The sequence below is a fragment of the Chrysochloris asiatica genome, unplaced genomic scaffold, assembly GCF_000296735.1.
Source record: "Chrysochloris asiatica unplaced genomic scaffold, ChrAsi1.0 scaffold00009, whole genome shotgun sequence".
In the NCBI taxonomy this organism is placed as follows: Eukaryota; Metazoa; Chordata; class Mammalia; order Afrosoricida; family Chrysochloridae; genus Chrysochloris; species Chrysochloris asiatica.
Genome location: NW_006408527.1, coordinates 20,041,805 through 20,105,184, shown reverse-complemented (window position 1 = coordinate 20,105,184; position 63,380 = coordinate 20,041,805). Strand labels below are relative to the sequence as shown.

The window sequence follows — 63,380 nt, the reverse complement described above, 5'->3', positions numbered from 1 at the left end:
GGAACAGCTGGTAGTTTCGAACTGCTGACCTTGAGGTTAGCAGCCCGATTCGTAACCACTGCACTACCAGAGCTCTAGCCGTGGATTAATGTGCTGGACTGCAGGGTCCGTTGGAGTCGCAAGATCAGCAGTTCAAGCTTACCAGTTGCTTCTTGGAAACCCTATACAGGGTCACTATGGGTCGGAACCAACTCAATGGCACTTAACAACAAGATCCAATGGCAACAAGAAGTTTTAGGGGGAATCCTGGTATGGTGATATAGGATATGCACTGGACTGCAAGGTTGGCTTGAACCTCAAGGTCAGCAGTTCAAACTCACCAATTGTTCTTTGGAAACCCTATGTAGACAGGGCTGGTACAAGTTGGGACCGACTCAATGGTACTTAGTAACAACAACACAAGTTTTAGGGGATCCTGTTGTGGTCCTGTAGGATAAAACACTGGGCTACAACATCAGCTTGAACTGCAAGGTCAACAGTTCAAACCCACCAATTACTCCTTGGAAACCCTATACAGGGCCACTATGAGTCAGAACCAACTCAACAGCACTTAACAAGTTTTAGGCACTATGACATCATCATTCCAAGAACAATCCTATGTGATAGATACCATTGTAATTCCCACTTTGCAGAGAAGGAAACAGGCACATCGAATATGGGATAACTTATTCAAACTAAGATGTGAATCCCAATATTAGGTAACTTGCTCAAATAAGATATGAATTCTACACAACAGCTAGAACCGCTGACAACCTATTACACAATTCTGCCTCTAATTAATGGCCACTGTGGGGAACTTTCTGGGTGAGAAAAAACTATTGTTACAAGGGGCAGACCCGGGGAAACGCCCCTGTAACTTTGGAAAAAAAGACTCAAAAAAACCTTCTCTCCAACCCAGTTCTGAGTCTGCTTGATAAGCCAGGAAAAAAGCTATCAGGTGTCTTCAGATGTGCATGTTCCCGGGACAGCAGGACGTTTGTTTCGCCAGAGCTTCCTAACTCAAACGCTCAGCCGCAGCAACCACTGGGCCGCCCACTTCCAGACCGGAAGCTACTGGGGGTGTCCGTTCTCTGCCACGCCCCTAAAAGGCGAGCCTGAGGCTGGGCGGGACTACTTGCTGGCTTCAGAGAGCTGAGAGCTCTGCACATTTATGCTTGTGCTCACTGTTTCCTAGTCTGCCTTTCCTTCTACTCCGGGTTCCTCCCTGCAGGCTACTTGCCTTTCAGTGTTCAGGCCTAGATCCCGGTGAATCCACAATTTGGGCTGCTTTTAAAGGCCTGTAGGAAAATCACTGAACCACAAGGTCAGTTTGAACCGCAAAACTCGCTTCTCAGAAATCCTTTTATTGTTGTTAAGTGCTGTAGAGTCAGTTCAGACTCCTGGCTACCCTTTCCAGGGTTTCCAAAGAATGAATTTGAATCACCTACCTTGTGACTCGATGGCACATAACAACAACAACAAACCTTGTGGTGCTAGGAGCTCTGGTAGCGTAGTGGTTACAAATCGGGCTGCGAACCTCAAGGTCAGCAGTTCGAAACTACCAGCTGTTCCATGAGAGAACGATTAGGCTTTCTGCTCCTGTAAAGATTTACAGCCTCATTAGTCGGAACCGACTCCACGGCACACAACAACAACAACAACCTTGTAGTGCTGGTGTGGCGCTGTGGGTTAATGCGCTAGACTGTAAAGTCAGTTTGAACTGCAAGGTTGGTGGTTCAAGCTCTCACCAGTTGCTCAAACCTCGGAACCGACTCGACAGCATTTAACAACAATACCTTGTGGTTAGTGAGGACTTAGTTGCTATGAGGTGGGACAGGCTCAAGGGCACTTAGCAACAACAACAACGAGTCCTGGTGTGGCGCTGTAGGTTAATGAACTGGACCAAAAGGTGGATTTGAACCAAAAGGTCGGCAATTCAAACCCACCAGCCACCACTCCTCAGAAACCCTGGTGGTGGCTGTGTGACGTGGAGTCGGTTCCGACTCATAGTGACCCAAATATTTATGGAAGCAGAACGCTTCATCTTTCTCCCACGGAGCCGCTGGTAGTTTCGAACTGCTGACCTTGAGGTTTGCAGCCCGATTCGTAACCACTACGCTACCAGAGTTCCTTTGGAAACCCTATACAGCGTCTTATGTGTCGGAACTGACTCTACAGCACTTAACAACAACAACAAAGAAGGAACCCTGGCAGCCTAGTGGATTAGGAGTTGGGGTGCTAATAGCAAGGTTTGTAGTTTGAAGTCGCTCCACGGGAGAAAGATGAGGCTTTCTGCTCCGGTAAAGAGCTACAGCCTCGGAAACCTTCGCAGGGTCGCCATGAGTTGGCATTGACTCATGGCACTTAACAGTGAGTCAGATTCTGCTCAATGACCGTGGGTTTAATTTTGGGGGTTTGGGAATCCAAAATTAACTTTTATTAACAACAGGGAAAAACCAGGACTTCTTCTCCGGTTCAGTCTGGTTGGACCCCCTGCTGAGAATTCGCTTTTCCATTCCAGATATACTGAATCAGAATCTATACTTTTAACTAGATCGTCAGGTAGTTTTGTGTGTATAACAATTACCTGGGGATCTATATGTTTGAAACCTGAAACCAAAACCAAACCCACTGCCATGAAGTCAGTTCTGACTCATCTTGACCCTGTGTAGGACTTTTGAGGCTGTAAATCTTATGAAAGCAGAAAACCTCTTCTTCCGAGGATCAGCTGATGAATTCGAATTGCCGACCTTGTGGTTAGCAGCCCAAAGGATATCCTATCTACTCCATCAGGGCTTCTTATAAGTTTGAAAGCCTGGGGAAAATATAAAACCCCTCTATAGTCAGGGAGCAATTTGTCTATGAAACCCTATGTGGTAGAAATAGTAAGGTTTTGCTCCAAGGAGCAATCTATTAGTATGCCTTCTCCCAAATACACAAATTGGTGATTCCGTATACTTACCAAAATCCTGTGCTATGAAGGAACTGAAAAGTACCAGCTGTGGATCAATCCTGAAGGAATACACTTCCTCCCACAATGCTAGGTGAGGGGCAGTAGCAGATAAATAATGGGGCAAACGTGAGGATGTTTTTCAAGCCCCCCATCCCCCCGTCCCCCAAGTAACAGACGTATTTCTCTGTGGTGCAATTTGAGGCAGTCAGCTCTGAGGAGACAGGATGGAAGGGAGGGACTTGGCTACTTGAAGGAGAATTATTTGGGTTTGAGATGGCAACAGGTAGTGAACTGGGATACGAGTGGGTGGTAGGCAGAAATAACTGCCTGTGTGTACATGGTGACACGTTTATAGTATGCTCTCACAGCCTCATCTCATTTTACTCACAAGGCCGCTGTGTAAACAGGCTTTACCACCTAACTTTTCCAGACAACAAAACAGGCTTGTAGCCTTCAACTCAGAGCTTCTGACTCATGTTCTTTTCCTTATGCTGCAATTTTTGAAAGATCTCTGAGAGGCAGGCCAACTCCTACAGGGCTTGAAACCTTGACTTTACACAGAGGCAGTTTCCACCCAGTCTTGTGTAAGACACCCACCCACTCCAGACACTAAGTTATGTTGGTAAGAAGTGGGAGTGGAAGAGTCCACACTGATGAGGCCTAGGTGCTGACTGGCAGCCTGGACAGCAGTGGGGCTTCATGGACAGCAGCAGGGGTTGAGTTAAGACCAAGTCACCCCACCAAAGACACGTATGGCTCAGTGGCCTACAAGGGACCCCCATGGCAGGAGGCACATGCCTGAGGGCTACCAAGGGGGCTGCTGAGTGAAGTCTCACTGTGCCAAGGTCTTTGGTCACCTCATGATAAAGCCAGAGTCTATTTTTAAACCAGTAGATGAACCAGTAGCTGTTCTTCGTTTCCACAGAGCAGCAGAAGAGGAAATGGGTTGCCTGTGTGGTGGGCTGAGGAGGGAAAGACCGTAGTGATTTAGGTGTACTTCAGTTGTGAGGAAGTGTAACTTGTTATCAAAGGATTTCTTCGGCAGTCAGAACTTTCTTCCTGGGAAAAATGGCGTGACTTTCCCCTGAGGCAGGGATGAACTTTCAAAGTATACAATCAGTGTCATAATGTTGACCTACAGAGATGGGGATTTTTCTGGGGCTTTGTGTGGCAGTATAGCAGGAACTTGTGAGTCTGACCAATGTCAGAACAGATCTCCTGTCTTCCTCCTCACTGCTTTCCATCCTTCCCTGTTCCCCAAACCCTCCCTCCCAGAGGATAGAAGCCTGCTTTCTCAAATATACCTCCTCTGGTCTTCATCACCAGGATACACTGGTAGACAAAAGGGAACTGGCTTGTATTGAGCTCCTACTGTGAGCTTAGCCCAGAACTTGGACTTGGGGCCACAGAGATTATTAAGACCTATTTCCTGCCCTAAGGAGGGAGCTCTAGTGGTATAGTGGGTTGGTTATGTGATGGGCTGCTAACCCCAAGGTCAGCAATTCTAATCCACCTGCTCCACAGGAGAAAGAGAAAGCTTTCTGCTCCCGTAAAAATGTACAGCCTCAGAAACCCTATACAGAATCATCAAAAGGTGGGATCCATTCCATGGCTCACAACCAACCAAACCTGCCCTAAGGAGTTTTTCATTGGGAAAGTCAGACTCAAACTAGAATTGCATGGAAAAGATAAAGGCTTTAACAAAACTGTGAACAAAATGCTGAGAGAACCCAAAGGAACAGACTTCCCTGTGCACAGAGAAAAATTTGGGGTGGAGTGTATAGGAGCTGGGTGCTAAGGAGGAGAATGGAGAATTGGTAGATGGAGGTAGCTTCCAAAGTACTTTCAGAAACGAAAACTTCTTGACTCTCACAGTAAGGGAAGCCAGCCAGAAAGAATTCTCTCCATGTTGTTAAGTGCCATTGAGACAGTTCTGACTCATAGTGACCCTGTATAGGGTTTCTGAGGAGTGGCTGGTAGATTTGAACGCTGAGCTTGCAGTTTGCAGTCCACTGCTTATTTTATAGTGCCACACCAAGGCTCCAGGCTCAGAGGGTTAAATGGCACAGGTTAAGGGCAGAGCCAGGATGCAAATGCCTATTTTGTGCTTTCATGGTTACTGGTCTTTCGTCAAGGCCAGGCTGGGATCAGGATGAAGGGGGAACTGGCTGAAGTACCAGATGGAGAAGAAAGCTGAGAGTAGGGAGTCCACTCCTCCCCCCCAGCAAGACTGTGAGTCAGAAAACAATAGCACTTAACAACAGGGCAGAGTAGAGCTGCTCTCTAGGGTTTCCGAGGCTGTCAATCTTTATGGGAGTAGACTGTGGAGTGGCTGGTGGATTCTAATATGTACTTTTATTTCTATTTTTCAGACAGGAACTTGAAGTTCAGAGAGGTTAGGAACTTGCCCAAGACCTCACAGCAAGTGACAAAACTTAAGTTACACTCATAATCAATGTGCTGTCTGGATGGGGCCACCGGACACTACACCATTGTGTTGATACTTGAACACCTTTGGCATCACTCAGATCTAGGTAGGACTCTGCCTCAGGATGCTGACTCCTGAGGAGGGAAGGTCTCTTAAATTTCCAGGCTTAAACTCATTTCCACTCACCGTCCTGAGATTCATGTGTCCATAGCCAAAGCAAACTTGCCACATCCTTGCACATCCCCTGCCAAGGATGGCCTATCTCTTTCCACATCCCCACACCCACTCTATCAAGGAGCCCAGAGAGCTTAAGTGTGGAGTGAGGCTTCTACCCAGACAATTCTCTACGGAGACAGAAGCTGCTCTAGGGGAAGTAGACAGAGGAAGTAGGTCTTAGAGGAGGGAGAGTGGGTGGGTGAACACTGTGGGTGTGAAGGGATGGTTTGGGAGGCCCTAGGGACTTTCCCCCAAGCCTGAGCTCCTCGGTTCCCCACCCCAGTTCAGCCAAGTTCCCAATTTATCAGAGCCAGGGTTCTGACTCTTCACATCCAGGTCATATTCCTCTCACCACCCTCTGTGAAGCCACCTCAACCAGTGCAATTACTCATGGTGTCAGCATCCCCTCCATGGGCCTCTTCCCATCCCAGACCACATCGAATCTTTGTTGCTGTTATGTGCCATTGAATCTGACTCATAGCGACCATGTATAGGGTTTCTGAGGAGCAGCTGGTGGGTTTGAACTGTCGATCATGTGGTTTGCAGTTCAGTGCTGATCCTACAGCGCCACACCAGGAGTTCTTGTTATTATTGTTGTTGTTAAATGCCGTTGAGTCAGTTCTGATTTATAGCAACCCTGCATAGGGTTTTCAAGGAGTGGTTGGTGAGTTTGAACTGCCGACCTTGTGATTCAAACTGACTTTGTGGTCCAGTGTTTTAACTTCAAATCAGTTCTGACTCATAGTAAGCCTATATAGGGTTTCTAAGGAGTGACAGGTGGATTTGAACTGCCAACCTTGTGATTTACAGTCCAGTGCTTATCCTATAGTGCCACACAGACTCCTTAGTAATGTTTATTATCAATTTTAATCACAGGTGTTGTCAGGTGCCATCAGGTAGGTACTGACTCATAGTGACCCTATGTACAACAGAACAAAGTACTGCCTAGTCCTGCGCCAACCATACAATCATTGCTACATTTGAGCCCATTGCTACTACCACTGTGCCAATTCATCTTGTTGGGGATCTTCCTCTTTTTCTCCAACCCTCCACTTTACCAAGCATTATGCCCTTCTGCAGGGACTGGTCCCTCCTGACAATATGTACAAAGTATGGGAGACGAAGTCTGGCCATCCAGGCTTCCAGGGAGCATTCTGACTATACTTCTTCCAACACAGATTTGTTTGTTCTTTTGGCAGTTCTTTTAATATTCTCCTCCAACACCATAACTCAAATGCATCAATTCTTCTATGGTCTTCCTTTTTGACTGTTCAACTTTCCCTTGCATATGAGGTCACTGAAAATACTATGGCTTGGATAAGGTGCACCTTAGTCCTCAAATTGACGTCTTTGCTCTTGAACATTTTAAAGAGGTCATGTACAGTAGATTCGCCCAATGCAATATGTCCTTTGATTTCTTGACTGCTGCTTCCAGAAAAATGAAGTATTTGACAACTTTAATCTTTTCTCCCTTTATATGGATGTTGTTTATTGGTCGACTAGTGAGGATTTTTGTTTTCTTTACAGTGAGATGCAACCCATAGGGAAGGCTGTGGTCTTTGATCTTCATCAGTAAGTATTTTAAGTCCCCTTTGCTTTCAGCAAGCAAGGTTATATCATCTGGATATCACAGGTTGTTAATGAGTCTTCCTTCAATCTTGATGCATTTTTCTTAATATAATCTAGCTTCTTGAATTACTTGTTTAGCATACAGGTTGAATAAGTATGGTGAAAGACTACAACCATGGCACACATCTTTCCTAATTTTGAACTGTTCGGTGTGCCCTTGTTCTGTTCTAACAATTGCCTCTTGGTCTATGTACAGGTTCCTCATGCGCACAATAAGTGTTTTGGAATACTTATTCTTCTTAATGTTGTCCATAGCTTGTCATGATCCACACAATTGAAAGTCTTTACATAGTCAATAAAGCACAGGTAAACATCTTTCTGGTATTCTCTGCTTTTAGCCAAGATCCATCTGACATCAGCAATGATATCCCTCATTTCAATGTCCTCTTCTGAATCCAGTTTGAACCTCTGGAAGTTCTCTGTCAATGTACAGTTGTAGCCATTTTTGTATTATCTTCAGCAAGATTTCACAGATAATATTTAATAAATATAGCTGTAAATTCCTTAAATTTAGAATTTCTTAGATTATATCAATACTAACAAAATTGTTTCATGAAATTTTTCTACATTGAATTGCGTTATTGTTGAGTGCCGTCGAGTCAGTTCGACCCCATATAGGGTTTCAGAGGAGTGACTGGTGAGCTTGAACCGCCGATCTTGTGGTTCAAACTGACCTTGCAGTCCGATGTATTAATCCGTAGCATCACACCAGGACTCCACAATGTTATTAGTTACAACGTTGTTAGTTTTTAATTAAAAAACAATTTTTTTTCTTTCATTACTTCCTATTCTCAAAAAGTTACTGATATAGTTTCACAAATACAAATTATCACAGTAGGGGTGTTAAACACAAGAAAACTTGACAAAATCAGAGACTATAAAAATACCATCAGTAAGGAAAACAGAAGCAAGTGCCTGTAGATCATGCAGATAAAACCATGTGATTCAATCAAAGCATCACTGTTAATTGTGTAACAGTGACAGCTCTGATGGGAACACATTGGTGGTTGTGTGCCACTGAGGGGATTGAACACATAAAGGCTGTACATTTTTTCAGGAGCAGGAAGCCTCATCTTTATCCCATGGAATGGCTGGATTTGAACTACTGACCTGGTGATGAGCAGCCCAGTTCTTAATCCATTATGTTTCCAGGGCTGAAAGGAGCTCTGGTTGTGTAGTGGTTACAAATTGGGCTGCTAACCTCAGGATCAACGGTTTGAAACTACCAGCTGTTCCCTGGGAGAAAGATGAGGCTTTTTGCTCCCGTAAAGATTTACAGCCTCGGAACCCCTGTACCACGGCACATAATCACCACACCACCACCACCAGGGCTGAGCAAATTGTTGTTGTGCACACACAGTTCCAGGTGAGACTGAGGCAGCCATCAAATCAGCACCCCAACCAGCTTCACCTGAGCACAACTAGACTCAGAAACCAAATCGGAGCACCACCCTTCCCCACACCACGCACCCCTCCTTTGAAGACTCCTAGAAGAAACACGGTTGAAATGTGAGCTCTGAGCTGCTCTCCTGTCTCATATGGTTTCTCTTCCTTTTCTTGTTTCCTGCCCTCTGCCTCACACGAGGCCTCCTGAAAACCCCCTTTTTCGGCTTTTCTTCTCTCAACCCCTGGGCCAACTCCCCTCCTTTTTTTTTTTTTTTTTTTATTTGACTGGGCTGTCCTTGGATCAGAACTTTGATAAATCAGATGTCAGTCCCCTGCAGCAGTGCCTCAATAAAGACTTTGGCGGAGGGTCTCCGGAGGCACAAATGATATTGATCTTTCTTTTTCTAAACAAGGAAAGAGATTGCATTTCTATAGGAGAACTGATTATCTTTCAAAACCCCTGGCAAAATTCCTAGGCAAGAGGAAAAACACAGAGCAGGGGGTGGAATGCATAACCATGACACCTTGAGACACAACACAAAGACCTGGAGACACAGTTTGCAGCTGAAGGCCAAGACACCCAAGAACACAAATACTTGTGTCCGTACAGGGATAGGAAGTGCACACGCAAGGGCTTACGCATGAGGACACACACACACCACGTTTTGCTCCCTCATTTAAACACAGATACAAAGACCAGCACAAGACGTAGGCCGAGTAAACCCAGAGAGCAGGAGGGCGGGCTGGCGCACCCACTTTCTCCCGCCCTCCCGCTATCCCGCCGGCTCTCCCGACGTTCCCCCCCCACCCCCCGTGCCGCGTCACTTGTTTTCCAGCCCCGGGCCCCGCTCCTCCCGCCGACGGCTGACGTGACCGCGGCGTCAGAATCCCCGGCGGACAGGAAGCGCTTCCCTTATATGGGCGCGGGTTTCGTGGCGGGGGCGGGAGTGGAGGGCTCGGGCTGCCGGCGCCCTGTAGCCAGGTTCTCACCCTCCCAGCAATTCCCAAGGGTGAGTGCCCAGGTGGGCAGCCTTCCCAAAGCAAACTTTTGTGGGTTTCTCCCGAACAGTTCAGAGCTCGATTGAAATGCAGATGAGGAACCGGTCTGAACGGATTCGCACAGATAGCCCCTTAAGGCACAGTGTCTCTGAAGTCCAAGATCAGACTTCCCTAGAAGGCCAGCCTTTTACCTCCACTGTGTAACCTGAAGTCTCACTCAGTTTCCTTACTCATATAATATAGAGGATATGTGCTTTACGAGTTGGTTGTGAATATCAGATGAGAGTTATACGTGTTAGCATAAAACAGCTTGGCAAACTGACGTGCTGTACAGAATTACAGGTGGCCACATATGAGTTGAGGAACCTGTTCAGGGCTGATTTTGAGGGAGGGAGCAACTGAGGGCCAGATGCTGACAAGGCTTCCAAAACCTGCATTTCTACCGGGACCACACCCACCTGCTTTGGAAATGCCCTTTGACCCTATTGAAAAGCTTAAGCTTTATCAACAAAGTAGTCTGACAGTTGCTGCTGGAGATCCACCAGATGCCCAATATCTCAAAGCTGTGGATGGCTCTTTGTTTTGGGTTTCCATTAGCAAGTGGTGGGCATGCTCAAGATTATCCTTCCAGTTAAACCAGAAAGGGATACCTGAAGAATCGGCAACGCCATGGGGGCAGCAGGCATTGTGTGAAGGTTTTGTACGGCACTGGACACTGTATAAGGCTTGTCTTCTGGCCTTCGTAATAAGACTTCCATCTTTCTCCTTCTGGACACCAGCTGACTGCTGGCACCTTCATTGACTGGGAACTGTTTGTCTTGTGCTTATCTGCCCACATTTCTGTCTCCTGGCTGCTTCATACCTGTGTCCTCTGTGTGGATCCTTTTCCTTTCCTAGGAACTTGGAGTTTCCTGGGGGCAGGAGCCATCTTCCCACCAGATTTAAGAATCCCAATATCCACTCCTGAGAATGATGCCAGCTTACCTCCTTCTTTTGATCACTCTCTGGGACAAAGAAGACAAAAGGTGTTCAGATCATGGGATCAAGTGATTGATTCATGAGCCATATAAATGTGGTGAGTCATAGGGAGAGCAGATAGGGCAGATCTCTACAGGTCTCTTTCTCCCATTCTCCCTTGACCACCTCCTTGCAGTGACTCCCATGAACCCCCCTGCCTGGGAGGGCCTGCTGAGCTGTTAGAGTGCACAGCACAGTGGGCAGACTGATGTCCTCCCACTGCAAGTGATTTTTTGTTGCTGAAGGTACGGCACCTGAGGATGCCACCTAATTCCATGTTGGTGTGGCGCTGTGGGTTAATGTGCCAGACTGTAAATCTGCTTGAACTGCAAGGTCGGTGGTTCAAGTTCACTAGCTGCTCCTTGGAAACCCTATACAGGATTGCTATGGGTTGTAACCCTATACAGGGTTGCTATGGGTTGTAACAGCACGTCTCAGCAGCAGCAGCAGTGGTAAACTGTATGTCAGCGGAAGTCAACTCTTCCTTAAGTGCTGCATGAGATTGGTTCAAAGCTTCCTTCTAAGATTTATGGGAGATCCAGTGCTCTTCCTCAAACCATTCCAAATACTACTGTGAGTGGAGGGTGAAGGGTGAGGAAGATGTACATTCTCCACCCAAGATTGCTCTGTCTTTGAACTCCTATTCTTCTCAAGTCTCTTCAGTTTAGGAATTGTCTTACTAACTCATGAAAGTTCTTCCAGCTGTGAACTCCTTTCCTTGCTTTTCCAAATACGCTCCTCATAAGACCTTTACATGTGCCATGGATTTTATGAAGGTTTAGAGATGTGGAGGGGGTGTTGTTCTTGTTAAGTGCCAGTGAGTCACTTCCAACTCATAGCAACCCTATATAGAATTTCCAAGGAGTGCCTGGTAGGTTTGAACCACTGACCTTGAGGTTAGCAGTCCACTGCTTATCCTACAGCACCACACCAGGATGGGGGTGCACAGCAAAAATGCAAACAACTCAAAAATTGTATGTTGTACATTTTTGTTATTAAAAATCCCCTCAACCTTTTAACACTGACCCCGGCTCCCCAGCCGCAAACACTTTAATGTTACTTAGACTCTTAGTTCTCTTTTCTGCCACTTCCCTTCTTTTTATTACTCCTCCTTCTCCAGAGCGAAAGAATAGATTCCTCTTATTTTCTTCTGCAGAGTAATTCGGCTCTTATTAACCCTTACTGGCAGGTCCCAGCCTCTCTAAGAATTCAGGTGGCAGTGGTGATGGTTATGTGATGTGAAGTCGATTCTGACTCATAGGGTTCTCGAGGCTGTAAATCTTTAGGGGAACAGAATGCCTCCTCTTTCTCTCGTTGAGCATCTGGTAGATTCCACCAGCTGACCTTGAGGTTAGCAGCCTAACATGTAACCCACAAGGCTGATAAGGTTCCTTAAGAACTTACGTTGTTGTTGTTATGTGCCACAGACATAACGACCCTGTACAGGGTTTCCGAAGCTGTAAATCTTTACAGGAGCAGAAAGCCTCATCTTTCTCCCATGAAACAGCTGGTAGTTTCAAACTGCTGACCCTGAGGTTCGCAGCCCGATTCGTAACCACAATGCTACCAGACGTCCTTAAGAATTCAGGTAGATGGGTCTAAAAAGCTTCTTCCTGTTTCCATTCTTAGGCCATGAGCACCTCCTTGTAAGTCTTGGCATGCTGGGCTGGAGGGTGATGGTGGTGGTGATATTTCTAGACCTATAGAAACTTCTTTATATAAAGAACTATATACTTACAACAGATTCCTCTTTAAATTCAGAACTTGAGAAGTAAAATTTCTGTATCTTTATAGAAGTTGACACATTCCCACTAAGACCATCGCTCTGCTCTGCTCCACATCTGGAGACTCAGTCTCATAACATTCTCCTCTCCACTAGCCTCATGAGTGTTTGCCATGGGACACGTATTACTTCCACACAACTCTAACTCTGGGAGGGAACTGAGAACACCTGGGGCCACATGACTAGGTGTCTGACACAGAAGGATCAGCCATTGACCTCCGGGGAGTTCCTGAGCCATGAGGGAGGGAAGAGAGCCCTGAGCTGAGGATAGAAGGAAACCTGATGGAATGGTGTTGATTGTTATTATTCCAACCATTATCCTGACCTTGATTACTCCCATTGTCATTATGTGCTGTCATTAAAAGCAAGCCAATTGAGGGTGACACTAAACACCAGTTGAGAATTACTTAAAATTCCTTGGCTCCAATATTCCTACAAAGGGTTCACACCATAAGTTTCTCTTGGAGTTCAGTGTATGTCCATAGGATCCTTAAGAGATGGAATCAACTTGATGGCTGTGGGTATGTGTGTGTGTGTGTGGAGGGGGAGTATTTTTCTGGGCTGATTTGAATTATTTTTTAGAGTTTATAAGAACTAAGGAATGCATGCATTTCCCTTTTTACTTTGGCTCCTTGGACTCAATGTCAAATTTAGGAGTCAGTGAAGTAACTATTTCAAACCAATTAGTAAATACTATCTCTCTTTCTCTTTCCCTGCTCCTACTAATTGTTTTCTGATCTTTAATATAGTATAAATTCACATATATACAATTATGCTCTTTAATATGTGGTTTAGTATTTTGGTCGATATTCTTCAATGTACAGGTATGTATTACTTACCATCTGTTTGGACAATGTCCGACCACATATATGTATGTGGACTGGAGCACCCAGGTGTCTAAGTGCCAGGATGCTAGACCCTCGTTTGTGATTGGAGCTCCACTTCTGCTGTGAGTAGCCCAGAAGTTACCTGGTCTATCGCAATGGAGGCTCAGGCCCAAACTCCTAACCTAGTCCCCCTCAGCTTTCATGACTCATGGGTCTAGTCTCTGTGTTTTGCCTGGTGTTGGGCATTGGTGGAAGGCTATGCACGCTGTGTACCCCAGCCCTGGCTTGGGTATCCTGGGCTCCATTGGTCCACACCATCCGATCCCAGCAGGTCCTCCCAGGTGAATCAGCCTTCCCTGCAGTTGGCTGAGTAGAGAGAGCAGGGACAGCAGGCAATATCTGGCTAAGAACTCACCTGAAGGGTCTGAGGCAGGAACTGCCTGAACTGTGTGGTACATAGCATCCTCTCGTGAGCCCAGGGGCCCCACACCCTGCAGACACAGGTGCTTGTACAGTATCCAAATCATGTCACATCCTATTTCACAGAACATATGGGTGACACATACCTGTGTTAAAAAAACAAACAAAATTCTGCTGCCATTAAGTCAATTCCAATTCATGGTGACCCCATGTGTTTATGTAGTTCAAATTCTTAGAAGTAAGCAAAGCATAAATTATAAGTAATAATAGTTAATGTGTATTATCCACCATTTTGTGTTAGGCACTATTCTAAGTACTGTAAACTCATTTAATCTTCCCAATAACTCTTTGAGGTAAGTACTGTTATTAACCTAATTTTATAGATAAGAAACTAAGGCACAGAGAGGTTGAACAATTTGCTTAAAGTGGCACAGTTAATAAGAGGTGAAGCTGGGATTTGAACCTGGGCTGAATGACTCCAAATCATGTGTTCTAATAATCACACTGGTGTAAGTAAATGACAAGTTAATTCAAAGGCTTAATTATGAGCTGTTCGGACCAGCCACCATCTTAGCTATATTTGTACAAAGGCTGATACAATAAACAGCAAAGAAGACCTATTTTAATCTAAATAATGACTCCTCCCCCACAAACTTACTGTTAATGGTGGGAGTGGAGGGAGAGGGATTACAAATCTTTTCCCACTCTCCCCACCCCTCTTCACCTACCACCTCAATCCCTTCTGTCTTTCCTGACATGTCCATCATCAAACCTATGCTTTTTCTTCCAGTAAATTTAGAAGAATGCTCTTTATTTCTGTATTCATTGCATGGAGATAATTTACTAAACCAAATTCAATAAAGGTCCACTGTCATAGGTTGACTTGTGCTCTGCCGCCCCCTCCCACCATGATTCTTAGTGGTTTGGCAGTTATGCAACAATGCAATTTGGCAGTTACAGGAATATGATGTAATCATCCCCATCATGTGATCTGATGTAGCCAGCTGATTAGTTGTAAGGGGATTAGGGTGGGATGTAACACCCTTACTCAGGTTACAGCCCTGAGCTGATGTAAGAGGAGTTTCTTTGGGGTGTGGCCTGCACCACCTTTGATCTTAGAAAAGATATAGGAAGAGAGAAGCAAGCAGAAGGAAGGATCTCATACTGTCTATGGAGAAATAAGAGCCAGTAGTGGAAGCATGCCCTTTGGAACCCAGTTCCTTTCCTTAAGAACCTCCTAGGTCCAGGGAAGATTGATACCAAGACGTATGAAGATCTCCAGGAAACGCTGGGCCACAGATGCTGAAAGGAGACAAGGGCCTTTCCCCAGAGCTGACAGAGAAAGGCTTCTCCTAGAGTCGGTACTCTGAATTCATCCCTCTAGTCTCCTAAACTGTGAGAGAATAAATTTCTGTTTGTTAAAGCAGCACTGGACATCCACTGAGGACCTATTTGTTGTGTGCTGAGGACCAAGGTATATACTAGGCACTGAAGTACAAAGGGATAGCCCAGTCTCTGTCTTCGGGGAATCACAATCTCCCAGGTCTTCACACTAAATTCTAACACTGAGGCATGAATTTATAGTATTGTAAAAAAAGGTCTCTGAGAGCACAGGAGGGAAGGGGTGGTTCAGTGGTGGAGCTCTTGCTGTCCATGTGGAAACTTGGGTTTGATTCCCAGTCAATGCACCGTCTGTCTGTCATTGGAAGGCTTGCATGTTGCTATGATGTGGAACAAGTCTCAGGGGAGTTTCCAAACTAATACCAACTAGGAGGAAAGGCCTGGTGATCTACTTCTGAAAAATCAGCCAGTGAAAACCCCAGGGTCACATTGGCCTGAGCATGAACTGGAGACAGAGCACAGAAGAGGAAGTGGTGAACTCCAATGGGAAGCTGAGGGTAGTGGGGACTCCAGGAAGGCTTCCCAGATGGTGACATAGAACCCAGGTCTTGAAGGATGAGTAGGCTTTTTGATGAGAAGAGAGGTGGGCAAAGAGAAAGTTAGGCAGAACAAATAATATGAGAAAAAGCACAACAAAATCAAAGTGCAGTATGTTTGTGAAATGCGGAGGATGGTGTTAATTAACTGTGCTTAGAGGTTGAACAAGGTTGGAAAGGCTTTGAAGGCCTAACTAAGAATTTGAACTTCCTCCTGTAGGTAATAGGGAGCCCTCTACAGTTTTTAAAAAGGAGCCCTTGTAACCCTCTAGGATAAGCTCTGGACTGCTAAGCTTAAGGCTGGCAGTTCAAGCCCACCAGCTGCTCCTTGTCTCTTAGTAAGACAGATGAGGCTTTCTGCTCCAGTAAAGATTTACAGTCTTGGAAACCCTGTACAGGGTGGCTATGAGTTGGCATCAGCTTGATGGCAGTAGCTAAAAGTTTTTAAGCAGGAAGGAGAAAAGATACATCTGTATGGAGAAGCAGCTCTGATTGCAGAGGATGGACTGAGGAGAGGGTGTGCACCGGAGTATTTCAGGCTGAGACAATTTCGCAGACTGTTACAAGAAAGATCTAATGGCAGTAGCTTTAGTGATACTAAGCAAAAGATATTTCAAAAGGATGATTGACAGAACTTGGCTCCTGGATTGGATATAGGGTATCATCTCAAGAAGTAGACCTCTTGGATATCTGTCACTGAATCAAAAGACCTCTTTCTCCATGGCTGGCGATTACATGTTCTACTGGTACCCAAGGAGTCATCAGGATAGACCAGAGATCACAGATTAAGGAAGAGATGGGATGGCTCTCCTGGCCCAACACTCTCTGGTTACAGGTAAGCTACAGGTTGAGGCTTAGGGAGGTGACTCCCAGTCTGGTCATCTCTCCCTAATGCCAGGCTCCTTCCTCTGAACCACATGGATCAAATGCTTGGCCTCCCATGGAACTGAGCCCACTGTGGGCCCAGTACCAGGAGGTCAGAAGTCATACAGTCCCTCTTCTTTGACTGTTCCTTGTGTCTGCCTGTCTCTGAGTCTGTCTTTCTCCACAACTTCAGTCCTCACCCCCCAGGAGGTGTCAGCTGTCACACCTGAGATGCCAGCTTCCTGCCTGCCCCCAGACGCTCAGCCCCAGAAGGCCCACCCCATTATGGCTCTGCCAAAACAACATCTGAGGGAACTCCAACAGTCTCAGGGCCTCGCCTCTTGTTTTCTGTCTGGAGATGAAGGGGGTTTATCCTGCGCCTCCAGGAGGGAGGATGAGGAGGCTTTACAGCATGTCTGTCCTCTAAGTTTGGGAACGAGGCCATAAATTCAGCTTTAGATCTGCTGCTGTCCCCAAGTCCATGTGTTCCCCTGTTAAGTTTCCGGCACTTTCAGTCACACCATTGGAGAAGGCCCCAAAGGTGTGGGAGGCCACATTCTTAGGAGTCTCCAAGACAACAGGCTTTTAACAGATAGTTTCCATCCTTTTGCTCCTATGATACACCTAGGGATTCATGAAGCAAAAGCACATCATTGGAGAACTTTCCAGCAAATACTGGTCTAGCCATCTGTCCACATACCTCTCCCCTCCCCCAGCTCCAACCTCATCTCTTGTACTCTTTCTCTCTCTCTCTCTGTTGTCTCTCATACCCTTAGCCAACCTCCCTTTCTTCTTTTTCCCTTCCCGTACATAGGGCCAGGCTGCCCATGGACGTTAGTGGGTCAGTTGGGCACAGCAGCTGAGAAACAACCCTCAGGGGAATAGGTGTTTTGGGGAGCAGATTCCCTCCTTAGCATGGGGCCTGGCATATGGTCAGCCTCAGTCACAAGCTTGATGAATTAATAACACTTCTCTGTGTGAGCTGTGCAGGATAATAGGAAGGGGATGAGGAGGTGAGTTTGGGGAGACCACAGCAGGACCTTGAAGCCTGAGCCTAGGAACCTTCAAACCAGGGAGATTACCCAGGTTCTCTAAGAGTAAAAGTGGTGGTTCTTGGGGAGTTTCTTTCTCTTCCCTGCCTAACCCTCTGGCCTCACATTTCAGTAGGTGAGCCTCTCTGCTGAAATTCTGGGTTCAGTTGTTCTTCCAAGAGCAAGGCAGGGCTGTCCTCTCTCTGTGTGTCTCATTTTTATTGTTTTATTGTGGCTGTGGTTATTGTTAAGTGCCATCGAGTTGGTTCTGACTCATAGTGACCCTTTATAGAGTTTCTGAGGAGACGCTAGTGGGTTTGAACTGTTGACTTTGAGGTTTAAAATGACCTTGTGGTCCAGTACTTATCCTACAGAGTCACACCAGGACTTCTTTATTGTTGTAAATATGTTGTTGTTGTTGTTAGGTTCTATTGAGTGGGTACCGACTCATACTGACCTTATGCACAGCAGAACGAAACACTGCCCGACCCTGGGCCAACGTCACTATCGTTGCCACACTTGAACTCATTGATGCTGCCACTTTGCCAATCCATCTTGCTGGGGGTCTTCCTCTTTTTCTCTGACCATCCACCTTACCAAACATGATATCCTTCTCCAGCAACTGGTCCCTCCTGACAATATGTCTGAAGTATGAAAGACGAAGTCTGGCCATCTTGGCCTCCAAGGAGCACTCTGGCTGCACTTTTTCCAACACAGATCTGTTGGTTCTTTTGGCAGCCCATGGCACTTTCAGTATTCTCCTTTAACACCATAACTCAAAAGCATCAATTCTTCTACGATCTTCTTTATTCACTGTCCAGCTTTTGAATGCATATGAGGTTATTGAAAATACCATGGTAAATATATATATAAAATAAAATATTTGCCAGTTCAACATTTTTACTTTCACCCTCTCTCTTTACACTGGTGATTGTGTAAAGGGCAGGCACCTCACCTACACCATTGCGCACACACACTCTCTGTTACTCTCATTCCCCCCAGCCTCCCATTCCTTCAAAAACCCTTTCACTTGCCAGAGTTGGAGGCAGAGTTGATGATGTGGAGAGATGGAGTGGCTGGGGACTTTAGACCCAGAGAGGGAGAGGGGCTGTGTGCTGATGATTGGGGTGGGGGTGGAGGGGCAGGCTTGCAGGGTATACCCTTTGGTTGGTTGATGATGCATGGAGGGGATTGTAACCTTGACAATGAAATGATACACGATAGGATGAATGTAAAGGTAATGTTCTCCCATGTAAATTATCACATAATTCACAATAAAATATTTAAAAAACAAAATTTAAAAAACCCTTTCACTGTGCCATCTTTGTGCCCAGCCAAGACCCCTCTATCCTCCACACCTTTAAGAATTGTCTCCACCTCCTGGTCTTACTTGAAATCTGTCTGATTCCGTCAAGTGTCTCAACGGGAGGTTGCTTTGCTGCGACATCCCACACACTTCAGGTTCAAGTGGTGGAGCAGAATCTTCCCTGTTTTGCATTACCTCTTCCCAACCATTACCCCCTGTCTGCTTCTCGGAAGCTCATTATCCTGCTATACCATCCTCTTTGGCCTTCCTGCTCTTTCTCACTGACTAAAGATTTCATTCCTGCAAGACTTACAGTCTTTCTCTAGACCCCAAACTCTTGCCACCATCTGAGGAAACACCATTCCAGGCTTTCATTCCCCCGACTACACATCTCCAGCAACCATCTTCTCTACTCAGCCACCAACACTCCCACCCACGTCCCCACCCAAAGCAAACACTCTGAACACTGACATCAGCTCCAAGCCCACCGCTGAATCTCCAGACCCTAACACACAAAGATGGCCAGCAAAGATTCCCTGAGCCAGTGAATAAATGAATGTGTGAAGCCAGTGTCCCAGATGGGAGCTGGGCATAATGGTAAGGTCACTAGACAAGGGGGTGAGGTCCAGGTTCTAGTGCTAGCCTTGTCACTAAGGAGCTGTGGGACTTGTCCCCTGGCATTCTTCCATCCCATGGCCTCCTTTTCCTCATCTGAAAAATTACAATTTGTGCAGGTGATTTCTGCGAATCTTGCTTATGACTATCGACAATAATAAGAAATATGAGTTAGTGAGCCTTTAGGTTACTTAGGCACTGTGGTGGGTTTCTACATATTACTTCTCACATATTCAGTAGCTCTGTGAAAACTTACTGATCTCATTTTGAAAGTGAGAAAACAGAGGTGAAGATTTATCCTGCCATATACATTGTTGCTGTTGTTAAGTGCTATCGAGTTGGTTCTGACTCACAGCAACCCTGTATAGGGTTTCCAAGGAGCAGATGGTGAGTTTGAACTGCTGACCTTGCAGTTCAAACTGACCTTATGGTGTGTGCTTATCCTACAGCACCATACCAGGACTTCAGGACTCATATTACACAGTAGTAACTGAAGAAATAATGATGATGGCAATACTATTGGATATTACTAAGATTTTACTAAGTGTACATGTTAGCTCATTTAGTCTTTAGTGCTTATGAATCGGGCTACTAACCTCAAGGTCAGCAGTTCGAAACGACCAGCTGGTCCGTGGGAGAAAGATGAGGCTTTCTGCTCCCATAAAGATTTACAGCATTGGAAACCCTGTACAGGGTCACTATGAGTCGAAACAGACTCCACGCTACTTAACAACAACAACCATATAGATGGACTCCTGGTGTGGCGCTGTGGGTTAATGCATGGGACTACAATGTAGGCTTGAACTGCAAGGTTGGCGGTTCAAGTCCACCAGCAGTTCCTTGGAAATGCTATACAGGGTCGCTATGAGTCAGAACTGACTTGATGGCACTTAACCACAACAACCACAGAAATAGTAGGTGGTAGATTCAGGATTAAAATTTAGGTGGTCAACACAAAACCAAATATGTCTAAATGAATCTCATATCTTGAGATCGAAGACATCTCATTGTTACAAAGACTACTGTTTATGCCTCTAAAATGCCAGTTACCAGTTACTCTAGAAAGGATTTTGACTCATTGTGAGCCCACATGTATCAGAGTAGAACTGTGCTTAGTAGGGTTTCAAAGACTAAGTTTTCCAGAAGTAGATTACCAGGCATTTCTTCTGAGGTCTCTTTGAGGTTATAGGAGACAGGAAGTAAAGGCTCCACTTATCCTACCCTTTGCTTGAGCCTGCTCTCCACCCATTCAATTCCAATAGCTCTGATTTAATCAGGGACTGTGCAGGGGAGGTTGGGTGAGGAATCACTATAGGGGACACAAAGCCAGACAGCGCTGTTTCTGAGCACCTCGTGATCTCTGGACAGATGTGTCAGGTAACTGAGAGCTTCGAGTCCACAGCTAGGCGTGTCCCAGAGTGGAGTCCACAGGCTCTGGCATCAGAATGGCCCGGGTTCTCATTATACATGCAGATGCCTGGATCCCACTTCAGACTACTGAATCAGCATTTCAGGGAGAAGCTGCTTAATCTGAATTTTTGTCAAACTCCAGCAGACTCGATGGTAACTGGGTTAAAATGTAGGAATTATTATCCTGAGGAACCACGTGGTTTGTAGAGACTTGAATGCCCAATGAGAGATTTTTAATTAATGCTGTAGGCAGTGGGAAGCCATTTAGCTTTTTTAAAGCAGTAGAGTGACAACACTAGGATAGTATTCAAGGAGAACGATGCTGTAAGTAATATTCAGTGTGGATTAATGTGACCCACTGCCATTGAGTTGATTCCCACTCACAGCTACCCTATGTAGAGTTTTTGAGGCTGTAAATCTTTACAGGAGCAGAAAGCCTCCTTTTTCTCCCACAGAGCATCTGGTGGATTCAAACTGCTGACCTTGTGGTTTGCAGCCCAACATACAATCCACTATGCCACCAGGTAAGGAAGGCGTAATACCAACCTGGAGGTCATGATAGAATAGTCTAGATAGAATGTAGGGACTGGAGGACAGAGGGTAATTGACAATTGTTGCAAATATAGATGCTACAGGTTCTATCAACTGATGGATCATCAGGGGTATAGCAGGGTTGTGTGCCTGGCAACTAGGAGAATAAAAAGTAAAGCTATTGTGAGGCAGAAAATAAATCTGAAGTAGGGAGAAGGAAGGAAATCATCTTGATTTGTTCCTGTAGAGATTAAAATATGAGAAAATTATTTCAGAGATATCCAGTTCTCAACTGGAAACAAATGGTGGGGTTCTCTGCAGTAAAGATGGGGTTAGAAATTATGGTTTGAAATGTATTGTACATCATGAGATGCAAATTCAAATACCTGCAGGAGCAAGGCAGGCAATGTAAATGATGAGTAAGTATAATAAACAACAGCAACAAATGCCCCTGGCATATATCCAGTATAAATGTCAGCCGCCACTTGGTCTTAGTAGGAAATGGCATAGACTCTGGTGAACTGGTGTGCACATTCCACGTCACAGTGGCCAGCATGTGGGATCACTGCTGACAGATAATCTGACTTTTAAAGAAAGCAATAAACAATATATATGTATAAAGCATGACACTTTCAAATAGTTAAATGTTGACAACTAATGTTTATAGGGCTTTAACACTATGTGTGCCAAATAATATGAGGGGGCTTCAGAAAGTTCATGGGAAAATGGAATTTAAAAAATAATGGATTTTTCCTTAAGAACTTTTTGAAGGCCCCTGGGTCAGCTTAGCTTCACAGGCCTTCAGTTTGTGATTTTTGAATTAGCTGGAAGAGGTCGTTGTAACCACAGATGAAAGTGTTGAGCAAAATGAGAAGAAAACCAGGGACTGAATCCTAAATAGCCATGACTCTCCCAACCCCCAAGTTTGCCTGTAGGTGAGCCCAGAGCTCAGAGGAACTGATTTTTTTTTTTTTTTTTTTTTACCACTGTGTGTTTGATGGGGTCCTATGCTGGTGCAGCAAATGGAGTCTGTGTCTGCTGCAGTTATTTCTGCTCCTCACCTGGAAATCATGTGAGCAGCAGCTGAGGTATTGATGCTTTCCAGGTTAGATGCCAGCTAGGGTAGGATCCTGGAGCTTGCACACCATCAGCCTCCCGGGCCATTCTCATCCCCTCCTGTAGTAAAGATGTGTTGTGCTGAGAAGTCTCTGATTCTGGCTGGAGCATCTTGCTTAACACATCCTAGCTGCTCACTTTCCCATCAAGAAGCTCTTCTGTTGCCTAGTTTAGGTGCTTTCTGAACAGCCGAATCCTCTTTTTGCTTATTTTACTCTTGGTGTTGTTTGTTGGTAGGTGCCTTTGAGTAGGTTCTGACTCACAATGATCATATATGTACAACAGAACCAAACACTGGTCAGTCCTGCGCCAAACTCACAGTTGTTATTGTTTCAGCATATTGTTGCTGCTACTGTGTGAGTCCATCACATTGGGGGTGGGAGGAAGGGTTCTTCCTCTTTTTCACTGACCTTCCACTTTACCTAGCATGATGTCCCTCCTGACAATATGTCCAAAGTATGAAAGACAAAGTCTCACCACCCTTACTTCTAAGAAATATTCTAGCAGCACTTCTTCCAAAACAGAAAGACAATGCTGGTTCAGGAGTAGAATTCTCGCCTTCCACATAGCAGTCCTGGTGTGGCGCTGCAGGATAATGCACTGGATTATAAGGTCAGTTTGAACTGCAAGGTCAGAGGTTCAAACTCACCAGCCACTCCTGTAAAACCCTATATAGGGTTGCTGTGAGTGGGAACTGACCCGATGGCACTTAACAACAACAACATACAAGAGACCTGGGTCTGACGCCCAGCCAACACACCTCATGTTCAACCACCAGCTTGTGTGGAGGCTTGTGTGTTGCTGTGCTGCTGAGCAGCCTTCAGTGTAGCTTCTAAACAAAGACAGACTAGAAGAAAAGGCTCAATAATTTGTTTCTCAAAATCAAGCCCTGAAAACTCCATGGATCACAACAGCCCAATCAGCAAGTGGTCCTGGGGATAATACAAGGCCAGGCAGGGTTTCTGTTTTGTGGGTCACCATGAGTTGGGGGCTGGCTTCAAAGAAAATGGAAAAATGGCTTACTTATTTTTTTTTTTTTAGCTTTCAGACGCTTCTCCAACTTTCAACTGGCTCTAAAAAAAAATGGTCCTAGGGACTTGAGAATCATTGTGGTTTGCCAATTAGAAAGCCCTTTGCTTATTTATATGTTACCAAGCCTTCCTTTAGTCCAGATGTGGACTAAGTAGTTTTCCATTTACCCTCAACCTTAATCATCTTTGCATTATCTATTTCTGTCCCTGTTCTCAGTTCACTTTGGGGTGGGGGAAGGGATTTAAAGATAGACATTTTAAAAATAGCTAACATGCCTGCTTTCCTGCAATCCTTGTCAACAGGATTTAGGGACATTTTCCTGACTTCTGATCCTGAATCTAAATTCTAAACAGGTCCCAGACTGATTGATCTAGAACTGATCTTGAAAGTTATAACGTAGTGGGAAGATGACAGGGAATCCCAAGAGAGGGCCTGTCCAAAGATGCTTGCAAAGAGTTATGAGTATATTTAGCAGTATTTCCACCCTGATTAGGAAGTGAGGAAGAGGCGTCTGGTCCTCCCTGGGTGATGTTTCTTATCAGCTCTGGACAGCAGAGCAGGGCTGTCACCAATGAGGTCTGAAAAGAGGAAAGATCAAATTAACATCTGCAGCAGCCACATTCAGACGTACCCCGCCAAAATGTACTGGTCCTCCCAAAATGTAAGTGCTTAAGCCAAATCTGTTGCTCTTGAGTCAATTCTGACTCACAGGGACCCTATAGGACAGGGTAGAATTGCCCCAGAGAGTTTCCAAGGATGTAAATCTTTACAGAAGTGTACTGCACAGTGGTTGGTGGGTTCAAACTGCCCATCTTCTGATTAGTAGCCAAGCTCTGAACCACCACACCACCAGGGCTCCGTACCTAAAGACACCCTCCCCTCTGAAACACTCATATTTCACAAAATGGCATACTTCAACATACACCACTGTGGGTACATGTTAGGAGTACTTGGGTGGTACAAACCACTAACCAGAGCTTGATGGTTCGGATCCACCCAGAGGCTCCTCGGAAGAAGGACTTGGTGACTTGCTTCCAAAAGGTCGCAGTCTTGAAATCCCAATGGAGTGTAACACTACACAGAAACACATGGGGTCGCCATGAGCCAGAATTGACTTGACATCCAATGGTTTGGATTTTGTTTTTTTAAGATGCATATTAACATCTGCAAACATGCATTCCTCCTATCCACAAATCTCAGAGCACACACACACATAAATATACTTACTACCTTTCCTACCCACACTGATACACACACACACATGCTCACACTCACTCACACACACATACACAAAAATACACACCACACAGTGTAGGGATGAGATGACATCATCCTCTTGGAATAGCTCAGTCCAGCCTCTGCCTGCAGATCTGCTACACTCAACATCAGGTTCCTACGTGTGGCCAGAACACTGCGAGGTAACCTTGGCAACGAAGCCAAAGCCCCACAGGCTCTCATGAAAGAGCTGGGAAAGACAAAAGTCACATAAAATGACAGGGGAGTAGAGAGCAAGGCTATGTGGTTACCCTGTGGACAGAGCAGAACAGAGGCCTGAGGAGAGCAATCGAGTTTTAGGGAGGTTCTGACTTGAGGAGAATAGTTTTGGATGCTTTGGGTGACACACGTGGGTCATTCATGTGGGTGAGATGGAACCAGGATCAGAGAAGGGCAGTGAGACACAGGGCACAGAAGTTTCTGGTACAGATGAAGCATAAATTGAATTCCACCCTTATCCCACCCCCACCTCATCCCCACCACACCCTTCAGGGGTGAAGTCATAGTATCAGGGCACTTAGGGTTCCAAATTCATCCTGATGCTTAAACGGCACATTGACTCTCTCTTCGCAAAGAAAAGGGAGGCAACATGCAAAGAAGGAAAATGAAGGTTGGTTCTTAGCTTTTTTTTTTAGAAAGATGGCACTACTTTATTATTGTGATATGGCAACTGGCTTTCAAATGGTTAATTATTCTAAAAGTATTAAGTCCTTTTGTGACCATTTAAAAATTATGAACATTGGAATTCTTAGGTTTTCAATTTATGATATTTTCACAAATGAACAATTTTAAAGCAAAAATTTCCCTCACCCTCATGGAAGAAACAAAAAAAGTTTGTTTTGACATTACCTTAAGGAGATCAAGCAAGAGCCCATTCCAAATTTACAAGCATGAATTTGAGTGCCTTTGTCCACTGATGGAATAGCATTCAACTCCATATCCAAGGTCTTCCATCTGTCCGCTCTCCACATTGATCCTGTAAGTCAGGCAGAGATCCACTTTCTCATCCTCTTCCTTGAATTGCTGTTGAGTTGCTGCAAACATTCCAGGAAAGCCACCATTGTGAGGTCAAAGTTATCCAAAGAGACACTCTACCCCCAAAACAAAACAAAGGCAGTTCAATAGAGTCATCTGTTAGATACTTCAGATAGGAATGGTTTCCACAGGGGATATGTTGATATCTCTGAAATTCCATTCCCATTTTCTTGGAAAGGACAAGGAGCAGTAGAGTTGTCTGCCCCCAGGCAGCGCTGATTTCATTCCAGCATACAGGGACAGTGGGGAGGCAGCCCAATCTGAAGTTATTGATGATGCCCAAAGGGCCTTCATGCTGGATATCAAATGTCGTATTAAAGATACTTGATTCTGCCAGTTGGTCCAAGTGGATCTGGGTATATTTCAGCTGGTTCTCCAAGCTCCTCATCTCATCAAACAATTCCAGTTCTTGATACTTCAGGGCACTGCAGTCCCTCAGGTACTGTATCTGTTGCTGGTCCAGTGCTTCAGTCTTGGCCTGGGCTGCCTTTTTCCAGTTCTTCTCCATATTACCCAGCTTTTGGACTAGACTTACCTCTTCCAGCTCCAAGCTTCAGCTCCTTCTATAATGTTTCCATCTCATTCTCACCTGTTGTCAGCTCCCTGGTCTCCAAGCAGTGTCTGTAGCTCTGACTCGTAGATTCTGTGATTGTGAATTGGATGTCTAGCTGTTCAAGAAGGTTGTTAGTGCACTCCTTACACAGGGGGTGATTCACAGATTTCTCACCAGCGAGGATGTCAAATATGTCTGTGGTGGCCTTTTGGATGCTTGTTCTTACGGAACACACATCCCAAAGTAGGGTGAAGGGGTTGAAATTCTCCCAGGACGTTCATGCTGTCATCATGATGGGGTCTGTCCGCAAGAAGTACCATCCTGTAGATTTGTAGTATCTGTCTCATTCCTGGAAGTAGGATCTTCCTCCTTGATTCCTCCTGACTTTCCTTGAGCCAAAGGGTAGTTGCTGGGTGGTGCTGAGGCTCGGGGTCTCTGCAGACTTACTCAGTTTTGGGGGCTGCCTTGTAGCACTGGCACATGAATCAGATGGAGAACATGCTGGAGGACATGATTTCAAGTTTCCTCTGACTCTCTAGTGACCTTAAACTCCTAGGTCAGATCCTAGCTTTTGAGCTTAAGATCCTGGATGAATTAGAAATTTCCAAAAGTAGTTTGGACTATAATGTATTTGACTTTGTAAGAAACTGACATGAGAACCCTGAGTTAGGGGCACTTCCACTGTATAGTGACTTGGGAACTTTATTAGTGTGTGTGATGTGTCAGGATAGGTCATAGAACCCTTTATTAAAGAAAAGTATCAAAATGTGATGCTGTTATTCCTCAGTGTATCCTCCACCTAGGTCTTCTTGTTGTTCAGTGCTGTGAGTCAGTTCCCAATCATAATGACCCTATTTAGGGTTTCTGAGGCTTTCAACCTTTGAGGGAGCAGAAAGCCTCATTTTTTTTTTCCTGTGGAGCAGCTGGTGGGCTTGAACAGTGGACTTTGTGGTTTGCAGTCCATTGCTTATCATATGGAGCCACTACACTCCCCCATCTAGACTTATATATTTCTGAAGGTGGTGTTTCCATCTCGCTGTCACCCTTTCCTGAAGAATTCTGGATTCTTCATTTTCTACCACACCCGAACAGCAGCTTTAGCATCCTTGAAGGACTCAAACTGTGTTCCTTTGAAATGTTCTTTGGATTGGGGGACCAAAAAGAAATCTGACAGGGCAAGATCAGGGTTATAGGATGGATAGGGTAAAGTTTCCCATTGAAATTCTCCTAGGACAGCTCTTGCCACCTTCGAAGAAGGAGCAGGTGCATTGTGATAGAATGAATTCCTTGGTGCAACTTTCCTGGCCTTTTTCTCAGCAATGCAGTTTTCCATTTTCTTAAAACTTCATAAGAAAGACCTTGTGATTGTCCTGCATCCTTTGAGAAAAATTCCAAGATTGCTCCATTGGAAACACTCACCACCACCACCACCAAATGATCACCATAACCTAAGCTGACCTCTTCTGTCTTGAACTTAACTGGCCCAGCAGATCCCCTCAGAAGCCACTGCTTTGATTGGACCTTTCTTTTTGAAGGTATCCTAATGAGACTAAGACAAGTATATTACTGAGAAAACTTGTCTGTGGCCATCCTCTGATAGCAGAGATATGTTTACTGGAACCTGATTAGCAATTTATTTTGACCTAACCCGATATCGTCGTTATGTGATGTAGAGTTGGTTCCGACTCATAGCAACACTGTACAGGGTTTCTGAGGCTGTAAATATTTACAGGAGCAGAAATCCTCATCTTTCTTTCATGGAACTGCTGGCAGTTTCCAGTACTCCATGGGAGAAAGATGAGGCTTTCTGCTCCATAGCACTTAACAACAACAAGAGCAACTGAATACTGCTAAAGTAATCATTCCCATTTCCCCCTCTGTACAGTCCCTGGTTACCACTAATAAATGTGTCTCTATGTATTTGTCTCTTTGAAGTATTTCACATAAAGGGGGATAATACAATATTTGCACTCTTGTGTCTGACTTATTTTACTTCACATGTTTTCAAGGTTCATCGATGTCATAGCTTGTATCAGAACTTCATTTCTCTTTATGGCTGAATAAGATTTGGGGACTTTTAATATAGATTAAGAAGTCCCTGAGTGGCCCAAATGGTTCCTACCCCAAGGCACTTGGGAAGAAAAGCCTGGTGAACTGCTTCTGAAAGGACACAGCCTCGGAAACCATATGGAGCAATTCGACCATGCACACACATCAAGTTGCCATGGGTTGGTACTGACTCGAAGCAATTAACACCAATATGGGGTAAATTAACCTTCCTTTCCCTAGGTTGTATGTACAGATTAAAAAGGATGAGAAAGCAGGGAAACTACCTTCTAGTTCTTATGCGTTATCTCTGTCTCACCCAAGGTTCAGGGACTAGTTACCACAGATGAGGCTAAGACAGACTCTCCTGTTCCTGTCCTGCAAATGCAGACTGTTTCCCCCATTCATGGCATCATCTGGAATAGCAGTTCTGTGGGTCTAGGAGCCATGAGAACAACAGCACAGGAACTCTATGATGTTGTTGTTATATGCCATGGAGTGGGTTCCGACTCATAGAGACCCTGTACAGGATTTTCTATAGTCTAAAGAAAAAGGCACCATATGTAAAGTCAGCAGGTCTAGTATTGTTCTTGGCTCTCTTGAGAATCCGCTGTGGCATTTGTTGAGTGGTAAAAAATGTATATAAAGATAGAGTTATATATTTTCTAAGGCAAAAAGCAAGTGATGGTCTGTCAAATGAGTTTTTCCTTTAATTCTGGCTGTAGGAATTGTAAGGCCCAGAACATCAGCCTTGTCAAAGGTACACCTACAAAGATGCTAAGTGTTTTAGGATTAGGTGCTTTGAAAACCTGTACCTCTGTTCTTAAATTCCTAGCACTGCTGCAACAGAAATGTCACATGTAAGAGGCTTTAAAGACCAGAAATCTATTTTCTCATAGTTCTGGAGGCTGGAAGTCCAGATCAAGGTCTTGGCCGTGTTGATTCCTTATTTGTAGAAGTCTCAAGTATTCCTTGGTTCCTTGGCTTAGAAACCTCCCTCACATGACACTTGTCTTTTCCTGTTTTTGTTTGAGTGTATATACTGCTTTTAACATAACACAGAAGTAATTATGTTTTGGATCCACCTACACTGATAGGACCTCAACTGAATGATTAATCATATTGCATTACATTGCATTATGGGGCGGGGGGGAGGTGATTACATTCCATTAAATAAATCCACAGGTATAGGAGTTAATATTCCAACGCATATGTGGGAGCATAATTCAATCCATAGCATTTGCCTATATCTTGATCCATTTCCCTGACTTCTTGGCGGTTGACTTTGATCAATCATGGTCTTACTGATAGCTGGTCTCTTTGGTCTCCTGTACCTCTAGGTTATCTTGTTTCCTGTAACACATTTTTTTCACCTCAATGGGTAAAGGTAAGTATTTTCTATGGCCTGATCCAGCTTCTGGGGAGGAGCCAGTGAACAGGCCAACTATGAGATGTGTTTGATGTCACCATATTAGAATTCCAGGGCATTTTGATGGGTTGTATGAAGCAGTGGAGCAGAATATTTGAATCTGAACTGGCCTAGTAGGGCATATGAACATAGTAATTTGTTCTTAAGGTTCCTGGGTGGTTCAAATGGTTAAGCACTTAACTAGCTGAAAGTTTGATATTTTGAACCCACCCAGAGGCACCTCAGAAGAAAGTTCTGATGATCTGCTTCTGAAAGGTCAGAGCTACTGAAAATCCCATGGAGTACAGTTCTATTCTGCAACACACGAGTCAGAATCGAATTGCCAGCAACTGCCAACCTGTTGTCAAGCAGCTTACAACAGTTGCTGAGACAAGCTGTCAACTTTTAAAGAGATCACCAACAGTATCATACAGTAGATTATTAATGGCTCATGAGTGGTATGAATAACATTAGTTCAGTGGTGGGAGAATACTCAGTACAGGCTTTCATGCTTAAGCTGTGTTTTAGGTGTTTGGGGGATTGAAAGAGGTGAGTTGGAGGCAGTAAAGTATCCAGAAGATAAGAACATGAGCCACACTGCAAAGCCAGGCACATTTGGACATGTATGGAATGGGGACCACATTACAGGACAGGGATGCAGATCACAGGCAGAATGTTGAGGGCTGTGGGCTGCACAGCTGCTGTGGTGTATAGTAGAGTGATTCTCTGCAGCAAAGGTTCCCAAGGTGGCAGAAGCCTATAATGGTCCCATTACTGTGGAGTTGATTCTGACTCCCAGCAATGCTACAGGACAGAGTAGACCTGCCCCATAGGGTTTCCTAGGCTATAACCTTTGGAGATAAGATTCCTGGTGATACAGAAGTTAAGTGCTTCTTCTGAACCCACCAGTCACTCAGTGGGAGAAAGATTTGGCAATCTGCTTCTGTAATGATTACAGCTTTGGGTCAGGTTGACTCTGTCCCACGGAGGTCACTATGAGACAGAATAGGCACAAAGGTTTTTTTGTTTTTGTTTCTGCAAACTGCCACACCTCCTTTTCCCTGTGGATTAGCTAGTAGCTTCAAAGCACTGATCTTCTGATTATCAGCTGAGTGCTTAACCAATGCACTGGCTGGGCTCCTTCCTGTAAAGGCAGGTGGTCCAGATGATGAGAGGCCTTAACTATCAGGCAAAGGAGTCCAGACTCAATCCAGCAAACAAAGGGGACAGAGGTGTCTCTGAAGGGCCTGAATAAGAGAAGAGCAAGTAAATGGGTCACTTTGGAAGGGAGTTTAGGAAGGGTGATGTGGGGATGTGATTGGATAGATTCTACTGCAATCATTTAGCCATGAAGAAGTAACTGGTCTTGGGACTGGTCTGAGCAGCAAAGTTCAGGAAGAAGCCAAAAGTGGATCTGTAAGATTCTGGCTGGAGTGACTAGAAAAGTAAAGGGATCTCTAAATGATACAGAGAACTGTAGAGGAGCTGACTTTGGAGAAGCCATTGAGGTGGTCTCTGGGCATCCCAGGGGAAGAACACAGCAGGTGGTGGAAGGAACTAGGTGAATAGACATAGGACCAATCGACTACGCATGTTTGAAAGACAGTTGCAAAATATCATCAATGTAGGATCTTTCTGAGTAAAGAAAGATAGGAGTGAAAAGAGGGAGTAGTAAATACTGACAGTGAATTTCAGAGGCAGGAAGGGATCCAGGAGAGGTACATCCTAGAAAGGGGGCAAGGAACCTTGGGACAGTGTCAAGGAAACAAAGGAGGAGACTGCTTCCATACACTGCCTGCCCAGAGTTCACAGAAAATGAGAATTTACAGAAGCCACTGGGTTTGATTCATGTAACAAATATGTATGGGGCATTTATGTATGCATGTTGGTTAGGAAGTTACCCCCATTCAGCAGATACCTGCCGAGAACCTGGGATGGATCCAGGCCCAAATGAGTGGAAGAGGAAAACTGAGGCCACATCCTTCCCTAGAGGGGATTGGGTTTTTCCATCCATAATGAAAAAGAAAGGCAGATTGCAGAGGGGTGGAAGAAGAGGAAGTGATAGAAAAATGTATACAGTTGAGTGCGAACCACTTACTCATTTTTAATTTATTTTTTATTTTTTTTACATTTAAAGGATGTTGTTGTTAAGTGCCATGGAGTCAGTTCCAAACTATAGCAACCCTGTATAGGGTTTCTGAGGAGCAGCTGGGAGTTTGAACCACTGACCTTACAGTTCAAACCGACTATTGCAATCTTGCAATCCACTGCATTAACCCACAGTGCCACACCAGGATTCCATTTAAGGGATGGTAGTGGTGGAGAAGGGTAGTGGTGGTGGTGTGCCGTGAAGTTGGTTTCCCTTCAGATTTATAGCGACCCTGCATAAGGTTTCCTAGGTTGTAAATCTTTACGGGAGAAGTAGTATCATCTTTTTCTCTCGCAGAAAGCAGTTTCTAACTGCTGATTTTTTGAGGTTAGCAACCCCACTGGTAACCACTACTCTACAAGAGGATGTTGATGTTGTTGTTGTTGTTGTTAAGTGCCATAGAGTCGTTTCCGATTCATAGCGAACCTGTATAGTGTTTCCAAGGAGCGGCTGGTGAGCTTGAACCACCGACTTTGTGGTTCAAACGACTTTGCAGTCCAGCTCATTAACCCACAGCACTGCTTGTTGTTAAATGTTGTGGTTAAGTGCCTGCTGTGGAGTCAGTTCTGTTGTTAAATAGGGAATGAGAAAAGTAGTTTGAGGGGGCAGATAAGTTTCTCACACTTCCCTCCACCTCTCACCCAACAACATATGTGAAAATTGGATGTTTCTAGGCAAGAAAAATGGAGTCCTGGTGTGGCCCTGTGGGTTAACGCACTAGACTGCTAAGTCATTTGAACTTCAAGGTCAGTGGTTCAAATTCACCGCTGCTCCTTGGAAACCCTATACAGGGTCGCTATGGGTCAGAATCGACTCGACGGCACTTCACAACAACAACAGGTAAGAGAAAAGGAGTTGTAGAGGAAGAGCAGAACTTGTTGAAGAAAGTGGGATCATTATGGAAGGAAATATAAGATTCAGACTCCACTTCTGAAGAACTATAGGAGCCCTGGTGGCTATGTAGATTAGGTAGGTTTACCACGGCTCTTTAAGCCCACCATTCAGTGCGCGGGAGAAAGATGAAGCGGTCTGTTCTTGTAAGATTTACTGTCTCTGAAACCGTATAGGATCGCTAGCAGTGGGAGCCGATTTGATGGCATTGGATTTGTGTGTTTGTGTGTTCCAAAGAGCCATGGCAAAGAGGTAAAATGATGACAAAGAATGTGAGTGAGCGGTTCTGCCAGTAAGTGGTTGGAAATTTTACTGGAGTCCAAGCGGGACCGCTTGGGAGAGGTGGTATCAGCGAAGGCTTCTTGGAGGAGGTGGCCTTTCATCGGAAACTTGAAGAATGGCCGGATTTGGATGGGAGGGGCGGCTAGGAGAGGTCGGGACGTTCCCTGTGTGCTGCAAGCTGGGAGCTGATTTCCTTTTCGAAGACCTTTCGGCTTCTCCGACCTCTCTCTCCTTAACCGCCACGCTCGACTCGTAAGCCCCGCTCAGGTTCCCAGCACTGACGTCAGCGGACGATGACCTCAGCGCGGAGGCGGGGGCGGCGACGTGGGCGGGTCTGCGGCAGCGCGAGGGGCGGGGCGGACTCCCGGGCCCGCCCTCATCCGCTTGCGATGGCCAATGGGCACCTTTACCAATTTCCCTCTCCCCTCCCGGCCTGGGCGCACAGTATGAAAGGCGCTGCCTGGGGCGAGTCCTGTCAGAGCTGGATACCCTACCAGGCGGGTGAAAACTTGCAGGTGGCCTCCTCCGAGCCCTTCCGATTAGCGGCACGTCCCACCAGATACCTCTCAACTCACCCAGCCGCCACTGCTCTTGGAGTCACACACATCATGAACCAGACCCGCTGGACCTCGAAGAGAACTGACATGCTCCCGGAGATCGCCGCCGCCGTGGGTTTCCTCTCCAGCCTCCTGAGGACCCGGGGCTGTGTGAGCGAGCAGAGACTTAAGGTTTTCAGCGGGGCTCTCCAAGAGGCACTAACAGGTGGGCACGCACCGAGGGTCCAAGCGCCCGTCCAACTCCGGCACACGGGCTCGGCCGCCTCCTTGCCTGGGGCTCCTTTCTCTCCTAGGGCCGGGTTCCCAACAATAGCAATTCTGTTTCGCTCTTCCGGTACGCGGGACGGCCGCAGCCCCCCACCCCTGGGGTCTTGTCGCCTGTCTCCTTTCCGACCTGCGCTCGGATCTGGTCCGAGGTGTTGGTTAATGGTTGGGCATACCCCCTCCCGGCTGTCCGGGGAGTAGACCCTTGTCCCAGAATGTGGTCCCAAATGTGATCCCAAGTCCCCAGTTTATGCCACCGAAGAGGGGGGTACGTTCGAGCCAGAGTGCTGGTTCACCTTCTTCGTTGGGACGCAGCTGGCCACAAAGCTCTGCTTCCCGCTTGGGGGTCCTTAAAGGAAAAGCTGTTTCAACAATTTAGAGACCCAGTCGTGGTTCTTCCTGGCCTTGCGATGCTGAGTTCTGCCTGGGCCAATTCCCTAGTGTGGACTCGCTTGAAGTTTGAAGCCAGGCCCCCTTTGTGCCCTTTGATTCCCCTTGGAAGCCATATGCCACCGATTATGGTACCCCTAATGAGCCTTGTAGCTAGTTACTAGATTAATGCGAGGGTATTGGGAGGTAGTCAGTGTGAGGCTGGAAGGTTGACGAGATAAGTAGAGGCTGACTGGGAGAGAGACCTATCTTCCAGCTGTTTCTGGGCCAGCCTGACTTCAAAGGAACATCAGATATTTCAGCAAAACAAGCATTTTTTTTTTACTCCCTGACTTCTGAGGGAGGCAGGGGGAGCTACTTGGGGGCACAGTGTGAGACCAAATGACTTTTAGATCCCCCACAGTGTGGACCAACTTTGGGGTCCTGAAACTTCAGTTCACAGATCTCTGGAGGTTCTGCCCGGACATGCCAGTCTGACCATGTACCCAAAGCAATACACGGGCCACTAGGGAGTGTCCCTCCCTCTCCAACCCAGTGCACAAGCATAGTGGTGTGCCGTGGAGTCAGTTCCGACTCAGAGACCCTGTCTGCATTGGGTTTCCGAAGCTGTAAATCTTATGGGAGCAGAAAGCCTCATCTTTCTTCCATGAAATGACTGGTAGTTTCGAACTGCTGACCTTGAAGTTAGAAGTCCGACTTATGATCATTATGCTACACAGAAACACACACACACACCTGTCTTGAAAGGGGAAATCTCTCCAGCTCCCATGAAGTGTCTGTTAAATTTTAGCAAGAGAGTTTCAGAAGGGACCTGGAACCACCTTACTTAGGTCACATCATTGGACTTCTATTATCCTCTTCTTCCTTCGTCCTTATCCCCTCTTGGTTGTAGTTCCCATGGCTAGCTGCTCTAACCAGAGCATCTCCTCCTGTCCCCTCTGCAGAGCACTACAAACACCACTGGTTTCCCGAAAAGCCGTCCAAGGGCTCCGGCTACCGCTGCATCCGCATCAACCACAAGATGGACCCCATCATTAGCAAGGTGGCCAGCCAGATTGGACTTAGCCAGCCCCAGTTGCACCGGTTGCTTCCCAGTGAGCTGACCCTGTGGGTAGACCCCTATGAGGTGTCCTACCGCATTGGGGAGGATGGCTCCATCTGCGTCCTGTATGAAGAGGCTCCGGTCGCCTCCTCCTACGGGCTCCTCACCTGCAAGAACCAAATGATGCTGGGCCGGAGCAGCCCCTCGAAGAACTACGTGATGGCAGTCTCCAGTTAGATTCCTGCTACCCCAGCCCTGGCACTCTACTGTACTCAATTCTGCCGTGACAACAGGCTATTGCATACCTCAACCTGGGGAACTGTATTTTTAAATGAAGAGCTATTTATATATATATTATTTTTTTTTAAGAAAAGAGGAGGAAAAAAAAAAACCAAAAGATTTTTTTAAAGAAAAAAAATCCTTAAAAGGGAGCTGCTTGGAAGTGGCTTCCCCAGGTGCCTTTAGGAGAGAACTTTTGTGTGCTTGAGTCTGGGAGCCAGTGTCTATCTTTGGGAATGGGGGTCACTGAGAGGTGTATTCAGCTAAGGTGAAGCAGGAGAGGGAACAATCAAGGTTAGCAACTGTGAATGAGAGATGTCTGGATCTGCCCAGGTTGGAGAAGAGAAGAGAGGCTCAGTACCAATGTCTTAGTAACCCAACCAGGCCACCTGCATCCCTGGCCTGCTCTTACTCAGGGGCGTTCCAGCCTAGACTATAATAATAGTATGTTGCCTCTCTCCTCTTTTCTTTTTCCCGTGAGACCTTGGGCAGAGAGTGAAAAGGCTTCTCTTTACTCCTTCTGTCCTAAGCAGCTTTTCATGAAATCATGACTTGTTTGTAAATCTACCCTCAGGGGCCTGTAGATGTTGCTTCCTGGGCATAAATTTAAAGCTTTTTTTGTTTGTTTTAGGGGGGTTCAAGGTTTCAGAAGCAAGGCAGGGGTTGAAAGTTGCTGGAGGTGGAGCAAAAGGGCAGTCTGCACAAAACCTTTGCTTTCTTATATGCTGCTCTGTATGTGAGTGTGTGCAGTGAGTCATTTGCGGGGGGGTTGCAATGGAATTTTGGGACCCAAAGAGTATCTATTGGGGGTGTTTTTTGGCCAAAATCCTTCTTTTTGGAACCACAGGAAAAGGCCTGATGCTGCTGCTATACCTTTAAGAGGTGACTCAAAAGGCTACAGGGAACTCTAGGCCCTTTTTGACTGCCTTCTTTTCAAAAGCACAACAGTCCTCCTCTCCGACCCTCCCCCCCCTCCCCCCTTCCCTTCTGGTTGGGTCATGAAGCTTCCCTATTTTCTAGGACAAGAGTTCTCAGTCACTGTGCAATATGGCCTTCTGGGTCCCAGGAGGGTCTGGAGAACTGGCTCTCAGAGCCGTCCAGTGCACTGGCTTTGGGAAACATCTCTGACTGTCCTGGGAACTCTGGCTGGCTGGTCTGCCTCACAGGTAGTCCTTGACTGAGAGGGAGAGTGCCCCAAGTTCCGCAGGACTGCTTGGTATTCTCCTGGGGCTGACACTAAACGCCAAACCTTGGGCATTGTTTTTTCTCCCTGGTGCTAAGAGCACCTGTGGAGGAGGTTGTTCCTCTCTCAGTATGATCCACTTTGGTCCGTAGACTTGTGCAATATTTACTATTCTGGGTTGGAGAAAAATGGAAAATGATACTGAGAAGAAAACCCCTTTTCCTGCAGTTTCTCAGTGACATTGATGAGGGGTATCTCAGAAGGCCTTGAGTTTCCCAAACTGAATCACCTTAAGAAGGATGTAGCAGAGCATCTAGTCAGCTTAGCTACTCTCCTATTGTTGCCTGAATCTTCCTTCGCTTCTGCCCCCACCTCCACACTCCTCTCCCCAATTGCCAGTCCCCTGTCGTGGATTTCTGAACTACCCAATTCTGACTCAAAAATGGTGCTATATACCAAACACTCTCTGGAGCCATCCCTGCCAGGTCTGCCTCCTTTTTGACTCTCCAGATTCTGCGCTGCCTTTCCCAGGTCCTGCTTCTGACCCTTATTGCTTTAAAGTTAACTTTGAGCCCACAGACCTGAGAGCTGATTTTCAGCCTGTGGGTTGTAACAAAGCTGTGAATCACTGCAGATTGTGTTCTTGCTTCTAGCTTGCAAACAGGCCCCTGCCTTTTTAGAAGCAGCCTCATGGTCTCCTGCTTAAATCTTTTCTCTCTTCTTTTTTGATGTTCACTTTAAAAACAATGAAAACCCCAGAGCTGGACTGTTGAGCAGGCCTCTCTTATTAAGTAAAAAATAAATAATGATAGTATGTTCATAAGCTATTCTGACAGAAAAGACAAAGGTTACTAATTGTATAATAGTGTTTTTATATGGAAGAATGTACAGCTTTATGGACAATTGTACACTTTTGTTTTGTTACTTTAATAAAAATGTAGCAGATAAAGCTGTGATGTGTAGAAAAGGTATTGCTACATCACTCATTTACATTTCCCTACCAGATTGAGATCCTTTTTGTGTGTGTTTTATATTCTCTTGACTTGAACTCAGAAAATCCATAGCATATGACAGGCATAAAAGAAAAATCTTGTGTGGCGGGGCTGTGTCCAAGCAAGTATCCACTCCTGCTTTCTTTCATGTGTATACTAACAGCTCCCTGTGAAGTGCTAGAAATGACAAGGTTCTCATTTGAACATTCCCTAGTCTAGTCAGGTCTCCATCTCATGTGTTCTGTTCTTGCTAAGCCTCTGTTTTACTCACTCACTCATGTGTTCTCGATCATTCAATGAGCCTGTGTTGTCATTAAGTACAAAGCACAGAGAATATTAAAAATGATTAAGGCACAGACTGTTTCTCATAGCACAAGGATAGTGAGGAGGGGATGCTGAACTCCTTTCCAGCCCAAAGCAGGCTTGTTTGGAAGTTTCTGGTAGTCTTTCTTGTGAACTTTCAAACCGCCATTCACTACTTGCCTATATTTGCCTCATTGCCTGTGAGCAGCTGGGCTTCAGGATCTATGCCCTGGCTGAATGCCACAAATTAGCAAAGACCATCCATTTCTGGCAGCAAACACTGGTGTGAGAGAGCCAAGGGTTTGTTACCCATTTATAACTCCCTTTGGCTATATGCACAGAATCTACACAAGGAAATAAGAACATTCGTTACCACCCCCAGCTCTGGGTTCTTTCCATGACGTTTTAACTCAGGCTTCCCACCCCCACCCCACCTCCTGGAACAGTAGTTCCCACTGGGAGTCACAAGTATATTTTTGACCTGGATGAGTTGTTTTTTTTCTTGGCCATAAAGTGGACTGTATTGAAACTAAAATTTCAATATGTTGACTTGAGCAGTGGAACATCTCCACTCACTACTTGATACTTTTCATGACTCTAAGTAAACATGTCTGAGACATGCCAGGTCTGAGGGAGGTCAAGGAAGCTGAGCGTAGAATGTTTGGAGGAAGGGTAGAAGAGAGACCAGCTTATCTGTGTCATAAATAGAATCCATTACTGGGACCCACTTGTGTCAGGAGGCTGTTATTGAGAGAGGTGGTTCGAGTTTGTAGCTTTTAAGACACATGCCTTTGGAACTCATATATTAGTCCCTGCTGTAGTGCTGCAGGATCAGCACTGTACTGTGAAGTACAAAATTGGTCGTTCAAACCAACCAGCTGCTCCTCAGAAACCCTATACAGGGTTGCGATGAGTCAGAACTGACTCGATGGCACTCAACATCAACAACATTCTTTGGATATAGGAGTTCTGGTGTGGTGCTGTAGGCTAAGCACTGCACTGCTGACCATAAGCTAACTGCAAGGTTGGTTGTTCAAACCCACCAAGCCACTCCTCGAAAAATACAGGGTCACTACGAAGCAGAACCAACTGGATGGTACTTAACATTCTTTGGAAATAAAGGCAGGGTTTGGGTTGAAGAATTTTGCCTGGTCAGATGTGCTGTGCTCTTTGGCATTCAGTACTATCTTTGTGCATTTTGTCCTATAAGGCCCTACTCACAGAAGATATTTCATGGCTTAGTAGAACGACTGAAATTTACGGAAGGGTAATCGGAAGCTGAGATGACACCTCAACCCACGTCTATGTCTTCAAGTCAGGGACCCCACAGGGTGGCTGAGGCATTTTCAGGTTTCTCTTGGCAGACTAATTTTAATTTCCTCACTTTACGTAAGAGGGTTCTGTGATCAACCGATGTGTTATTTAGAACTGATCCCTTGCAGTGGAGAGTACCCCTGGACCTGGCTGAAGGGCACAGGTGCTCTGAGTTGCAATAGGTAGTTTTCATGTGTTGTGGGACTGAGCATGCTTGGTCTGCTCTGTTCCCAGCTTCCCCACTTGGCAAAGAGTGCCGGCTAGGGAGACCTATGCTCAGTCAGCTGTTTTGGGATGATAATGCACCTCCCAGGGAGTGCAGACAAGGCCTGGGAACTGCAGATAAAGAGCCCATCCTGGCTCTTGATAAGGAGCTATGGGTGGGGGAGACCTTGGTGCCAAAACAAACAGGCCTCAGGAGGAAGAAACCCACTGCCCCTGTAGAAGCCTTTGGTAAGGTAAGATAGTGAGTGAGGACTCAAGTGTCCTGGCTTCCAGGCCAGAACAGACACTCTGGCCTAGCAAAGCATGGTGCAGCAGAAAGAGCACTGGGCTGGGAGGGAGAACAGATGGATCCTGCGCTTGCTTCTTCTTGCTAACTAGCTGTGTAAGTTTGGGCAAGCCCCCCAGCTTTGTTGTTAACTGCCATGGAGGCTACTCCACAGAATGTTGCCTGGGTCTGTACCATGCCATGACAGACTGTGGATCAGAATGTTGTGGTCCATGGGTTTTCAATGACTGATTTTCCAAAGTAGATCACCAGGCCTTTATTCCTAGACTGCCTAAGTCAGGAAGCTTCACTGAAACCTGGTCATCATTGTTGTTGTTAAGGGCTGACTCATTATCATAGCCACTCGCAAACCTCCACTGATAGATAGGTGGTAGTTGTTCAGGGGCTACACTGGATGGAAATCAAACTAGGGCCTCCCATGTGGAAGGTGAGAATCCTGCCACTGACCCACCACTGCCCTCGTTGTTGTTGTTGTTTTTAAGTACCACAAGTCGGCTCCAACTCATAGTGACACTGTATAGGGTTTCCGAGGAGCAGCTGGTGAGTTTGAATTACGGATGTTGTGGTCCACACTAGAACTGCCTTCTTAGGGGCTGGGTTAAATGATCTCTGTCCCTCTCTTCAGCTTTTGAGTCAAAATCACCTCCTTTGTCTTAGCCATCACTGGAGGGTACATTTGCACAGATCTTAGCATTCCTTTCATTGATTTGAACTGAAGTGGTATTTGGACTAGTGAATGGAGCACATAGTCATCTTCTCTTGTTGGGGTTATTTTCCAGGAAGAACTTTCCATTTCCAGACATAGCAAGGCAGGTGCTCCAGCACTGGCGCCAGACTGCCTGGGGTCAAGGTGGGGTCTGATCTCAACTCTACCACCTGCCTCCTAGCTGTGCAACCAAGTGACTTAGCCCACTGTGCCTCCGTTTCCCCACTTACAAAATGGGATTAAGAACAGAATTCATTTCAAAGAGCTAGAATGAAACGAGATAAAGAAACAAGTGGAGACAGTGCCTGGTAGACTTATTTGATAATGAGAATTGTTAAAGCTGACCTCATCTCTTCAAGGTCTCTGAATTCATGCTGTCATGGGGAAGGATGCTCTGGCATACTGAACAAAACTATCATTAAAGTAAGAACACCTATGAGTGTTGTTAAGCACTGTTGCAGCTAACATAATCAAGCAAACTTCCCCTAAAAAGAAGGTACACAATCCTGTGTTTACAAACTTTTACAGCCCAAAAGCCCTTATTAGTGTCATATGTGAGTCCAGGTGTGACACTGTAGGATAAGCACTGGACTTCTAACTGCAAAGTCGGCAGTTCAAACCCACCAACTGCTCCTTGGTTACCTTATATTCCATTAACTCTTCCCTCCATTTAAGACAGTCTATTTTATCCTGTAATCTACCTGATCTTTTCACCACCTGGATCTCTGTTCCTCCGTGTTTACTTCTTTCACATTGTAATTGTTTTGATCATAGACTGACTTCCCCAGATCCTCTGTTCCTATAATTTTATTCTGTTCTTGACTCTTCCATTGTCGATTGAGTTCAGGGTGATGCTGCCACATCCGTCATTCTCTGGTTGTTGTCTGTTCTTGTTGGTTCTTAGTCCACAGAACTTCCTTTAGGATGTTTTTTATAGCAGGGTTGGCTTTGGCAAAATCCCTTAGTTTCTGTTTATCCTGGAATGTTTTGATTACACCATCATATTTGACTGACAGCATTGCTGGGTAAAAGATTCTTGGTTGGCAGTTTTTTTTCTTTCAGGTTTTTTTTATGTCTCCCCAATGCCTTCTTGCATGCATGGTTTCTGTTGAGAGATCGGAGCTTAATCTGATTTGCTTGCCTTTGTATGTTATATTTCTCTTTTCCCTAGCTGCTTTCAGGATCCTGTCCTTATCTTTGATTTTGGAGAGCTTGATTATTATATGTCTTGGTAATTTTCTTTTAGGGTCTATCCTTCCTGGGGTTTGTTGCGCTTCTTGAATGCTTATCTTTTCACTTTTCATGATGTTAGGAAAATTTTCTTCCAGAAGCTCTTCAACTATCTCCTCTGTGGACTTGTGTGATTCTTCCCATTCCGGAATGCTGATAATTCTTAAGCTATTCCTCTTCTTGTCCAACATGAATCTTAGGCCTTCTTCAGATTTTTTTAATCCTTTTTTGTGCTTGCTCTTCTATCTTAGTAGTGTTGAGAGATTTATCTTCTAGCTCACTAGTTCTGGCTTCTATCTCTTCAAGTCTACTCTTTTGCCCTTTCAGTGTATTTTCCATTTCTGATATTCTATTATTAATCGTTTGGACCTCTATCTGTAGGTTTTTAATTGTTTCCAGTGCTGTATCTATCTTATTTGATTGTTCCTGTAGCACTTTCCTGACTTTTCCCTTAGTTTTCTCAACTCCCTTGTATAGTGTTTTCATACATTTTATAATAATTTTTCTGAATTCCTTCTCAGACATTTCCAAAGCCTGCCCATCTTCCAGTATGGAGTGTAGTTCTACCTTCCAGCTCATTTGCCTCAGTCACTTTATCTCGTTTCTGGAAATGTGTTGATATGGTCATCTGTTTATGTTTTTTGGGGCATATTCAGGAGATCTGTCACCTTAATACTTAGATGAGTGTGTATTTTTTATGCTTTCTGATTGCCTCCAGGTAGATGTGATCAGGAGATGAGCTTCCCTTTTCACTATTTTTCCTTTATCTCTGCAGTTCTGTCAGGCGTCTGTGACTGCTCTGACCCTTCCTCCACTTGGTCTCTCCCAATATGGCGGTTCCAGGAGCAGCTGAGAGGCTTGAATTAGAAAGCAATAGATTTCTTGCTTCTGCTACAAATTCCCCTAGCTGTAAGCCTTCCAACCTTCTGAATATTCTTTTATATGTGGTTCAGAGTTTTGGGACCATCCCCTGAGCCTGCTTGGTCTGGTATTCTGTGTTGTTGCTGATGGAGCCCCTCACTGCCCTTCTACCCTCTCCGCCATCTTGTTTGTTCTCTCCAACTGCTCCTTGGAAACCCTATACAAGCATGCTATGTGTCAGAACCAACTCAACAGCACTTAACAACAACAACAGTGTCATATGTAGTCCATTGTAGGCACTCTAGAAACATTTCCTGATAAAATTAATATTTAGCAACTGGACTGTGAACCTCAAAGTCAGAGATTTAAGCCCAGCAGCCATTTCACAGGAAAAAGATGAGGCTTTCTGCTCCTACCAAGATTTAAAAGCCTTGGAAACCTATGCAAGGTCGCTATGAGTAGGAACTGACTCGACAGTACTTAACAACAAGAAGATGAATTTACATTTAAACTCTGTCATTCCTGCAGAAATGTCTGGTGGTGACTTTACTTGGCATCTGACCTCGTTGGCCACTGGTAGTGTTGACCTAATGGCTCTGCTGGCCTACTGTGGATTGATACCAAACTGTGTGCAAGAAGTCTTGGTGGCACAGTGGTAAAAATGCATAGCTGCTAACCAGAAGGCCAGTAGTTCGAACCCACTAGCAACTCCACATGAGCAAGACATGATACTCTCTCTGCCTTCTATAAAAATGTAAGCCATGGAAACCCCTGGGACAATTCTACTCTGCATTAGAGGGTCGCTATGAGATGGAACTGACATGAAGGCAATGGGTTTGGTTTGGGCTACGTGCTCACTCGCACACAAGTGGGTGGGGAAGGGGATTTTCAAATAACCTTTGCTTATTTCCATTCTGTCTACCTGTGGAATTATACCCACATGCTTCTTCTTCCCAGAAAAGAAATGAAATGGGGAAGATGAGAAGGGCAAGCCAGATGAGTTCTGGAGAACTGTTTTCTCTCTGTGCCACTTGTTTACAGAGACTGGCAAGAAAACCATTAGGCTCAGTCTAAGAGGCTTACCTGAATATTGATCTTATGTAAATGTATGTGCCCTGGACTTATGTGCAGCCAGTCTTTCCCCTGTTTTGATCCAAGCCTGGTTCTCCAAGTCATTTTGTTCTCAGCTGGGGCCTAGGCTCTACCACCCCCATGCTATTCCCATAAACAAGGGCGGGCCTTAATTCAGTCTTGTCCAGTAAATCTGACAGGCTGCCCAGAGCTCATCAGATAAGAGGAGGTTAGAGCTGGGCAAGTTGGAGCAAGGGCTACTTTATTTACAGCAGCAGTGGGGAGAAGCCATTTGATGTTCATTGGGCAGGAAAGGAACAAAAGTGAGGATGACTGGGCAGGGGCTGCAGGGAATGGAACTCAAGCCTTATTGGAACTGGGCCTCTGCTCTTAGCTGTGGTCTACTGTCAACATTTGAACCCAGTGATACCAGATACTATGGCTTTATTTTCTTTCAAGAGCAGAAATGTAGACCTTTATTTTTTACTTGAAACCTCCCTAAATTCTAATGGTCACTAATTTCATGAAATGTTAAGCACTGTTTTGTTTTTTAAGTCCTACATTTAAGACCCTACCTAGAGCTAGTGAGCTCTGGTATACCTGGGACCACCTGGGAATAGGGATTTTGGGCTTTCTCTCCCAATTCTGGAAGTTGAGAGTCTGCACTGAGGATGTTATGGCAGCTACCACCATGACCATTGTCTCTAGGAAGGGTCATTCGGGCATGTTCCTGGCAGAATCAAGGGCTTACGTGGGGTCTCTGTTTCCCCTAAAGGACTGAGCTACAAGAAGCTCTCGTCCTCTTCAACTAGTGCCTATTAACTCTGGGCCTATGCACAAGGTATGTCTGTGCCACCCACCATAGTCCAAACTGTCATCTAGTTGGCTCTTAAGGTTTGGTCCATATCTTTCAGGCAATATTTAGTGTCCTCTTCCCAGTCTGAGCTATGAGGCCCTCTCTTCCTCAGTTCTTACCTCTGTCCTAGCCCTTGTATCCTGAACTGAGCAGTCTCTTTACAGCTAGAAGGGATCTGGGTGAGTGGCAAATAAGGTTTGTGGTTCAAACCCATCGAGCAGCACTGAGGAAGAAAGGGCTGGCACTCCTGTAAAGATCAGAGAAAAGATAACCCTAGAGAGCTCAGTCATTTTTTGTTTATAATTCATGGTGTGGTTGTAAGTCAGAATTGACTCTATTGCAACGGGTTTTGATTTTGACAGCTAGAATGTGGGCCAGGGGCCTTGCCTGAGCTGTGTCTGGTGATTAGGACAGTTACCAAATATTGGTTGAACAAATGAATATCAAAGTTGTCAGAGAATATAGCAAATGCTAATGGATGAACTATCAACACTTATGAAACAGCAGTCAAGATATCAAATGATGTATTGTATTAGGCAAAGCTGCTACACAAGACCTCTTTAAAGTGTTCAAGAGCAAAGATGTCAGCTTGAGGAATAAGGTGCTCCTGACCTAAGCCATGGTATTTTCAATAACCTCATAGGCGTGTGAAAGTTAGACAATGAATTGTTGTTGTTATTGTTATTGTTAAGTGCCATTCAGTCAGTTCCGACTCATAGTGACCCTGTACAGGGTTTCCAAGGATCAGCTGATGAGCTTCAACTGCCTACCTTGATGCATTTGTGTTATAGTGTTGGAGAAGCACCATGGGCTGCCAGAAAAACAAACAAATCTGTGTTGGAAGAAGTACAGCCAGAATGGTCCTTAGAAGTCAGGATGGCAAGACTTAATCTCTCATATTTTGGACATGCTAGCAGGAGGGACTAGTCCCTGGAGAAGGACAACATTCTTGGTAAAGTGGAGAGTCAGTGAGAAAGAGAAAGACCCCCAGTGAGATGGACTGGCGCAGTGTCAGGGCATCAATGTGCTCAAGCATCACAATTGTGAAGATGGCGCAGAACTGGGTAGTGTTTTGTTCTGTTGTCCAAAGTGACTCAATGGCACCTAAGTACAACAACAATGGATGAACAGGCTTTAGATCAGGCTGGCACTAAAAATGAAGCCATTCAGAATCAGCCAGTAAGGGGTCCCAGCTCAAAATAGTTAACCTGCCATTGCATCATTGTAAGATAACTTAGTCTTCTGAATCTTACTGGCTCTTAGGTTGTTAAGCAGCTGACATTGAAATGTAAACATCACTTAGAGGTGGGTGGATGCACTTTAAATCATAATCTGAGCTAACCTTAGTTATCAATTAACTCTCTAAGTGGGTTTACCCAGAAGGTAATCACGTGGAGAGAAGAAGGCTGGGCTGCCACCAGGAAAGGGGCTCTAACTGGGTAGGCGAGACAGGGAAAATATGAATACAAACTTTCTGGGACTCCAAGTTACTCAGCACTGATCCTGTCCACAGAAATCTTCCATCCTAAAGTTGACGTTGGAGACCCACCGCAGTCCATGGGAGAAAGATGAGACTTTCTGCTCCTGTAAAGATTTACAGCCTCGGAAACTCTATGCAGAGTTACTATGAATCAGAACCAATTCATAGCAAAATGGTCTTTAGAGTTGGGAAACGGAGGCCTCACTTCAAGTTAGACAATAACTAGTAATAAGTGTCTTTGACATCTTGGACTAGTCCCTTCTCTCCTCCTGAACCTCAGTTTTCTCATCCTGAGTCAGTTGTGATAAATCATCTCTCACCATTCCATTTTCAAATGGAACAGAAGAATCTCTGACTCTCCCATCAGGCCAGTACATAGTCCTGCCCCGTCACACTTGAAATCCTACAACAACCCAGTTCCTGCCCTCCCCATCTCACTGTCTTAGCCAGCCAGCAGACTGAAACAACTACAAACTGACATTCCCTTCCCTCTGCCTTTCCACACCATTGTGAGTTTCTAAGATAGGAGCTCAAAGCTCTCACAATCTTTCCAACACTAAACGCCCTATGCAAGACCCCTCCTTCTCTTCTCAGTTCTCTCCTACTCATCTTGCTTGCAGCAGGACCACATTTGCAAGTCTCTTGACCCTGCCAATTGATGTAGCTCCAAACCACTTACTACTAGAAGTCTGAGCATCTACTGTGTGATGCATAGACTGCCAGGCACTGTGCCTGGTGCATCACACAGTATCTCTAATGTTCTCTCCACAAGCACTGTGGAGTGGTGGTATTTCAAACGGACAAGAAAGCTAAGCTCATACTTATATAACATTTCTTACTTCAGAACCTCTTAACAATTTACACACTTAGTTTATCACTGTTCACACTTGTGTAAAAAACACAATAAACACATCTTTATGTTTTGTGCTTGGTTGATGTCTGATGGCTTTGCAAGCTCCTGTCCCCTCTCCATCTGTTAGCACATGTATTTCCATAGCAGGAACCACTGTCTTCTATTTCTTGTCCATGAGTTGGCATGGAGCAGGCTTAAGTACTGGGCTGTTGAGTAGATTGCAACATGATCGCTTGGACTGTGTAAGTGTCCCTCCTCACTGTATCTCCACCCTTCCCACCCCACACACAGATTCCAGACTTAATAGGAAAGTACCCTTTGGGATATTCCTAAGAGGGGGTGAGGGAGTGTTGTGCACTGAGCCTGCTGCATACACCGTTCCTAGCACATGGTCTACATATATATTCTTGGGTGGATGTTAATAGCAAGGCTTTGTTTGATCTTCTCAGTTTAGTCGGCTCCACCCTGAACCACAACAAGGAGAAATAATAATCAGGGAGCAGGTAAGGAAAGAGCACAGGTAGAGATACAGATGTAGATGGGTAAGTTTGAAAGCAGAGGCATCTCTTTGGAAGGAGATTTCACTACATTGGCTAGTGAAACCTGGACTGTGGGTCATAATCTACGTGGTCTGAAGAGACTCTCTGGTGGGGGATGGGGGGTGGGAAAATCATGGAAGTAAGGAGTTGGTGGAAGTCAAAGCTCTCTGAGGAGTTGCTCCTTTATGATTCTCTTGCCCAGCTCTGGGAAAGCTGGTGCCAGGAGAAGGAGGATCCCTGGCTATGTTTCTGTGTGTGGTGGTGGGTGCAGGCTTGGGCTGGGAGTGATTGTGCACTTGAGCAACTCAGCTGTTGGTTCTTAGAAGCTGGTGGGTGCCAAGAGAAGCTCAATTAAATGCCCTGCCCCCTTCCCTAGCTCCCTAACTGGCCTAACTATTCCCCACAAACCCTTTCTTCTCTTAGGCAAGGCATTCTCTTGCCAGCTGCCTGCTCCTCCAGGTGTTTCCTGTACTCTCTTTGTGTGCAGACAGGGGTGGCTGAGGGCGGGGAGAGGGAGTCTGTTTTGGCTTCTGGCTAGCCTATGGCAGCCAGTGTGGGGGTGGCAGGCGCTCCTGTAACTGGGGAGAACTAGCAACAGGCAGCAGCTGCCTCCCAACACCTGCCTTTCTAACAGCATGTAAACAATAATGGGTCTAAAGAGGAAGGGGCTTCCTGAGCAAGCAGGGACTGTTGGGTCAGAACATACTACAGAGGGTCACACATTCCCAACCCCAGGGAAACGATGGGGTCAGGACTCACAGTGTGGGTCACTCCAAGAACCGCTGGTCAAAGACCTAGCTGTCCTAGATTCTAATCTGGTGCTGGATTACCCTCTGTTGTGTGTGCCATAGATTCCAAGTTGTAGCGACCCCGTATGACGGAGAAGTGCCTTCATAACAATATTCTAGGCTATAATCTTGACAGGAGCAGATGACCAGGTCTTTTCCTTTGCAGAGTAGCTGGATGGGTTTGAACTGCTGATCTTAGAGATAGCAGTGAAGCAGATGACCACTGTACTACCTTCCACCTGCTATGAATCTGTCAGTATGGCGGAGTGGGGTGGGGTGGGGGTGGAGGGAGTGGGTGTGAGAAATAACTCACATCTTCAGGAATTCATAAGATTGCAAGACCTGGCAGGCAGATTGTTGATTTAAGCAGGTTATTCTGGGACTAGGGAATTTAAATAAGAATACAGCCATTAAGACCTTGGGCAAGCCATTTTGGCTTCTTTGGGGGTAAGGAAAATGGGATGTACCACAGAATTGTACATGGAGAACTGGAACTGGAGGAGGGACTTTTGGGGGGACAAGAATAAAAACCATTTGTGGAGGGCCATATGGCCTGTCTGTCCGTGTTACATGGGGCTGGGTGCCTGGTTTTGCAAAATCCAGTAAAGAAAACCTCACTCTCATTAAAAAGAATACAGATTGGATTACTTGAGCGTTTGTCAGTATAGACAACGTTTCTCACAGTGGGGAGCGTCTGGGGCAAAGGCCACCTAGACAGAGCCTCTGTTTCCTTACCTAAGGCCTGAAGTATCTACAAGACCCCATCTTCATGGAACACCCCTGCCTCCCCACCTTGGCCTGGAATGAAATGCTGCATTGAGTGGCTCCCAGCTAGTGTTGCCAGTGCAGCATGAATGGTTCAGGTTTCTCCATTGCAGTTGGGATGATACTCATATGCCCATCAGTGGGATTCTTTCATTTGTGTATGTCTCTCTGCTAGGCTCTTTGGCTCCAGAGGTATGGGGCTGTGTCTACATTGACCCTCTGTTGTATCCCCACTGTTTGCATTGTGCCTGGCACATAGTAGGTGCTTAACAATAGTTTAAAAGAATGAATGGGAAAGTGATCTTTGTAATTGATAGAGTTCCTCATCCACATGCATAATACAATGGCTGCTTGCTGGGCTTTCGCTCTTCCTACCAGAACTTCTCTTCCTACCTACTGGGAACTTCCTCTGTCCCTACCGGCATGGCATGGCACTTCATCTCTAGTCAACCTATCACCTACGTCCACTAATCTCAACCCTGCCCTCCTCTTCGACCAGTATAAAAATCCTTCCCCCGCCAATACCTCCTCTCTCTTTCCTTCCAATCTCCATTAAAGCCTTACACCTGGGTGTTTGTGTTCTGGCTCATTCCATCTCACAGTAATATGTTCATGATGGGCGAATACCAATAACAGGTAGCTTTAGTGAGCACTCACCATGTATATAATCTCATTAAATCATCAGAAGAGCTTTATGGGATCCCTTTTATAGGCATGGCGCTGTAGGTCAGCACTGGACTGCTAATCACAATGTCGATGGTTCAAACCCACCAGCCACTCCTCAGAAACCCTATACAGGATTGCTATGAGTTGGAACTGACTACACAGTACTTAACAACAACCAACTATAGGTGAGGAAGAAGTCCTAGTGGTGCAGTGGTTAAGCACTTGGCTGCTAACTGAAAGATCAGTTGCTTGAGGGAGAAAGATGTGAGTGACAGTCTGCTTCTGTAAAGATTATAGCCTTGGAAACCCTATGAGGCAGTTCTACTCGGTCCTACAGGGTTGCAATGAGTCAGAAATGACTAGATATTAGTGGGCTTCTGGAATTGATAGGTGAGGAAATGTGAGTCAGTTAAGTAAGCTACCTATGACAGTAAGTTACAGAGGCAAACCTAAGTCCAGGACTGGTTGCATAAATAGAGAAGAAACACGAATTAAGGTAAAATCAGACCCAAGATTCCTTCTATGGCTCACTGTTAACCATAGCATGGTCTTCTGTACACTGAGCAAATCTGTATGCCGAGCAAATAATCTGAAAAGTTGGACTATATGAAGACCAGAGTATCAAGATTGGTGGAAGACTCATTAAGAAGCTGCAGTATGCAGATAACACAACCTTGCTTGCTGAAAGCAAAGAGGTCTTGAAGCACTTGCTGATGAAGGTCTAAGAATACAGCCTTCAGTATGGATTATAATTCAATGTAAAGACAACAAAAACCATCACAATTGGACCAATAAAAGCATCATAATAAATGGAGAAAAAATTGTTGATGCAAGTATAATGTCAAGGATTTCATTTTACTTGCATCCGTAATCAATGCGCATAGAGGCAGCAGTGAAGAAATCAAACAGCATATGGTGTGGGGCAAATCTGCTGCAAAAGACCTCTTTAAAATGTTGAAGAGCAAACATGTCACTTTGAGTACAAAGGTGCAACCTAAGTGATAGTATTTTCAATAGTCTCATATTCATGTGAAAACTGGACAATGAACAAGGAATCATTGATGCCTTGGGTTTTTGGTATTGCTGAAGAATATTGAAAGTACCATGAACTGCCAGAAGAACAAATAAATCTGTCTTGATAGAAGTATAGTCAGAATGGCCCTTACAAGTGAGCATGGTGAGACTACATCCCATGTACTTTGGACATGTTATCAGGACGGACCAGTTCCTGGAGAACATCATTCTTGGTAGAGGGTCAGGAAAAAAGAGGAAGACCCCTAAAGAGATGTACTGGCAGAGTGGCTGATTGCAGTAACAAGCTCAAATGTAACAATTGTTAAGGATGGCGTGGGACCAGGCAGTGTTTCGTTCTGTTGTGCACAGAGTCACTATGAGTTGGAACTGACCCATAGCACCTAACAATGACAACATGGTCTTCTGGGTTTCACAAAGTTTCACACCAAATCACAGTTCACATTACAGATGATTTAACAAAGGATAAGTCTGGAACTCCAAACTTACACATCTTTTATGCCAGAGCTGAGAGCGTGTCTTCTGTGATATCTTTTCCATTTATCCTGGTTTGAAGTGCTTTAAAAACAAAACCAAAAAATTTTGTAAACTCTCAATAGCAAGAAGTTGCTTCTCCATCCCTCATTCATATTCTCATATGTGGTATTTTGTGTGTGTGCATGTGTGTCTTCCATGGATTTTATATGTTTGTTTCTCTGTCATATTTCAACTTCAATATAATCTCTTAGAGTCCACTTCTGATGTTGCTCAATACCGACCTTGGCCTCTAAGAAGGACCAGGGGGCTTAGATACTTCAATGCAGCCTTGCTCTCTCTTTTGCTCTTTGCCTCTTTCTAGTTGTAGAAACCCCAACTCAATACAGATGGATTACTTCACCCTAATCAGCCAGGTGGCATCATTGATGGCATCAAGTGTGTCAGCGGTAGTGGGGTTGGCCCAGGATTGAACACTGTTTTGTTCTGCTGTGCATGGAGTCGCTATGAGTCGGTTCCGACTCGATGGCACCTGACAACAACAACAATCAGGAATTTCAGCCGCTGATTTCTGGGCCTTAGTGCAAAACACAGGAACTCCTTGTGTTGATTGTGACCCACTTCCTTTCTTACCAGGGCCTGCTCAAGGTGGCGGCTTCAGTCTCAGTAGCTTCTTTTGTTTTCAAGAACGGAAAATACTCTCCCTGTCATAGTTGGTGCTTGACCAATAGGCTTCATCAGTGGTTCTTGGGGGTGTAGGGGATGTAATGGTGCACTGATTGTGCCCTAGGATAAGATTTTAAGATACCCAGGAGGGCGGGACAGGATGTAAAAGCACTTGTTAAGATTAAAGTGCTGTTGAATGGAAAGGATTATTATTATTGCTAAGAGAGGGACTGTGGATTAATGGAGTCCAAGACTTGTATTTATGTTTGGGGTCTGCAAATGGTAGCTTGAAAGACATTATTAAAAAATAATTTCTTTTTGTTGTTGTTGAAAACACACACAGCAGAACATACACCAATTCAGCAATTGGTACATGTTCCATTCAAGCAGCACTGATGACGTTCTTTGAGTTGGACAGCCAGTCTCACCCTCCTTTTCCCAATTGTTCCTCCTCAACTCACAGCCCCCTGAACTTCCTGTCTAAGTTGAAAGACATTTTTATGGCATTGGTGTTTCAGCCTTTTGTCTGGCAGGCAGACCATGGGTGTCTTAGAATAAGGCCTGTTTGTATTTAGAAATAGATCCTGTGAGAAGCTCAGAGTGGGGGAAGAGCAAAAGAGAGAGAACAACAGGGTTTTTGTCCTCAGGGTGTATCCAGTCCAAAGAAGACAGACTAATCATATACAACGGTACATGGAACAGCAATTATTGTTGTTGTTGTTAAGTGCCATGGAGTTGATTCAGACTCATAGTGATTCTGTAGGTTTTCCAAGGAGCGGCTGGTGGGTTTGAACCCCTGACTTTACGGTTTGCCGTCCAGCACCCATCGTACAGTGCCGCACCTGGACTTTGAAACAGCAACTACAGAGGATTAAATGCAAACTAATGGAATTGTACAGAACTAAGTGTCCCTGTGGGTGGGTTATCCCATCAAGGACTAGGGAAGAGAGATGTTTAGAGAAATGCCTCAGGGACTAACACTACTTTACTATCTTATGCCAGAGAGAAAAAACCCAGACCAGCTCTGAGCACTGGCACATCAAGCAACACAAACATTGGAGGTCAGATGGGTGGACCGAAGAGCAGGCCATGCAGCCGGTGGGAAGGAGTCTGGAGCTCAGATCCCAGTGTTTTCTCTGTCACCACCTGGCTTCTCTCTGTACTATCAGCTCAGCTCTTCTGCAGAAAGAGCAACCTGGGAGTTCAGCCCAGAAGGACGTATGTCTCTGGTCTCAAAACCATAACTTTGCATATGCTTCTGTTTTAAAACATAGAGAACATTTCTCTTTTATTCTGAATTAATTGAGGTCTCTCAGTTCCTTCCACAGGAGAAAGATGAGGCTTTCTGCTCCCGCAAAGATTTAAAGCCTCCAAAACCATATACAGGGTCACTATGAATCAGAACTGGCTCCACACGGCACTTAACAACAACTTAGTATCTTAAGGAGCTCTGGTAGCCAGTGGTTAACACACTTAGCTGCTAACTGAAAGGTTTATGGTTTGAACCCACCATCTGCTCCCTGGAAATAAAAATTTATGGCAGTGGAAACCCTGCGGAGCAGTTTCCACTCTGTCCTATCAGGTCCCTCTGAGTTAGAATAGACTAGATGGCAGTGGGCTTCTTTTTTTTTTCTTAGCACCCTAACCCAGGCATGGTTGTTGTTTGGTGCCATTGATTGTTTGGGGCCTGATGTGAGGACCCCAGACACATGTAACCCCATGCACAATGGAAACCATTGTGTTGGACCATTGTATGTACTCCATAGGGTTTTCCTGGACTGATTTTCAGAAGCAGATAATCAGGCTTTTTCTTTAGCAGGTAATCTAGTCCATCCTAGTCTGGAAGCTCCACTGAAATCCGTTCAGCATCCTAGCAACACACAAGGCTCTGCTGACAGACAGTGGTGGCTTTGTATGAGGTGTGCTTATCAGGACTCTTATATGGAAAGTGATATTTCAGCCACTGAACTATCACTGCTCCCCCAAACCAAATCTACTGTTACCCACTGGATCCTGACTCATGGCAAATGATTTATGTAAAGGACTGCTCCAAGGAGTTTGCTTGGCTACAGTCTTTACAGAAACAAATCGTCAGGTCTCCCTTCCCTGGTGCTGCTGGATGTGTTTGAACTATGAATCTCTACAGTAGTAGTCAAGCACAAACTGATTGTACCATCTAGGGACCTCACTGCCCCCTCCTCCCCCCCAGATCCTTTTAATCATTCCAAGTCAGGCCAGACTGATGTTGGCAGGCGGGAGAAGAAGGGAGAACACAAACCTGTGATTCTGGAAGCTAAGGGGAGGTGTCTAGCCTTAGCTTAGCCTCACCCTCACCCTCCCAAAATTGATCTTTGCAATGCCCTTGACATATGAAATCATACATGTGAAGTACTTTGGAAATGCTTTAAAGTATGCCCACTTTACCTCCTGTGATGTGTGGAGGAATTGCTAGTAAACCCTGTACAGTTTCTTCTGTTCACAAAGCATCTAATGGCACATCAGTTTTTTCCCACCATACTGGGAGGTAAGGGTGACATGTATTTTACCCTCAATTTACAGAGTGGATGTTGTTGTTGTTGTTAAGTGTTGTCAAGTCAGTTCCAATCCATAGCAACCCTGTATAGGCTTTCTGAGGAGCAGCTGGTGAGCTTAAACCACCGACCTTGCAATTCAAACGGCTTTGCAGTCAGGCACATTAACTCACAGCACCACACCAGGACTCCACAGAGTGTATGTTGTTGTTAAGTGCTTTCAAGTCGATTCCGACCCTTAGCGACCCTGTATAGGGTTTCCAAGGAGCAGCTGGTGAGCTTGAACCACCTATCTTGCAGTTCAAATGACTTTGCATTCTGGCCCACTAGCCCACAGTATGTTGTTGTTAACTGCCGTTGAGTTGGCTCCGACCCATTGCAACCCTGTATAGGGTTTCTGAGGAGCAGCTGGTGAGCTTGAACCGACAACCTTCCAGTTCATACTGGCTTTGCAATCTGGCACATTAACCCACAGCACCACACCAGGACACTGATATATATGGTGGTGGTGGTGGTCATGTGCTGTGGAGTCGGTTCCGACTCATAGTGACCCTGCACAGGATTTCCAAGGCTGTAAATCTTTATGGGAGCAGAAAGCCTCATCTTTCTCCCATGGAACAGCTGGTAGTTTCGAACTGCTGACCTTGTGGTTCGCAGCCCGATTCATAACCACTACACTACCAGAGCTGGGACTCAAATACCCTTTATGGCTTGCCCAGAGGCAAAGGGTAAGCTGAGACTGGAAGCTGAGTTTTCTAACTTTTGGTCTTTTCCTTTTCTGTGAGAGAAAGATGAGGCTGTCTGGTCCCTTCAAGATTTGTTGTTGTTAAGTGCTAGTCAGTTGAGGAAGTGGCTGGTGAGCTTGAACCACCAACCTTGGGGTTCAAACCGACCTTGTGGTCCAGCGTATTAGCCCACAACACCACTAGGACTTAAAGATTCACAGTCTTGAAAACCCAAAGGAGCAGTTCTGCTGTGTCTTACAGGGTTGCTATGAGTCAGAACCCACTTGATAGCAGTGAGTTTTCGGGCATACCTTCCGATGTGGATTATTTTGATGGGATCATTTTCTGGGAAAACCTGAAACTTTATTATTTAATGACTGAACACCCAAATCCTACCTCCATCCATCTGTCCCCAAGGCTGAGGGTTTTCAATTTATGCCTGTTTCTGAAGATGTGAGACAATGCCCCATCATGGGATTTTGTATAAGGAAAGCCTCAAAGCACAAAGCCCCAAACTGCTGCAGCTTAGTGTAGCTGACCCAAACAGAGGTCCCCCTTCCCAGGGGCCCTGGCTATCCACAGATCTGGCCAGAAGCCGAGGGGCAGAGCCTCCCAAAGGAGGACAGATGGGCAGGCTGGCCCCAGCACTGGTGCTTTCAACAACCTTTTTGTTTTCCAAGCAAATATCCAGCGTCAGTCCCCCTCTCACCTCCCGCTCCCTGGCAGCACCCTCCCCTATCCTGTTTTGGGGCTGGCTCCAAGAAGCCCATCGGCTCTGGAGGGATGAGGCCATTCTCCTTTATGGCTTGGAGGGGGATGAAAGGAGGCTTGCAACTGGTGTGGGGCAACTGTTGCCATCTGTCTGGTAGGACAGCACCAGGGAGGGTCTCGCTGATTGACTCCTTCACGCACCGATGGGCTTGGGCCTTTTGTTTGTTTGGCTGAGGAAGGGGGAGAGGGTTGTGGGGCTGGGGGTGAGAAGCAGCTTCTTTGTGTTTGCACCAAAATTTGAGTGACTCACTAGCATGATTTGCATGAGGAAGCTGCCTAAGCCCCTAAACTACTCAAGTGATTGCCACCCTCCTCCTCATTTCACAAGTCCTCCCTCTCCCTTTAGCTCTCCAGGTTAGAGAGAGTGGCACCAGCCCCTCAGCTGGGATGAAAAGCAGCTCTGGTTCCCTCTGCCTCATCTCTTTCCTAGTTTGAAGGCATCTGGTGTCTTCATCCCAGTCCACTTCACTTCTCCCCATCCTGCCCCAGCCTGGAGGAAACACAGTCCAAGCATCTTGCTTCTTCCCCACCCCCATGAGCCCCTGACAGTTCTTCTCTTTTTGTTTGGTTTCTGCGGACTGAGCCTGGCAGGCGGAGGGGCCAATGTAGGAGAAAAGGCCCATTAGCCGCTCAGCAGCTGAGCTGGAACAGAAAAGATCTGAATAGAGACAGTGGGGTTGGCAGCCCTCCAGCCCAGCTCCTGGTCTTTGAATAGCACCCCAGGCCAGGGGCTGGGGATCAGTGTGGGGGAGGCTTTGGGGGCATTTAATTATTTAAAGGTCTCAATAAAAGGAGTTAAGTCCCTGGGGAAGGGGAGGGGGGAGACACAGGCAGATGGTGTACCCAAGAAGCTGGGAAACAGTGCAGTGTGGGTGAGTGTGGGGGTGGGGAAGGTAGAAAGGGCTGAACAAGAGGTAAGAGGATGGGGGTGGGGAGTGGGGAAGAGAAGTGAAACTGTGGCTTGTCCTCCAGACCCAAGCAGTGCCCTGCAGAGGGCCCTTCCCTACCCCAGCTGAGGCAGGTGTTCAGCCTCTCTTTCCTGTACCCTTGAGCCCACCACTCATAGCTTCAGAATCTGTCCTTTGTAAAGAGTGAGATCTGTTCTAGAAACACACAACAAAGCCGTAAAATTTGGGGAATGACCACTTCATCTTTTTTTTTTGGCACTTAGGAGCTCTGGTAACATAGTGGTTATGAATCGGGCTGCGAACCTTAAGGTCAGCGGTTCGAAACTACCAGCTGCTCCACGGGAGAAAGATGAGGCTTTCTACTCCCATAAAGATTTTACACCCGAAAACCCTGTACAGGGTCGCTATGGGTCGGAACCGACTCGACGGCACTTAACAACAACAACAACAGGGGTGTTTCAGACAGTTTCAGGTGATGAGGACTGGGCAGATGGGTTGGAGGATTTTCTCTGGTTTCCTTTGATATGGTGAGATCACACCATGAGTCTTTGGGAAGCATTGAAAAGGCAGATAATTGAAGGTCCTGTTTTTGGAGTCACCTACTACTTTAAAAGGCAGTCCATCCTAGCCTGTTTCTTTGACAATATAGCAGGAAGGGCTACTATTTGAAGAACAAGTCAGATGAGACCCTTAGATACATCCTAGCTAGATTTGAATCTAGCTCTGCCATTTACTAGCTCTGTAACCTCAAATTACTTAAATTCTCAATGACTCTGTTTTCTCATTTGTAAAATGAGACTGAAAAGTAGTTTCCACTCACAGGATTGTTGGGAAAATTGATTGATAGATGTAAAGCACACAGAAGAGTGTGCCTCAAAGTAAACCTTGCCCCCTACCCCAACCCCAAACCAAACCCACAGCTGTCATAGCGACCCAATGGGGCAGACAGAGTAGAACTGTCCAGAAGGTTTCTGAGGCTGTAAGTGTTTTCTGAAGCAGACTGCCTCACCTTTCTCCCATGGATAAACTCTCCCATGGTGAGTTCAAACAACCAATCTTTCAGTTAGCAGCCCTGTGCTTAACTCACTATATTACCAGGGCTCCTAGTAAACACCCAAATGTTAATTATTATATTATCATTATCAGATCTGTAGGTATTGATTCTGACTACACAATGATAGAGATAAATCAGGGGATTTGGGAATTGGGTATGATGATGCCAAAGGAGAATTTTGAAGAGGTATAGCTTTGCCTGTACTTTCTCTCATTTCATGTACTAACCTAAATGTTGCTGGTTCAAATGCAGTAAGCAGGTCTGGTGATCTGCTTCTGTAAAGACTACAGCCAAAAGGAATCCTCTGGAGCAGGTGGGCTCATGGCAACCACCACAATTACCTCCAAAGTGATTCCAACTCACAATGTCCCCTTGTGGGTCAGATAGAGCTGTGCTCTGTAGGGTTTTCAAGGGCTGATTTTTGGAAAGTAGATCTCCAGGCCTTTCTTCTGAGGTACCTCTGAGTGGATTTGAGCTTCTAATCTTTCAGTTATCAGCTGACCTTGTTAATCATTTGTGGCATTTAATTTTCCTAAACGGTCTCGTCCAGGTAGCCCTCTTTCCCAGCTGCCCTTAACCAGGCTGAGCCAACAACTCCAGACCCTCAAGTTTGCGCCTTACTTTGTAGAAGCTTGGGCATTATTGTTAGCCTTGTTAAACCGTTGGAATGACTCAAAATCATTAGGGGATTTGCAGTTTGTGTGTCCTACTTCCTGGGGTCCTTTTCACTGTTAGCCCCTCCCAGCCCTTAAGGTCACCCAGCATGAGGCGACCACTTGGTCACTATGGGGACACACACTGTAAGAATCTTTCCTAGCCTTTGTTTCCTAAGGAGCCCTGGTGGCACTATAGGATAAGCACTGGACTTGTAGGATAACCACTTGTAGGATAGCCAAACCCCAGCAGCCGCTCTGTAGGAGAGCGATGAGCTTTTGTCTCAGAAACCCTATACAGGGTCGACTCGATGATGTCACCGAGTTTGAGTTTGGTTTTTGTTTCTTAAGTCTGGTGTTTCCCAAACGTGTGAGGTGGGATTGTTTTTTGAACGTTCCCGAGACGGTAGGTCCCTCTTCCTCAACATGCCTTGAGGAGCAATGGGTCCCTTTCAGCCCTGGACAACAGTGGTTAAGGCGTCCCACCACCCGCTGCCTGGAACCAGAATCGTCCAGAAGGGGCAGAACCGCGGGGAGGAGGGTGAGAGGGCAGGCAGGTGGCTGGCTTCCTCCTTCCCGGATATGGGTTGCGGGAGGAGCCCTCGGCCCCCCACCCACGTCCCTCAATCTTCACACAGCCGCTGTCTGGGACCTTAAAACAAGACCAAACGCGCTCGCGAGTCTGCTTTCCCCGCTCAGCAACAGGGCTAGCGACGTCATCTCCGTTCCCTGGGGGAAGCCCCACCTTGGCAACAAGCTGCTGATTGGATGACTCGGGGCTTCAGGGGGCCAATCAAGGCCCTCCCTGATGTTTGGCAGAGGAGAATTACTAAAAAAAAAAAATTTTTTTTAAAGTAAAGGTGAGGGCACTAGGTGGTTTGAAAGCGCAGTTGTTCCCTAGGTTGGCCTTGGAGAATGGAAGCGTTTGAAAAAAAAAACAGGGAGAGGCTAAGGGAGGGTCCAGGGCGGGCTGGAGTGTCTCAGACCCCCACCCCCGAAAGCCTGAGACCTTTTCCCAAATCGAACCTCCACTGATTCGCCCAGCAATTCTTGAGCAAAGCTAGACGTTCTGGGTTTCTGAACGTCTATCCCTTTCCAGCCTTCTGGATTTGGACGTTTCCTTGTTTGTTACCTGGGCGGCCTCCTTTTCTTCGTGTATATCTGTGTGTGTTAGACCCTCCTAGACTGTGGTTATTGGAGCTTTCCTCTCACATTACCAATCCCTCGCTCTATAAAACCAAATTATCAGGTAGATCTTAGCTATTCGCGCCAGCCTTTTATTCTCTAATTGATTATAAATTTTCTGAGAACAAAGATTGAAAGCTTTGTAATAAAAGAAAGTCTCTTGAATAACGTTGACAACACCCCACCCCACTGCAGCATGAAACCAGTTGTCATTCAGGCCATCCGACTCATGGTGACCCCATGTGTTTTTAGAGTACAATTGCGCCCCATAAGAATTTTCAATGGCTGAGTTTTTCACAGGTAGCTCAGCAGGCTTTTCTTCCAAGATGCCTCTCGATATACTCGGATTTCCACCCTTTTCGATAACAGCTGAGCATGCTTACTGTTTGCACCATATATACTCAAATAATCTAGCATACTAGCGTCAAGATTAAGACTAGAGACAGCTGACCAGGGCACTTACTGGCTGTGTGACCTTGAGTAGTTACTTAACTTCTCTGAGCCTCAGCTTTCTTTATGAAAATGCTAATGATAATAATAGTAGTTCACTCTGCATTGTTGGTGGCAAAAAGACTGTCACATAAATGCCTAGTAAATGATGATATTTCAGATATTAATAATAAAGTAGTGAGCATTCCTTTCCTACATTGAATGTCAGTTTTTCATGCTTGGTTTAGATGTTAGGGATAACCCTAGATTTTAGGGACATTTAAAATTCAAGCTGCGGGTTAATGGGCTAGACAGCGAGATTGGTTTGAACTGCAAAGTCAGCAGTTCAAGATCACCAGCTGCTCCTTGGAAACCCTATACAGGGTCGCTGTGAGTCAAAACTGACTCCAATGGCACTTAACAACAACAACAATCAATCATTCAAGGAGTGCTGGTAGTACTTAGCTGGTAGGCTAAGTGTTGGGCTACTAACAGAAAAGTTGACAGTTGTAACCCACTAGCCGCTATGCTGGAGAAAGATGAGGGAGTCTGTTCCCTAAAAATGTACAGTCTCAGAATCCCTATGGAGCAGCTCCCTTTAAGGGAGTCAGAAGTGATTCAACAGAGTTAACAACAACAATAGGGGCAGGGCGCTATGAATCTGCATGGAATTTACAGCAATGGGTTTGGTTTGGTTTGGTTTGAGTAATACAAACTCATAGTCTGAGTGTCCCCAACCCTAGGGTGGGTCCTGCTCATGGACTTACCAAGAGATAGATCTCTTGGCAAGAGAGGAGACCTCTTACTGAAGGAAGTTTCTTCAGATTTCTCCATCAAAATTTTTAGAATATCAGCATCTAAGGGCTTCTTTAATAATAAATTATTTTTTCCAATGGATTCATTCAGTGCTTGGCCTAATCTCTCAGTGTTGTTGTTAAGTGTGATTGCATTGATTCTGACTCTATAGGGTTTCTGAGAAGTGACTGGTGGGTTTGAATCATCAACCTTTTGGTTAGCAGTTCAGTACTTGTCCGATAGCACCATGATGTATTTGTAATTTTTACCCAAGCTCCTCTTCCGAAGTCATTTCTTGCTGTTTGGAAACTTAGCTCTTCTGTCTTCCACCTCCACACAAGCATTCACATTTGTATGCATTTTCTTCCGTGAACATGGAGACTGGGGCTTTGATATTCACACAGACATGGACCCCTGGTGGCCATCCAGTTTCACCACCTGCTGAGCTGTGTTTTTATCAGAAGTGGGCCTCTGTTTTGCAATGCCAGGAACAAAAGCAGTGATATGTCTGGGGCACCTTTGTGATGTAGGCACCATGGTGGGGACAGGGAAGATCCCAAGAAGTACACAACAATGAGGTATAGCTCTGTGGGGAGCCAGTAAACCTGAGTTTCAGTGTTGAGTCTGTGCCTTTAGAAGCAAGTCAATTAAATGTGCTGGGTCCCAATGAGCTTATTTGTAAAGTGGGGTGAACTATACCTGTCTCCTTGCTGTATAGATATTTTAGGATGGAAAATGAGGTCACAGAATTGAAATTCTTTGGGGAAAGAATGGGGATGAGGAGTCTATTCAATCCATTTCATGCTACTCATTTAATTGGGGCCTAAAGAAATATGATCCAACAGGTATTATTAATACCTTTTGATAAAGGAAATGAGGGTAAATTGCTGAAATTTGATGAACTTGACCTATATATTCATGGAGGTAGTAGCTCAAAATACCAACAAAGAGGAAAGGAGGCTTCACATCAAGTATCAACGTTATCCCCTCTGTACACAGGGTAGATAGGAACAGCCAACTTAGACACTGGCTACTTAAAATGAGGGAGCGATAAAGGCACAAAGTGACTGGCTTACAAGGTTTCAAGGGGGAGTCTAGTTTAAGAGTGTACAGGGGAAGATAGAGTCCCCACTGAATAATTTTCATCTTGTCTAGATGGGTCTGGTAAAAAGAGATGGGGATAGATTCTTATGATTCACTAGTGAGTAATTGTTATCATGACTAATTATGACTGTCACAATTGTAAAGGTTTTGTAAAAAAACCCAGGGGAGTAGTTAATCTTACAGTCCAGAAACAGAGGACCCTAGGACCATCAAGGGAGAAGAGCACAAGCAGAATGTGGGACCCTATCCAGAGAAGCAGCAACACCAGAGATGGAGGCAGAGATGGGGACATGTAGAGAGGAAGAAGCTGAGGACTCTAGAGTCATGGAAAGAGAGGAACTGAGAGCTGGTGGCCAGGAGGCAGACTTGTAGAATGTGCCCTTTGGTGGTGTGAATTATTATATATACCTGAGTGTTTAAAAAAAGAAAAGAGCTAAAATAAATAGAAATGTTAACTGATGGTACATGGAGGGGATTATAATCATTGTAATGAAACAAAGTATATGATTTGTTGAATGTAAAACTGATGATCTGCCCTGTAAACTTTCACTTAATTAAGAATAAAAACTTAAAAAAAGAAAAACAACATATGATGCTATGGGGTATATATAGAAATTCTATGACATAGTCTCTACCTGTAAAAAATTTACGATGTAAACAAGTTCAATTATGAAACAACTGATGTGTGGTACTAACTGTGGGTTATAATGTCATTTCCCCACCTATAGTACTCTGTTTTACATGGGAAGGATAATCTGGTGATATGACAGTGGGATTCATTGATGGATGTGTCCCCACCCCACCAGCAAGCAGTGGAAGTAGTCTCTTGCCTCTCTCTCTCTCTCTGTCCTTGGAGGATCCAGGGGCCTTACAAGCCACCTTCCTTTGTCTTCCCTACTGCTCATGAGTCATGGCCCATGCTGTGCCCAGGGCTTATGGAGATGCCAATACATGCCCTGGGCCTCCTCTCCTGCTGCCCTTTAACTATGGTCATGTTGGTACATGTTCCTGATGCTGCTTTCTTGTCTGATGGGATATTGGGGTTGCTGCTGGCTGAGCACCTCCTGTATGTGTGTGTGTGTGTGTGACGACAGGGGTGGGGGTGGGGGTATGAGAAAAGCTGTGTCTCATCCCCTCCCAGGAGAACAGTGCTTTAGTATAGACTAGAAATTATGTAAGATGCTTGTCCCCTCTGGGCCCCCTACCAGGAGTTGATGCAGTCTGCCCTCTTGGTGGAGGAAGTTAGCCTGGAATGGGGTGGACAACCCGGTCTGCAGTTGTTCCC

The 63,380-nt window shown here is 45.5% G+C and overlaps 1 protein-coding gene and 1 pseudogene across 1 annotated transcript; one reads left to right on the top strand and one right to left on the bottom strand.

Annotated features, from left to right (window-relative positions):
- The first annotated feature begins 23,415 nt into the window (after nucleotides 1-23,415).
- Nucleotides 23,416-35,876, top strand: BTG2 (BTG family, member 2). The gene is made up of 4 exons (XM_006834114.1): nucleotides 23,416-23,420; nucleotides 24,105-24,106; nucleotides 33,662-33,880; nucleotides 35,274-35,876. Exons 3-4 carry the CDS (start codon nucleotides 33,727-33,729, stop codon nucleotides 35,606-35,608), a joined length of 489 nt encoding a protein of 162 aa, XP_006834177.1. The 5' UTR covers nucleotides 23,416-23,420; nucleotides 24,105-24,106; nucleotides 33,662-33,726; the 3' UTR covers nucleotides 35,609-35,876.
- On the bottom strand, nucleotides 24,873-26,824 carry LOC102812580 (annotated as a pseudogene).
- Nucleotides 35,877-63,380: the final 27,504 nt, after the last annotated feature.

Excerpts from the sequence above, each read along its gene's own strand:
- BTG2 (XM_006834114.1), top strand. The coding sequence starts at position 33,727 with ATGAACCAGACCCGCTGGACCTCGAAGAGAACTGACATGCTCCCGGAG. Across the intron at positions 33,881-35,273 it reads TCTCCAAGAGGCACTAACAG|AGCACTACAAACACCACTGG; the intron begins GTGGGCACGCAC and ends TCCCCTCTGCAG.